The sequence below is a fragment of the Cryptomeria japonica genome, chromosome 5 (genome assembly GCF_030272615.1).
Source record: "Cryptomeria japonica chromosome 5, Sugi_1.0, whole genome shotgun sequence".
NCBI lineage: Eukaryota > Viridiplantae > Streptophyta > Pinopsida > Cupressales > Cupressaceae > Cryptomeria > Cryptomeria japonica.
The window spans coordinates 123184705-123256793 of NC_081409.1; the positions used below are offsets into that span (position 1 = coordinate 123184705).

At 35.2% G+C, this 72089-nt stretch overlaps 1 protein-coding gene across 1 annotated transcript; it reads right to left on the reverse strand.

Annotated features, from left to right (window-relative positions):
* Positions 1–25132: 25132 nt before the first annotated feature.
* Positions 25133–28652, reverse strand: LOC131068385 (NAC domain-containing protein 67). Its single transcript, XM_058003564.2, has 3 exons — positions 28203–28652; positions 26255–26538; positions 25133–25982 (listed from the first exon to the last, which is right to left on the reverse strand). Exons 1-3 carry the CDS (start codon positions 28375–28377, stop codon positions 25311–25313), a joined length of 1131 nt encoding a protein of 376 aa, XP_057859547.2. The 5' UTR covers positions 28378–28652; the 3' UTR covers positions 25133–25310.
* Positions 28653–72089: the final 43437 nt, after the last annotated feature.

Here is a 72089-nt window from a genome sequence, read left to right on the forward strand (position 1 = left end):
AGCTCTGTAAATACAGAAGGCTCCCAGCCGGTAGGGGTTACGCCCTACAAATGATCAAATAAATTTGATCAAACGGGTTTATGGGGAGACATAGTGTCGGTATGAACTAATCAGCACACGTTATTCATAGTTTTCACCATGAATACATTTGATTATAGTGGTTTGGATGAGGTGGGTTTTCCTCGCTACCACTTGGGTCGTTCTCTTCTCACTAGTAGTCCTAATGACCACACGGGAAGACAGGCCCTCTAAAGATTAAACAAAAAGAGCCTATTGCTCAAGACACAAAAGACAATGATTCAATTTTAGTGCACCAATTGAAGTGTTTGCTAGTCTATGAAAACAAGGCACACAATAAAAATCCAAAAAACCTTGCCAAGGACCTGCAACAAAGATTTATTAGTAGTTTGGATTGTTTCAAATGATCACCCCTTCCTGCAAGTACACAAGTTAGGTAAATTTTAGATCCAAAAGACTTTATGAAATAGGGGCCTTCAATAATGCGTTTTGTTGACCAATTCAAAGACCTGATTCATCATAAAAAAAGACCACCTGTAAAATTTCAAGATATTTCCAGAAATGTAAGAAAATCCAAAACATTTGTTAATTTGCTCCAAAAATTAATTTTTTATGAAAAATCATAAAAAATTCATATAAAATGCAAAATCGATCAAAAAAATCTAAAATTTTTACTGGAGATTTTTGATGGTCTTCCAAACCTGCACAAAAAATTTCCTGCAACAAATCCAAGCACTTTGTGAGATATGAGTAAAATAATGCAAAACCCTAATTTTCAAAGATCTGATTTTTGAAGAATGATTTTGCATCAAATTTATAATCACAAAGAACAGATCCTGTGTATAATTCTGATAGATTTCCAAAAATGTAAGAAAATCCAAAAAATTCGCTAATTTACTCTCAAAATTAATTTTTTATGAAAAATCATAAAAAATTCATATAAAATGCAAAATCGATCCAAAAAATCTGAAATTTTTACTGAATCTTTTTGATATTGTTCCTGACTTGCAAAAAAACATTTATTGAAAACTTCAAAGCCGTTTGTGAGATCTGATCAAAATAAATAAAAACCCTAATTTTTAAAGATCTGATTTTTAGGGAAATATTTTGATCAAAATTAAATTCACAAAGAACAGATCCTGTGTATAATTATGAGAGATTTCCAAAAATGTAAGAAAATCCGAAAAATTCTCTCATTTGCTCTCAAAATAAATTTTTTATGAAAAATCATAAAAAATTCCTAAAAATTGAAAATTTGCTACAAAAATTCTGAATTTTTAATTGAGAGCTCCTAATACTTTCTTCAACCTACAAAAAAAATTTGGTACAAAATTTCCAAGCCGTTTATGAGATATGATCGAATCTCTCCAAGATCTTGATTTTGTGTCCAAAACCCTAGCTGCACAAGGTTATTCTCCAAATTGTTTTACAAAATAGCAATATAGGGTTAGAAAAATCTGCAAAAAACATAGATCTAAGAAAAATCCATGTCCCACCGGGCGTGCCAAAATGTTTATGGTGAAAATGGATAACAATAATAACAAATATTGAAAGGCTAAATGAATCCAACCACTAAACCCTAGCCTAACAATGAACAAAGATCCACCATAACATATGAAGATAACCTAAGACAATGCAAAATAACTCAAAATCACAAAGATTATACCATCACATGTCCAATAGGGTTTTGATCTCCATTCTTCCTATCTCCATTGATCTTGCTTGATATACTTGCTCTCAGATTTTTATATGCACAAGAGCTCAACAAAGAACGGAATGTGGTTGCAAGTAGGATCGTAGTGTAGCCAAGTACTCCAAAATCAGTCATTAGGGTTTTTCATTAGGCATTAGGATATGTCATTAGGGTTTGACAATGAAGAAAGCATCTCCTTAAATAGAAGACACAATAAGAAATGGAGGGTTAAGATTGAGAGGTGTAAAAAAAGAGGTCGGCTAGGATTAGAGGGTAGGTAAAAGAAATAGCAAAATAATGAAAGAGGTAGGTAGTGTATGAATTAAGAGATGAATGACATGTGTCATGTGTAGAAAAAGATAATTAATTAATTAAATAAATAAAGATTTATTTAATTAATAGAAGAAGTAGGACAATTAAATAAATAAAATATTTATTTAATTTAGGAAAGGGATAATTTAAATAAATAAATGTATTTATTTAAATGAGAAATAAGGCTAGAAGAGGATAAATGAATTAATTAAATAAATAAAAATTTATTTAATTAATAGAAGAAGTAGGCTTAGATAATTAAATAAATAAAATATTTATTTAATTAGACATGACAATTTTGGGTGTCTACAGTACTTACCAGCTCTCCTGCATCTGCTGGCCTTTGAAATCGATGAACGTGATCGAATCTGTGAACCAATGCCATCGCTGCTGATTGTTGTTGTTTTATCTCGCTCTGCACTCTGATCTCTTGGATGTGTGGATGACAATGAGGATGTATTTCCGTTGTGGTCTATCTTATAGACTACCCTAGCCCTAGCCCTAGCCCTCATCTCCCAAGTCAGTCTTCATTATCCCATGACTCTGTCACTCTATCCTATCTGATCAATCCTTTCTAGCCTTTCTTTCTTATTGAGAGATTGTCTGCGATCTTTCCAGACATTTTCATCCAATCTCTCAAGGGGGCATATCGTTTCCATCTTGGGGCAACTTTGTATCAGTTCATAGTATCTTCTTTGAAACAACGCAACAAGCTGCATTGTCTCAAAGAGGGGCAAAATGTAGACACCTAAAATTGTCCAGTCTAATTAAATAAATATTTTATTTATTTAATTATCTAAGCCTAATTCTTCTATTAATTGAATAAATCTTTATTTATTTAATTGATTCATTTATCCTCTTCTAGCCTTATTTCTTATTTAAATAAATACATTTATTTATTTAAATTACCCTTTTCCTAAATTAAATAAATATCTTATTTATTTAATTGATTCCACTTCTTCTATTAATTAAATAAATCTTTATTTATTTAATTAATTCATTAGCCTTTTCTACACGACACGCCATTCATCTCTTAATTCATACACTACCTACCCTCTAATCATAGCCGACCATTTATCTTTTACACCTCTCAATCTTATCCCTCCATTTCTTATGGTGTCTTCTATATAAGGAGATGCTTCCTTCATTATCAAACCCTAACTACTCGATCAATTGACTACTTGACTACACTACACTTTTCATATGAGATCCTACTTGCAACCACATTCCGTTCTTTGTTGAGCTCTTGTGCACATAAAATCTGAGAGCAAATATATCAAGCAAGATCAATGGAGATAGGAAGAATGGAGATTCAAACCCTATTGGACACGTGATGGTATAATCTTTGTGATTTCATTTGATTTGCATTGTCTTAGGTAATGTTCATATGTTATGGTGGATCTTTGTTGTTGTTAGGCTAGGGTTTTGTGGTTGAATTCATTATAGTCTTTCAACATTGTTGTCATCCATTTTCACCATATATAAGTACAACCTCAAATACTATATTTCCTTAATCTTGAATGGACTTTCTTGTTATATCTTGTTCAATGGTATTAAATCCATGGGTTTGCTCCTACAAACAAGAAATATCTTCTCCAACAGAACCTTGAAAAGGATCGCACTGTGGACAATGAACTCCCATTTTCAAAGGTAATTTGTTCATCTTTTCCCAACAATTTGCCCATCAATAAGCACCTCAGGACTTAAATTTTGAAGCTTTACAATCCCTGAGGCCGCATTTATATATATTCTACAAGAATTTAAAGTAGCATCATCTTCTTTAATCTCCATAAATTTATGCGTCATGATGCCATGTACTAGGAACATTTTTGCCATAAAAACTAATGCATGGGCATGAGCTAGGCTGGGCCCCAAAGTGGATTCAACTAAAAAAAAATTTGTTTTCATGCAGTTGGCTTTCAAAATGCTTCAGACACCTTAAACACACCTCTAGAAATGATTGGCATCATTTTGGGATCATCAGACTAAATTTTGCAACCTTCAGGCAATTACGCCACATTTTCGCATTTAATCGCGAAGACGTAATTTTCAAAGTGGTCAAAACACCTTTCTGGACCTCACCATCTGACAGGCGTGTACTCTGATATACAAGGATGAACTCTACCAAATGGTTTTTCAAGACAAGTCCCGAGCGAAGAGATATTAATTGGCAAAAATGACCAACAGGCTTTGTCGACACTGCGGACCTGATGAAGTCAATGTTCTGGCAACACATGACGCCTTTCTCAAAAATACCAAATGACCTTCGTAGACCCTCAAATTTGAAACACGGGTACCTTGAAGTACATATTAAATCTTTGAATTCTCAGTTTGGTCAAAAGACTGACTAGGTGCAAATGGCGCGCTCATGAAAATGGCTACTTTAACTGATATAGCACTGAAAGTATGGATCACTGAAAATGATGACTCAATGAACCCTTTTGAAAACTGATCAAACAGATTGGCAAAGGCTTGAAATTTGAAACATAGCTTGTTATTCATAACAACAATAACTGGAGCAAACATTCTAGCATAACACTTACTGAGGCAACTTTTACACTGATGCGAAACATGCCTCCGACTAGGCACTAAAACAGGAACTTGTCAAACCACACAAACTGCAAATGGATTGATCTTTAAAAACTGAGCAAATGGATTCTTTAAGACTTGAAACTTTTCAGGCTAACTCACATTTATGCATACAATTGAATCCATTTTGAATTTCTTTATGAAAATCAATAGGCCAAAAGATATAAATGCTCAAAGTAGGTTACTTGATAAAATCTGCATTTGCACCTAAAATGCACTTTCAGCTCACCCCTTGAAATGGGTACCTCATAAACTTATCCAAATTGAATTCTGAAAATTACACATCACTGCATAGGCCAAATGAAATGTGTACAATAAGTTTCCAAAGACTTACCCCCTAAAAATCAACCGGCTCCATTATACCCTCTCTCTAACTTGGCCATTCAAACTGACTCATTTGGAAATGCAAAGTAAAAATTTGAATTGGGCCTCAAAAATTGACTCAATTTTAATGAGTCCCAATAGTTTCTTTGTTCATTTTCCCCACTTTTGCTACATAAGAGTAGGCGACTTCGAGGAAGAGCCTTTCAGGCTTCCTCATTTTTGTTCAGATTGTTTTGTTCTGGCTAAGATCTATAGGCAGTTGGCTACCGTGATTAAGAAGTCTCAACCCATGGATAAATGGGAAGATCATTTTCCTATTCAATTGGGTATTTTATCATGCAGTTCAATGTCAGATGCTTTAAGCATTGGAGTTGACTTGAAAAACTTCAATTTTTCACTTTATCATGAAAGAAAGGGCTTTGACAATAAGGGTTTCTCATGGAGTCTTGGTTTGATGCCGCACCTTCCAATCTCACACCTAGATGACTTTTGGGAAGATTGAAATGATGAGCTTGAGGTTTTCAAAAGGGCAAACATGAGAATGGTTTTGGAACAGGTAGTTTCACTGCAGGAGAAACTTGACATAGGTGGGCTTGAAGAAGATTATCTGGAGCTTTTTGAACCCAGATACTTAGACCAAGTTGAACCTGACACGTCCTACATTAATTGGGATGGAGAAGAAGAGGATGACATACAACTTAAAACAAAGAGGGTTTTGGAAAGAATTGGGGAATGGATTAACAAGAGAAGAACAATGAAATTAGGCAACAAGATTGGTCCTGCAAGAGGTAGTGAGGTTGCTCTGCGTTCCCCAAAATGTTTTTCTAACCCCACTTCTATGCCTGTTCATGTAGGTATCGGTATGAGCAGAGATTCAAATAATCACTTTTTCCAGGTATTGGCTAAGAAGATGATCGCTAGGTCAGAAAAAGATGGGCAGGAGAAAAGAGAGCTGAAGCGGCATATCAAAGTTCTCACTCAATTCATTGATAGTATTGGATGCTTTGGAGCACTTCCCATATCGCATACTTTAGAGATTTTTGACCCCACTATGCTAGAGAACAAGAAGCTGATGGGTCAAGTTTAGCGGGCCAAAAGTATTGCGGGTGCTATGGAAAAATGGATCGAGGGAGTGATTAAAGATGGTGAAAAATATATCACAAGCTCCATGAAGTTATGCAATGAAATTCAAAGCCTCATTGCAGAAATTCAGAATCAAATCGTGCCATGGGAGAAAGAAGAGCATAAGTGGGAGAATGTCTTGCCTATGCTCACCAAGATCGAGGAGTACAGAGCTGCCAAATTCTTAGCAGAGAACTCAATCAAGCTAGTAACTGATGAGTGCCAACTCTTTGTACTAAAGAAGACTATAATGTGGCAGGTACTCACATTCAAGTCTATGATTTATGATGCCAAAACCTCTATTTATGAACTTCAAGACCTCCAATGCAGCTTGGTTAATGACAACAAAGTGGTTAATCCAGACCACGATTGGCAACTGGGAATTTATGGACTGAACGTGCAAGATGCAATAAAGGCTTTTAGGCTATACATGGAGAAAGTTAAGGCCCAAGGCAATTTCACTCCCAAAGATATAACACAAGTCGCTCGGATTGATTCCATGACATTTATCGGTAACGATCAGTTACCGAAGCATGCCGAGAAAATGGTGAAGCACAGATGGGAAAAAGAAGTTGCCAAAGCAAAAATCAATGCCATGAAAAATCCAAGCCAATCTATAATCCAGGAGCTTGCAACCGCCCACGATGCCCAGGAAAGTGGAGGAGAGGATGATGATGGGAAAGAAGCATGACATATTGATAATGCTCTGTTTTTATTTTATGTGTTTTTCATGATCTTGCAAATGACTTCAGGACATCTGTCCCTAAAATACTCTGTTCATTTTTATAACTGTTTCAGAGGAGGTCAAGTTTTAAGGGAGACCTCCTCTGCTCTTTAAGACTATAAATTAGATGAAGATAGATAGAGAAGGGGTTAGAATAGGTAACTTAGATTTTGGTTTTTAGAATTTCTGTGTTTGTTGGAAAAGAAGTCATCAGTTTATTTTTGAAATCTGAAATTGGAAAGGACTTATACGGGTATTGGTGTGCCTTTGACGCATGAAATACATATATATATAAAGATCATATGCATTTTTGAGAGGAAAAATCTTTGAGTTTTGAATCTGTGGAGTGGTATTTCTTTGCAAATATTAATTCAATTAAATGACTGTGATTACCTTTCTGATGATAGATGTCATTATTAATCTGAGGCTCCTCTCTATGTGTTTTTAAAAGATATGCGTTTGGAAAGAGGTTTTATTTCTCTTACCTGTTTTTAAGAAATGTTGAATCGGTGTTTCTGAACTTTATTTCGATCACCTCTGTTTTTCATATTGAAGCATTTTGAAAAATAGTTTTCTCTGAGATATTTGTAAACTATTAGCCTCTCCTCCAAGAATGAAGTAGGTAGCCTTATGTGCTTTTAGGTTAAAAGCATACCAGTTTAATTTAATTAGATTATTCCTTGAATAACTAATGGAGGGAGCTGTACCTATCAAAAATTCAAAGGGAAGTGGTGTATGTCACACTTACCCAACTATTTAGTTGAACTTTTGTCTTTCAAAGAAGGTGATAGGGTTTGAAACAATTTAATTTAAAGAAAGGCAAAAACTTGTTCACTAATAGATGCATCTATTAGGGAGTAGAATTCCCCTCTTAATAAGATTATCTAGGGTGAGAATCTTATTATGCATAATTGTCTACGAGAAGAAGTTGATATTTAGTATGAGTTGAGGGTTCAAGACTTTCCTCCAATATTATCTTCAATCCTAGATTCCCTATGATGTGTCAAAACATATATCAACATGTGTACCTCCCTTTTCTATCTCATTTGTGTGTTCGACACATTTTTATATTTCTTATTTCAAGAGACCAAACTTTTGGAGACCATAACTTCTAAAGCCCCCAAAATTAAATTTGAAACATTCATCAACACTCTCAAAAATGGAAACTTTAATATTTTCAAATCTAGTTATGATCTTGTAATGAAAATTTATCAGCATGCTTATCTAGCCAATCTGAAGCTTTGGGAAATTTTTTGAACCAATTCATGCTCAAACAAAAACTTACTATAAATAGTAATCTTATATAAATGTAAGGTTGAGACACCATTTTCCCAATATTCTTTCACTTGTCGAACACCTTGCAAGATCAAAAGGAGTATCTACACCATAAATTACTTTCTAGGAGCCATGAGGCCCATACACGCCAAACACCATTTGAACTTCTTTGTGCTCACAACCTTAGTTAAAGAATCTGCAACATTCATCATAGTCTCTACCTTAACTAGCTTCAACCAACCATCTTTGACCATATCTTTGACAAAATGATACTAAACATCAATGTTCTTGGTCCAGGCATGAAATATTGGATTCTTAGTTAGGCAAATCGCACTTTGACTATCACAATAAACTGTCACTACACCTTGTTTTATTCCAATATATGAACATGGTATTTTTAGCCAAATGGATTCTTTACAAGTATGAGTATCTATCATATACTCTACTTCTGTAGTGGATAAAACAACCATAGCTTAGTGCTTACTCATCTAACTAATTATACCATCAAATAGAGTAAACACATAAGCATTGGTGGATCTTTTACTATCAATATCACTTGCCAAGTTTGAATCCACATAACCATGAATATAAAGGGAAATCGCATCTCCTACCAAATTACCATGATAACACAAAGAATACTTTGAGGTACCCTTCAAATATCGGAAGACTCTTTTAACTACATCATAATGAATTCTACTTGGATTATACTCATATCTGGAAATAACTCCCATTGCTTGGGCAATGTCTAGTCTAGTACACAACATAGCATGCATCAAACTTCCAATTGCACTTTGGTAAGGCACTTTTCTCATGTCTTGCATATCTAATGGGTATGTTTAAGACAATTTGAAATAGATAATTTTGTTCCAACTATAAAAATAACACTTAATGTTCTACAATCCTACATGTTGAACCTCTGTAACACTGAATTCATATACTTATATTGTCCTAGCCATAGCTTTCTATTCACTCTATCTCTTCTAATCTCCATCCCAAGAATGTGCTTTGTAACACCAAGATATTTCATTTCAAATTAGCAACAAGCTAAGACTTTAGTTCTGAAATCATACATTTCCCTTTACCAATGAATAACATATCATCGACATATAATACAATATCCAAGAAATGATCACCATCAAATTTATAATAAACACAATGATTTGATTTAGAATGCTCAAATCCCAAACTCAACACAAATGTATCAAATTTTTGGTACCACATCCTTGTAAATCTCTGATGTCAATAGATAATAAGATGAGAGGGGGGGGTGAATCATACAAACTTAATTCACAATATATTCAACAGATTCAACCTCGATAGTTTATACTTCAGAATATATAACCAAAAACTATAAAACATTCAAACTCATGAACAGATAACATCACAACACATATAACACCAGATAACATATAACATCATACTAAATCAGAAAATCAATTTCTTGACATCAATGACAAAATAATATTATTAAGATAGTAATCATCCTTCTTCAGTTATATCAATAATCTCCAACAACCTTTCTCAATATCCTTATTGAAATACCAACAATCTCCTTTCTATTGTAATGCCAACAATCCAAGGACTCCATTTGAGGCAATACACAGATTTCTTTAATTTACAAACCAAATTACTTTTACCTTTTACCACATAGTGCTCTAGTTGTGTCATATAAATATCCTCCTCCAAATAACCATGAAGGAAAGCAATTTTCACAATCATTTTTTCAACCTCTAAATCATAAGTAGCAGCAATAGAAAGAAAAAGTATAATGGATGTCATTTTTGCAATAGGAGAAACTATCTCACCATAATCAACACCCTCAACTTGAGAGTAGCCTTTCGCAACCAGCCTTGATTTCTACTTCTCAATACCTCCATCTGAACCAAACATTTTTTTGAACACCCATTTACAACCAACAAGTTTTTGTCCTTTAGGAAATGATACAAGATCTCATGTATCACTTTTTCAGAGCTTCTTCTTCCATAGCAATATTCTAGGATTTTACAAATAAGACTATTAGGTCCACTTGGTTAAGAGATTTTCAGTCAATTACAAAATAAATAACAGTAGTAAAATATATATGTAACTTCACATCTAAAATACTAAAGCAGATTCTATTTGCTCAAAACAATCTTGTCATAAGACTTATCTTGTCCCTTGTTGGGCTTGCTAGGGTTCTCAATCTATTCTTCAAGCTTCTGAGCTCGGTAAACATTCCTGTAGCATCACTGTGCATACATTTGCTCTCATACATTGTTTATCAACAATTCGTTATTTATAAACAATTTCTAACCACTTAATCTCCTTGATCACATTTCCCATGATCAATCTTAGTCATCAGATCACCAAACTTTGACTAGGTTCAATGTATCCTTTGATCTAAAAAATGTTTTACCTCGCCTTGGAACTTGCATTCCTTCCTCGGAACTTGTGCTAGGTTATTACGGTTCAATTTGTGTTGTAGATCTTCCTCTTGATTTTCCATTGTCGTAAATTCTTAACAAACTTCTTGCGCGACATACCAATCATTTATTCATCTCCATCTCATCAGTATCTTTCATTAAATAATGCTTTTATTCATCCAATGTGATCTACTATAACTCGGTTGTTACTTGGTAAATATTGAACTTCACTCGGTAGACATTCTGCCTTCTTTAACCGATATCGATAACCTTAGGGTTTACCAACTAGGTTCTTTGCTCGATGACATAGTACAGTATTAAATTTATAATCAGCAACATATGTAGGATATCAAAACAATCAAAACAACATGATCTCATCATTGTCTAACTTGGTAATAGTTGCCCATTGAATAACTTATTATTCCCCTTTATTGTCACATTCTTTCTGTGTCACTTACCAACCTCTTAATACTCATCAAAACATACTTCTCAAGATATGGCAACATCATACTGAATCAGAAAATCAATTTCTTGACATCAATGACAAAATAATATTATTAAGACAGTAATCATCCTTCTTTAGTTATATCAATAATCTTCAACAACCTTTCTCAATATCTTTATTGAAATACCAACAATCTCCTTTCTATTGTAATGCCAACAATCTCCCCCTTTGGTATTGATGGCAAAACCAACTTTAAATGGCAATACCAACTTGATTTATTCCAACTGTTTCGGATTCAGATTGTTGTTAGACTTCTCCTGTTATCCTTGAGTTGTTTAAACCTTATCCTGAAGTCTTCTCCCCCTGTCATTAGTCTTTTGTTATTTTCTCCATTTAGTCTATCTTCTCCATTTAGTCTATCTTCTCCATTTAGTCTTCTCCCCCTTTCACAACAATGCCAAAAAGAAAAAAAAGAGCTAATTCATGTTTTCTTCCCCTGTGAAGTGATTGCCTTGTTGTGTTACACATGAATCATCTCAGTCTCGGTCAGAGCAACTTGTCTCTAATCACTAATTCCTACACACCTTTAGAAAACCTCCTAAAGTGCGTAAATCAGAATCAATCCACAAATAATATTCTATGGAGTCATCGAATTGATGCTTTCACCGAACTCTGTCAGTGAGTAGAAGATAGGGGTAGGACCCCTAACTTGCTTATGAGATACTCAAAAGTGTCCCTTGGTAGTGGCTTTGTGAAGATGTCTGCTATTTGCAACTTTGAATTGATATATTCCAACACAACTTTCTTCTCTTGAACTTCTTCTCTGAGATAATGATACTTTATAGAGATATGCTTTGTCTTAGAGTGCATTACCGGATTCTTTGAAATGTTAATGGCACTAGTATTATCACAGAATATAGTTACTAGCTCGGTAACTTTTTCATTTATACCTTCCAACAGTTGCATGATCCATGCTATGTTGGTACAATTCAATGCTGCAGCGACATATTCAACTTCAGCTATTGACTGTGAAATGCATCCTTGTTTCTTGCTAAGCCAACTTACTAGTCTATCACCCAAAAAGAAAGCTCCACCACTTGTGCTTTTCTTGTCATCAATGTTTCTTGCCCAATCAACATCAGTATAAACTTTTAAATCAAAATCAATCCTCTTTTCATATACTAAGCCATAATCTTCAATGCCTCTCAGGTATCTGAAAATTCTCTTGATTGCTGTCATATGGGTTTCTTTGGGATCTACAAAAAATCTTACAACTATTCCTACTGCATGTGCTATATCCAGTCTGTTGTGAACAACATATTGCAACTTTCCAATCATAGATCGGTAAAGTGTCTCATCAATAGATGCATATTCATCATTCTTTGATAGTTTACAGTTATTAGTCATAGGAGTACTTACAGGTTTAGAATCCTCCATTCCAAATTTCTTCAAGATTTCCTTTATGTACTTGGATTGAGTAATGAAAATCTCATCTTTCATTTGTAGTATTTGTAAACCTATAAAATACTTTATTTTACCGATTAATGACATCTCAAATTCTTTGCACATTTCATTTCCAAAGTTTTTGCATAGAGAATCATTTCCACAAAAAATAATATCATCAACAAATATGGCTGAGATTAGTATTCCATTGTCCTCATCATTCTTCATGTACATATTGTTGTTTTCACTTATCCTTATCCAATCTTGATCAAATAAGAGTGCAGTCTTCCATACCATGCTCTAGGTGCTTGTTTCAGACCATATAAAGCTTTGTTCAATTTACATACCTGATCTTTATTCTTGTCTTCAACAAATCCTTCAGGCTGTTCAATATAAACTTCTTCTTCTAGTATACCATTCAAAAATGCAGATTTAACATCCATTTGATATATCTTAAAATTTTTGAAAGTAGCATATGCCAATAATGTTCTTACTCCCTCAAGTCTAGCCATAGGTGAAAAAGTTTCACCATAATCTATTCCTTCTTCTTGAGCATAACCTTTGCAAACTAGTCTTGCTTTGTTTCGAATGACCTCACCTTTTTCATTTAGCTTGTTTCTGAGAATCCACTTTGTACCGATTACATTTTTGTCCTTTGGTCTTGGGACCAATGTCCATGTTTCATTCTTATTGATTTGATCAATCTCTTCTGTCATAGCATTTAACTAATCTTCATTGTTAAATGCCTCTTTTACTATTCTCGGTTCAAATTCAAATATCAAACATGTGTTATGTCTCAATTTGTTCCTTGTCATCACTGGATCATCCTTATCTCCTATAATCTGACTTGATGCATGATTTCTTCTGACATATTTGGCTAATATAGGCTCGGTAGGCTCTGTATGATCTTCTTCATCACTCGGTAACTGGATATTAACTTCATTTTCTTCAGCAACTTTCTCGGTAGGATTCCTCAGTTGAACATAAACAAATTCTTCATAATTTTCTAGTTCTTTGGAATTTCCTTCATCATTTCTTTCTGCAAATTCATCAATTTTCACATTTGCACTTTCTACTATTTTGTTAGATGATTTTATCAGACATTTAAATGCTTTACTTCTAGAAGAATAACCAAGAAATGCTCCTTCCTCGCTTTTTTGATCAAACTTTTCATTTCTATCATCTTTGTGAACATAGCATCTACTTCCAAAGATTTTAAAATAACTTACATTAGGTTTCTTGTCATACCAGATTTCATATGGTGTCTTCAAAGTTCCTTTCTTCAGTTGTACTCGGTTCAGGGTGTAAACTGCAGTGTTGATTGCTTCTCTCCAAAATGTTTGAGGTACCCTCTTTTCTATCATCAGGGTTCTAGCACAGTCTACAATTGATCTGTTTCTTCTCTCAGCTATCCCATTTTGTTGTGGAGTTCTCGGTGTAGATACTTGCCTTTTTATACCATGATCATTGTAGAATAAGTTAAATTCATCAGAAGTGAACTCTCCTCCTCTATCAGATCTAAGACATTTCAGTTGTCTTCCTGTTTCATTTCAACTCTTGCCTTGTACCATTTAAACATTTGAAAAGCTTCTGATTTTTCTTTTAAAAATATAACTGGCATCATCCTTGAGTAATCATCCACAAATAATATGAAATATTTATCACCATAATAACTTTGAACTTTCATAGGACCACAAAGATCAGTGTGTACAAGATCTAAAATTCCTTTAGAGAACTAGGACTTACTTGTAAAGCTTGATCTTGTCATCTTACCCATCTAGCATCCTCGGCACATATCATTCTCAAATTTTTTTAAGCTCGGTAGACCTCTTACTCGGTGCTTCTTACTTATTTTAATCAGATTATCAAAATTTACATGACAAAACCTTTTATGCCATAACCAGGTATCTTCTATTTTTGCATATAGACATTTGTTCCGAGTTGAGTCAAGATGAAATGTATTACCTTTTGTTTGTGTCCCGGTAGCAGCCAACTTTCCATGTTTGTCATGAACTTTGACACATCCCTTCTGGAATTCTATTCGCTATCATGTATTGTTTAGTTGTGCTACACTCAACAAATTGTATTTCAAACCTTCAACCCAGTATACGTCATCACATTTATCATTGTCAAGAAGTGTTATAGATCCATGGTGCATCATTACCAAATCTTACATATCCTCCATCATAGTCTTCTAATTTAACAAACTTGTGTTTATCACCTGTCATGTGATGTGAGCATCCACTGTCTATGATCCAAGAATCATTTTTATTTATGTGAGATATTAGGGCTTTTTCTTCATACCTTTCTTCATCTGATCCATCTTTAATAGCCACATAAACAACTTCCTCTGTATCAGTTTCATTAGATTTATCATCATTGGATTCCTCATCAGCTACAAGGCATGTCTTTCTATCTCTCCTTCTGAAGTCTCGGTGTCCTCTGTAGTGATTGTCTTTCTATCTGTCTTCTCGGTATTCTCTCGTTTCACTAAATTCTTTGTTAGGGCAGTTAGAAGCCATATGTCCTATTTTATCACAATTGAAACATTTCAAAGGTAGCTTTCCTTTATACTTACCTTTGCCTCTCGATAACCTTCTAGCCAATAGTGCTTCAAACTCTTCTTGCTTTCTGATTTCCTCATACAGTTTTTGTACTTCTTCCATGTTTTTACGAAATCTGTCACTTGCTCCACTGTGATTTCCTTCAGAATACTTATTCATTCTATCATTACAGTCATCAAATTCACCAATATGAAAAGAACTTAATGCAGATTCAACTTTATTTACCGAAGACCCACTATTATCAAAATTACTTAACTCAAATGCATGTAGCTTCAAAATTACTAAACTCAAATGCATGTAGCTTACCGATAGTGGCATCCAAAGAGACTGGCATATTTGGTACAAACCTTAATTCATTGATTGCAGAGACTCGAATGGCATAAGCAGGTAGAAGGGTTCTCAACAACTTACTTGTTACATCCTTTTCTTCAATAGTTCCTCCTGCTCCTTTAATTTGATTGACAATTTCCTTTAACCTTGTACTGTACTGTGTTATGTTCTCACCTTCATTCATTCTCATGGATTCAAGTTGTCCTCTTAGACTATCTACTTTTTCTCTCTGAACATGTTCATCACCACCATTCATAGATATGAGCTTGGTCCACATTGCTTTAGCGTCATTATAGCCTTCTAGATCATTAAACTCTGAGTCGGTCAATGCTTATGTTATTTCAATCATAGCTTGAATATGTTCTTGCTTTTCCTTTATCTCTTCCATGGTCATCGGGTTGGTGCTAGGTGCTATGTAATCATTCTCCAAATAATATGTTGCATATTCTCCAATTCCTGATAAATGTAGCTTCATCCTTTTCTGCCAAGTGGAGAAACTTGACTTGTTCATCTTTAGTGCATCCCTTTGATACATCTTCGAATCTTTGCCTCAAGTACCTTTAAGCTTTTCTTTCAGAGTCCAAAGCTCTAATACCTATTTTAAAGCTCTGATGCCAATAGATAATAAGATGAGAGGGGGGGGTGAATCATACAAACTTAATTCACAATATATTCAACAGATTCAACCTCTGTAGTTTATACTTCGGAACATATAACCAAAAACTGTAAAACATTCAAACTCATGAATAGATAACATCACAACACATATAACACCAGATTTAACATGGAAACCCAAATAGGGAAAAACCACTGTGGGATTTCAGACCCACTAAGAAATATACCCTTCTAGAGTATGCTTGGTTAAAAGCTAATCCTGTTAAAGATTACAAACACATTGCTAGATGTGACCCGGTTAAGGGATTTCCCTCAGACTTGTTAGAGTCTTGCACTTTGTTAGAAGTGACCTTGTCAAAGGATTTCAAACACTCATTTAGAATGTTACCTTGCTAGAGGGTTTACAAATAAGACTATTAGGTCCACTCGGTTAAGAGATTTTCTATCACTTACAAAATAAATAACAGCAGTAAAATATATCTACAACTTCACATCTGAAATGCTAAAGCAAATTCTATTTGCTCAAAACAATCTTGTCATAAGACTTATCTTGTCCCTTGTTAGGCTTGCTAGGCTTCTCAATCTATTCTTCAATCAAATCTTCAAGCTTCTAAGCTTGGTAAACATTCATGTAGCATCATTGTGCATACATTTGCCCACATACATTGTTTATCAATAGTTCCTTATTTATAAACAATTTCTAACCGCTTAATCTCCTTGATCACATTTCCCATGATCAATCTTATCCATCAAATCATCAAAATTTGACTAGGTTCAATGTATCCTTTGATCTGAAAAATGTTTTACCTCGCCTTGGAACTTGCATTCCTTCCTAGGAACTTGTGCTAGGTTATTGTCGTTCAATTTGTGATGTAGATCTTCCTCTTGATTTTCCATTGATGTAGATTCTTAACAAACTTCTTGTGCGACATACCAATCATTTATTCATCTCCAGCTCATCAGCATCCTTCATTAAATAATGCTTTTATTCATCCAATGCAATCTATTATAACTCAGTTGTTACTCGGTAAATACTGAACTTCACTCGGTAGACATTCTGCGTTCTTTAACTGATATCGATAACCTTAGGGTTTACTGACTAGGTTCTTTGCTCGGTGACAGTACAGTATTAAATTTATAATCAACAACATATGCAGGATATCAAAACAATCAAAACAACATGATCTCTTCATTGTCTAACTTGGTAATAGTTGCCCATTGAATAACTTATTATTCCCCTTTATTATCACATTCTTTCCGTGTCACTTACCGACCTCTTAATACTCATCAAAACATACTTCTCAAGATATGGAAACATCATATTAAATCAGAAAATCAATTTCTTGACATCAATGACAAAATAATATTATTAAGACAATAATCATCCTTCTTCAGTTATATCAATAATCTCCAACAACCTTTCTCAATATCCTTATTGAAATACCAACAATCTCCTTTCTATTGTAATGCCAACAATCCAAGGACTCCATTTGAGGCAATACACAGATTTCTTTAATTTACAAACCAAATTACTTTTACCTTTTACCACATAGTGCTCTAGTTGTGTCATACAAATATCCTCCTCCAAATAACCATGAAGGAAAGCAATTTTCACAATCATTTTCTCAACCTCTAAATCATAAGTAGCAGCAATAGAAAGAAAAAGTATAATGGATGTCATTTTTGCAATAGGAGAAACTATCTCACCATAATCAACACCCTCAACTTGAGAGTAGCCTTTCGCAACCAGCCTTGATTTCTACTTCTCAATACCTCCATCTGAACCAAACATTTTTTTGAACACCCATTTACAACCAACAAGTTTTTGTCCTTTAGGAAATGATACAAGATCTCATGTATCACTTTTTCAAAGCTTCTTCTTCCATAGCAATATTCTAGGATTTTGCACCATTCATACCTTATGTACCTCTTCTACAGATCTAGGTTCATCCATATTAGTATTCAAAGAAAAAATACATCTTCAATCATTAGGTGAATACCTGTCATGTGGTTGTATATGTCTTGTAGACCTTTGAACAAGTGGATTTGGAGGTTCTTCCTCTTCTTTTGAAGATTTAGATCTAGATGAGCTCTCCTCAACTTCTTGCATATCTAGGGGTCTTTATTCAACTCTTTTAGGTGTAGAAGGGAATTTATGGCTGCAATGTAATACAAGGAGACTTAATTTCTCTAAAAATAACACTTCTACTATGTATTAGCTTTTGTGTAATAGAGTCCCAAAGCTTGTATCTTTTCACATCATAACTATATTCGATGAAGTTATATTTCACAACCTTGTTCTCCACCTTCGTTCACTTCTCCTTTGGCACATGTGCATATGCCTCGCAACCGAAAGCTCGAAGATCTCTCAATGAAGGCTTGTGACTTGACCATGCCTTCATAGGCATTTTATTAACAAGAGATAATGTAGAGACCTATTAATCAAGTAGCAAAAAATGACAACAAATTCAACCCAAAACTTTTGTTCTCAACTGGCTTATAGATGCAGCTTCAAGGCCATCAACTAAAATTATCTTTGATGCTGGTGGATATCACGAATGGGCCTAGAGACTAGAAGCAATCAACATAATCCTAGCCTTCTCCATCAATGTCATTTTCATTCTTTCTACAACTCCATTATGTTGTTGAAAATATGGAGTTGTCTTTTGTCTATTAATGCCATACTCTTTACAAAATCTATCAAAATAATTAGAGAAAAAAGCACCACCATAATCAGTTCTCAAATATTTTATTTTCTTTCCAGTTTGCAAATCAACCATTTCTTTAAATTCTTTAAATTGACTAAAAACTTTAGATTTACTCTTTAGAAAGTATACTCATGTCCTACTAAAATTATCAACAAATGAAACATAATATGTGGATTTGCCAATTGAAGGAACATCTATAGGACCGAACACATTAGAATGAATAAAATAAGAAACACCACCAAGATTTGTGAGAACTTGAGTAAAATTGAAAGATGAGATCATAAATTGTCTCATATTTAACCCATTAAAATCATCTATTTCTTATTAGCATATTGATACTAAAGTGAATTTGGGTAATAATTGGAAGTTCTTTAGCTTGTTTAAGGTAGAATATAAAGAAGATATTTGGTTTATTTTTAGTAAATAAATGTGATACAAATTTATTCTAGTATGTATTCATGAGTGTGCAATATATTAAAATGCAGTTCAATTAGTTATTGAATAACTCATGATAAGAAGAAACTTCAAAAACAATTGCAGCAAAGAGCTCCAGACATTAACTCCAAACAACTCTAGACATTGTAGAAGTATTTGAAGACATTAAAGAGAAGATAGAGAAGGCTCTTCAAGACTCCCAACACACTCCAACATTCATGAAAAATCGTGGAGCATAAATCATTCTTAAATCAATGGGCAAAGTATCTGTTTCATGCAAGTTGCAGTTGTACACTACACTATGTTATCTTTCTTCAACAAAGATAACTCAAGTTATCAAAGCACTCCAATGTAATTACATGATTGTAGCATCTTCTTTGTGATGATTAATAATGATTTTGTCAACTGAACGAAAGAATAATTCTTTCATTCACGTTGAGAACTTGAGACTTCCTAAACATTAGGCACCTAGAAATAGTCAAAAATGCAGTCTTAGTAAAATAGTGATATCTTCCTCATTTCTCAATGAAATTTAAAAATTCAAAATGATCTGGAAAGTATAATTAAAGGGCTAAAAACATTTTGAGCATTTGGTGAGATTCACAACAAGGAAAGAGTAGTTTGTGACAAAAAATGATTGAGACAAAGGTGGCGTGATGAAGGACAACAGTTTCTATTTTCTCTAAGTTTTGTAAACGACCCCTTAAAACAAGATCTTGTATCCACATTCTTAGTGGATTGGTTGGTTAGATATTAAATGATACTTTATCAAAATATTGTAATCAGTTGAGGAAAGGGGAAATTAGAAAGGATTGTTTTAGCCCGAGGATATAGGATAGTTTCTAGTTTCATTTCCAACAATGTATTTTTCATATCTCTTAGAGTAAATTTAATTTCAAGCAAGTATATTATTTCTAGCAAGTGTGAGATAGATTATAATTTCATTTCATGCAAGTGTACTTTAGATTAACTTTCCTTTCCTACAAGTGTGTTGTAGAATAGACTGTCAAACAAGTTTTCTTCATTCTCTTTTTCATATAGCCATTGACACCGCTCTAGATTAAATGATGAGGATTACAATGACCCCATAATTTTTGGCACTGTTGTCAAGGATAGGTGTCATTGGGGAATTAGGAAAATTAGTTTGGAAACCTTTTAGTTTTAGAAATTCTTCAAGAAATATTTGTCTCTCAAATTCCCCCCAAAACACCAAATCAAAACCCCAAAACACTAGATCTAAAGAGAAATGCTACTATTTTTTCCAAAATATCCTTAGTTGGGGGACCATAACTCCAAGACATAGCAAATGATGTTTCTTTAAAGATAGAATTGATTTCTTATTACTTGCAAGAGGTGAAGAATACAATGAAGAAATCTTATCTTCATTACAAAAGCTTGGAAAAGAGACTTATTTGGAGACCTTCAAAGTCCAAGAATAGCTACCCAAGTAGATTTTTGAAGTCAAAGGAGGTTTGCCCAATCAGATATTTGAAGAACAAAGAGTCATTTCTAGTTGTGCATGCACCAAATCAGAAGGAAGGATTGCAAGATCTCTCCAATCTGCCCATGCATTTTCTAGAATAAAAAAATATGGAGAAGGTTTTCACTTCAAAGGAAGGCAAAGCATTGAATTTTTAAAATTTTGTCATCTTCTTTTCATTTTCTCTCCAAACATTTGAATGCATGGAAACCTACTTTGAGAAAGGGAAAATATTTTTTACCACCAGTTAATGGTTATGTGTAACCTCTACATCATTAAGTAGAATAAGTTAGGGTAGGTTTGCTTTCTGCAAATAAGTTCTTTACACATGTTATTTCCTCTTCTTAAAGGTTATAAACATGAACTTGTGTACAAGTTGCCGCACTTAAAACCTGTTATAGATATTTTAACATCATGGATGATTGGTTGTTGCAACCTTGGGCTCTAATTCTAGCATTCAATCTTCAATACCATGGAAGAAAAATAATGATGAAGCAATCAAAGTTGGTACTTGGCATAAAGGATCAAGTTGCATCTCTCAAAAGTTGAAGAAACTCTTTGCATGCATCATGAGGAAAGTGAACTACAATTCGTGCATCTTGGTTGCATGCAAAACTAAGGGAAAATCAGGTATTTGCTTTATTATTTTACTCTTATTTAGCTTTTTTTTTTTTTCATTTTGCTCAATTCACTCAAAAAGAAGAAGAAAAGTGTCTAAAAGAAAGTTAATTTTTGTTCTAGCTTCCTACATATGCCACGGGCCTATAATATCTCAACCTAGTTTAAAATACAAGCTAAACTCGACCCAGTTTAAAATACAACCTAAATTTGGTATATTTTGTCATTTTGTCCTTTGATAGGTAGGTTGTACTATAATGGCAATGAATATGCCTCGCTATCATTTTGATATTAAGCCCATCAAAATATATTGCATGTATATTGGGTCTTGTTGAATCACTTGCAGGGTTAGTGAAGATTATTTTTACCTAATTTGTATAGTTTGAGACGAGCCTCAAATTGTACCCATCAACAGTATTGTGGTGTCCATCCTATTGTAAACAATGTGGGAAGGATGTATAGTCCCCTTCCATTAGCTACATCAATTAGTCAGTGTCAAAAAGGGGGTTGATCTCAGATCCCCTCTCCATCATAATTGAATGTTCTTTGTAAAGCATCTATAATTATTATATTATAAATATAGTATAGTCCATTGGCCTTTTACCCCAAAAAAAAAAATTAGAAAAATAATGTGCATAAAAAAAAAATCTATCTATATTATTATTATCTTATTTGATGAGAATATCTGTTAATATTATCTTCTTTTATCACTACACTCTATCTTGTTTTTTTAAGATTAAAAAATAATAATTAATTTTATTCTAATTTTTTTTCTTACTATTTAAAAATTAATTTTTCATTAAATTTAAAATTTATTTTAATTTTTTATCTTGTTATGAGATTGCAAATAATAATTATAAGATTAAAATTAATTTAATTTATAATTATTTGTCTTATTAAACTTTAAATTATTATAAAATAATTATATTTTGAATTAAATAACAATATTTTATTAATATCTTATTTTGATAAAAATACTTTGATTTTATCTTCTTTTATAAGATATTCTATCTTATTTTTAGTTTTGAAAAAAAAAATATTAAGAAAAGGAAAGAATTAGTTTTCTTCTAATTCTTCTAGGATTAAGTTCAAATTTTATTTTAATTATTTACTTCTTTTTTAGAGTTACAAATAATAACATATAACTAATAAAAAATAAAAATAATAACTAAAAGATATTAGAATTAATTTACTTTATATTGTTTTATTAAAAATTTATTTATTGTAGAATAATTGTATTTAATTTTTTATTTATTTATATTATAAATAAATTCCAACTTAAAATCTAAATTAAAAGTCTAAAGTAAGAGAGCAAGATAGAGATCTTTCTTGTAGTGCTTACAACCAAGGTTCAAACCTTGTGGGGTTACTCTCTACCGCGTCAACAATTGAGGGGCCTCCAAGATCTTGTATCTTGATTTACCCACAAGATTTGGAGTGAGGCATTTGCATTCCACCTAGGGAGTACATCCCTAGCTTAAATGTGGGGTTCTACCTATAGTGTGTTGGTTAAGTGGTGGTGGTGTTGTTGTGACCACCAAGGTTCAAACCCCCATTGGGCTTGTGATTGTAGGCTTTTTTCTTTGTTGATCCAATGTGCTCATGGATTTGAACCTCAACATTGTTAAAGGGGGATGACGTCCTCTGTTTCTGATCTCGACGCTTCATATCTTTGAGTCAGTGTGTCGTGCAACATCACCACTCACGTTAATTTTCTCTCTCTCTCTCTCTCTCTCTATATATATATATATATATATCTTTATATCTATCTCTTACATGTTCCATGTTTCTCCCTCCCCATCTCTATTTCTATATCTCTCTTACTCACATAGACACTCTCCATATTTCTCCCTCCCTATCTCTATCTTTATCTCTCTCTCTCTCTTTCTCTTATGCACTCCTCTATCTTCATCTCTTCTACTCTCTCTCTCTCTCTCTCACACACACACACACACACACACACACACACACATGCTCTCTTATTATCTTCCTCTTTCTCTCTCCTTCCATCTCTTCCCATCTCTCTCTCCCTCTATATTTTTCATCATATCTCTCTATCTTTCCTTTCTATCCCTATCTCTCGCTCTCTCTCCCTCTCTATCCCCTTGACTCCCTCTTTTTATACCTCTCTACTCTTATCTCTATAACTCTTATACACACACTCCATGTTTCTCCCTCCCTATCTTTATCTATCTATATCTCTCTAAACCTTTCTCTCTATTACTTATCTATGTCACCTCTCTCTTGCCTCCTCTATCTATATTTCCATCTCTCTCTCTCCCCTTCTCTATTTGTATATCATTGTCTCCACATCTCTCTCTTATTCACTCCATTTCTCTTGTACAGTATCTCTCTCTCTCTCTCTCTCTCTCTCTCTCTCTCTCTCTCTCTCTCTCTCTCTCTCTCTATATATATATATATATATATATATATATATATATCCCTCTCTATCCATCTATATTTCCTATATCTATCTATATCACTCTTCCCCCTCTATATCTATAGATCTCCCTCTCCTTTCTCGCTCTCTCTTTCTATCCATATTTCTATCTTCCCTCCTCTCTATTCCTCTTCATCTCTCCCTCCCTCATTCCCTACCCATCTCCCTATCTATTTCTTTATCCATACCTCTCCCTTTTTCTTTTTGTATATCTTTAATTCTCTTTCAATATATGTTTATTTCTCCCTCTATAAACCTCTCTCTCTCTCTCTCTCTCTCTCTCTCTCTCTCTCTCCCCTCACCCGTACCTCCCTCCTCTCTCTCTCCATCCATCTTCCTTTCCTCTTTCCCCATCTCCATCTCCATCCCATATATAGATTATCTCTTTAACCCTCCCCTATCCCTCCACCCCTCTCTCTTTCCCCCTCTATCTCTACCTCTTTTTGTCCCTATCTCTACCTCTCTCTCTCTCTCTCACTTTATTGCAAACATAACATGAGTTTAATGGAACTTGATCATCTCTTTGATTCAAACATTTAGTTTTAGTTTCATGTACTACACAAATTTATGCAAAAAAATTGACCAACTTTTTCACTAATTCACCTTCCACACCTCCTTGGCATACCCATTGCATATGAAGGTGCCATCGGAACTTGGTCATTTCTTTGATTCAAAGATATTATTTTAGTTTCACATACTACACAAATTTATTTATGCCAAAAAATAGACCAATATTTTCCCTAATTCACCTTCCACACCTCCTTGGCACACCCATTGCATACCAAAGTGCAATTGCTAGTATTCAGTCTTGTTGGCCAAGCATGGCATAAAATAACTATTATAGAATATAAATATATAATGCTTGGCTATAACAATTTGTGTCATTTGAATAATGTTACTAAAATCTAAATAATATACAATGCTTGGCTATAACAATTTGTGGCATTTGAATGATGTTACTAAAATCTAAAATATGAATAGTTGTTTGTGTAATTTCAATGATGTTATTAATGTTTTATATTGTTCCTATATTTTTCAAAAATATAAATATGAATATAAAAATGTTTTATCATTTTTGTACTCTCTTTAGCCTTCTAGATCACAAAGTGATCCAAAACATTGATGAAAAACTTCTATAGAATCTAACCTAGAAACTTCACTCTTCAAAACCATGGATTATGAAAATCTGATATCTTTAATATAAATATTGTTTAACTAATTTTGTAAGCTAAGAAAAATCATTGCTCAAACAAATTATTTATTTCCTTAGTATGTTAAAACCCCATCTTATCTCAAAAGTCATGTATATCCTGTTAATAAGGATATATGACGACTTTTTTATTGTTACAAATAAACTGCTTCTCCTGATAGAAGAGAGGTTTAAGTCTTCATAGAGTGCACTACTTTTGTGCACAAACAAAACACAACGTTTACTACTAGTAATAATAAGGGTATTATAGGTAGGATTGGCCTGGAAACTGTCTATCTAAGCTGTACAAAATTTATGGCATTGGCATTGGCATTCAATTTTGACTCCAACTCAATGTTTAATGTGACTGGGTTGAAAATGAAGCTGAAACTATGATACACTCTCAGAAGAGCAAATTTGGAATTTCCCATTGAAAAAATCAGCAGAGCATTACAAACACTCTCATTTAAGGAGTGAAAGAATGAATTTGGCTACACTACAACAAATGTCCCAATGACTGTACAGACTGATTCTATGTTGATATATGTTATATGACCCCTTGCTTAAGCCTAAACTCACTCCATCTAATAAGGTCTGTGTGTGTATCCTGGAGCACTTAGGCTGGCTATGTAATCTTGGAAAGGGTCACTACTAGGAGTGGGTTGCATTTGATCTAATTGTGGGAATGGGCTTTGGAATCCATCGAAGCTGAAGCTGAAAATTGGCTGCTGATTAAGATCATTATCCTGCTGCTTCATTAACTCTGCCAATCTAAATTTGCTCTGCACTTCACCTTTTTCAGTTTTGATCTCAGGAGAGGAGGGTATCGAACAGCTGGAATCAGTGAGAAGCATGGGAACAAATTTTGTGGAATTATAGTTTGACCTGTTATTGTTATTCATAGAGCTGAAAAGTGGAGCTGGATCTGGAAGATCCATTGGGGCACTGGCAACATTTGAAGTGTTCAAATTCTGCTGGAAAAGCTGGTTTGAGTTGTACTTGTTGGAGGTTATATCAGAACCTGCCCTGTAATTTGAAAAAGGGGCACATTTGCTTGAATCTTCTGAAGTTCTTTCCGAATGCTCCATGCTTGAGTTCATTATGGTAATCTCAGTGGGCAACATTTCTGTATCCTTTTCGTTGTCTCCATGAAATGAATCAATTGCTGCATCTGAAGAACATTCCTTCTGCTCCTTTGCTAACTTCTCAGCACTGCTCTTCTTATTGTATATTCGGCAAAGCACCCAGTCATCCAACTGCAACAAAATAAACTTCAGTCATCAGGAACATGGACAAATTCACACAAAACCCTCAAATCTAGACTTATCTTTAACACAATCCAAAAGTGCCACTAACACTGAACCATAAGACTACACTACTTCCATGAGATATGGCTCCAGTCTTGACTATATTACATTGAAATCCAATGTTGTGGAGTGTGAATTTTACTACCAATCAAGATCCATAATGCTCTATCTATGTACACAGAAACATACAGAAGAGAATAATTTAGGGAGAGATGCATTACCCTTAGGCAGCCCTTCTTCCTTGCAGGCCTAGTGACATCGGCGAGGCGGTACTCATGCATGATCCAGTTAGTCTTGTTTCCTTTGGGTGCTTTTCCAACATAGAAAACCAGAGCCTTTTTGATGCCCACACGCCTGCCACCGATCCGAGTGGTAATGGGTTTATCTGCACCAGTGGCTTTCCAATACCCAGAACCAGCAGCCCTGTTCGGACGAGAGCCATTTGGATACTTCCTGTCCCTGGGAGTGAAGAAATACCACTCCTTTTCTCCAAACAGTGACATTTCTGTAAACACAGAATGCATGAATCAGAACAATGTTAAAATAATTTTTCTAGCAAAAATAAAAGACAATATAGAATTCACTCTCAGGGCAGAGAGACATAGGCATATGCAGGACTGCAGTGAAGGTGATTCAATTGTTCACAAATAGCCACACCCATAATCGAGAATAAAATATAAACTAACCCATATATCCATACCATGGATAAGAAAATTTATATTGAGGGTTTCAGAAGCCCATGATGGATATTAAACGAACAAGTCACTAAACAAAAGGGGCATCAAACACAGAAATGAAGTCCCCTTATGGAACCCCCAACACCGCCTATGGATTGCCCGATAGTTTCAACTGTTTATTAATGTATGCCATGAATTCACTATAAGATCTGGGAAGGATAATCTTATAAAGGAAATCAAGATTTAAACCAGAATTGTAGGAACGGGTCACATTATTTCCAATGCAGAAACAGGGCAAGGGCATACCAAAAACAGAATGGAAAAGTTGGAAACCAAAAAACCCTCAAATGCAAAAACAGGGCACTACTACCCTACAAAACTCAGTAGCACTCATGCAGACTACATCTAATACTTAAATAGGGCAAGATTAAGCCAAAAACAGAACAGCAGAAATCTGTAAACCTAAAATGAAAAACAGAGCACAGCACCCTACAAGCACAAACTACGGCAGCATAAATTGAAAGGTGAAACCAGAACAATGAATTCAATTTCGATAAAGGATTACCTTAACATGTTTATGAATCCACAAAAGCTGAACCCACATAGTCAAACATAATAGTGATAAAACATGCATTTTATATGGCAGAAACCAGGGGATAAAAGCCATAAGTTTTACCAAAATTCCAAATTGGCTCTAAAAGCCAAAATGAATACAAACCTGGGGCTAAAAACTTTCAGGTTTATAAAAAATTACAGGTTCAGGAACCCACAGAAGCTAAACCTAAAAAGACAACATAACAATGATGAAACACACAATTTATATGGCAGAAACCAGGGGATAAAAGCCATAAGTTTTACCAAAATTCCAAACTAGCTCTGAAAGCTAAAATGAATACAAACCAGGAGCTAAAAACCTAAAGGTTGAATAAAAAACTACATCTTCAAGAACCCACAGAAGCTGAACCGAAATAGACAAACATAACAATGATGAAATTATGATAGAAACCAGGGGATAAAAGCCAGAAATTTGGCCGAAATTTAAAATAGGCTCTAAAAATTAAAATGAATACAAACCAGGGACTAAAAACCTACAGATTTATCAAAAACTTCATGTTCAGGAATCCACAGAAGCTGAACCCAAAGAGACAAACATAGCAATGATGAAACACTCATTTACAGAAGCTGAACCCAAAGAGACAAACATAGCAATGGTAAAACACTCATTTACAGAACTTGAACCCAAAGAGACAAACATAACAATGATGAAACACACATTTTTTATGGTAGAAACCAGGGGATAAAAGCCAATAAGTTTAACCAAAACTTCAAACTGGCTCTGAAAGCTAAAATGAACACAAACCAGTGGCAAAAAACCTTCAGTCCTAGCAATAATCTCAAAATGGATTCAAAAGCTAAAATGAAAAAAAACCAGGGGCTAAAATTGATTAAAAAAAATCTCAAAATGGTTTCAAAAGAAAAAAAGATTACAAACCTGGGAGCTGCCATGGATCATATTTGTACAAGTCCACCTCAGCAATGATAGGAACAGCCAGGCTCTGTGAGGCAGCCTTCCTACACAGATAGTGTACCACCAACTCTTCATCAGTGGGGTAAAATCTGAATCCAGGGGGCAAATTCAACTGAGCTTCAGCATCCTGTCTACCCATCTTATCAAAAGCTATCTCTTCACCCTTCACTCCAATCCAATCCAATCCAAATCTCTTCTCCTTCCTTATATGCCCACTCCAAAAAATCTCAAAAAACCAGAAAAGATCTCAAGAAAAGCAAGAAAGCAAGAGACTTCTCTTCTTTTTCCCCTCTTGTTGGTGTTTCTAAAAATTTTATAAAAACAGCAAGGGAGAGAGGCTTTATAAGCCCTGAGAGATGGCATGGTGCGCCCATGTTGCCCATGATCCAGGGCAGGCATGAAGAACGAACAATCTGGTCAGTCAGCCTAGGCGGCGGGCAAATGTCAACATCATCCAAGTCGCCACGCGTGACGTCATCCACCACGTGTAGGTGCATGGACCCGATGAAATCTTGGGGCAAAAGCGACCGTCTAGTCAGACGTTTCAAACGCATGCCAGGCAAAAATTCCCCCTCGTGCTACGTGGCATGTCAACAGTGGTCTATCGATGAAACCGGCATCTCGACCGCCCGCGCTTGACCGACAGACAGGCTTAACAACTGGCGCCCAAACAGTGTCCACGTGTGCGTTTGGAAGGTTCAGCTGATTTTCAGATAACTATCAAACTAAAAGCCAATATTGTTTTCAGTTGAGTTACGTCAGCGCTTACGTCACAACGCATGAGCTGGCGGGCCCACTTTTGTCGCGTTTCGGCGGCACGGCGGCTGAGTCATCGTGAATTTTCGGCCGAATATGTCGTTATCAGCAATATTGAGAAGGTGGCAGAAGATTCGCATTAGGAAGCTAGGACGAAACTTCAAATGTGTTGAATTTTATTGATTGCTTCATGCCACTTACATAATTTTTTTTCTCTAAAAAGACTAAATTATTAGGGCCGGTCCATTTAATGTTTTTTTCAGTCAACCATAAAGCGACCATGCAATGTATTTGTTTAAGTTCATGATTTTTTTATTATTTTCTCTGAATGAGCACATGTTGATATCCACACTTTTTTATAGTTTTTTCTCTAACTTTTTGTCAAATCTTTTGACCCTTTTAATGTATTTTTTAACTGGATTCCTTGTAATTCAACAGAATGTGAGCACACTTCCTTGTTTTGTTCTAGGAAAAGATATTATTATTGTGATGGTTTATCCTTTACTAGATGCCACTATATTCTGGATTTTTTGTATGGCTTACGTGGAAAGAGGTGAGTGCTTTACAGTGAGGATAAGGAGGGTCATTTCTGTGCCGACTTTAATGTTACTAGAACTTTCATCTATTAATTCATTCTCAGTGCATTGTACTACCATGAATGTATCTCAAATGTCACTTCAATGAGGTGGTGCTTGGAAAACACGTTGGACAAAGTAGCCCGATAACATAGGGCCAGTGTGAAAGCATTTGGATCATGTAGGTTAGGGTGAAAACATTTTGGGTCAGTAGATTAGTGTGAAAGTATTTCAGGGTTATCGATGGTTATTGATCGTGTGGATGTTAGAAAGTTTTTGGGTCATGTAGGTTAGTGTGAAATTTTTTTTGAGGTCATGTAAGTTAATGTGAAAGTATTTTGGGATTAGGAGATTAGTGTGAAAGCATTTTGGGATCATGGATGGTTATTGGTCGTGAGGATGTTAGAAAGCTTTTAGGTCATGTGGGTTAGTGTGAAAACATTTTGGGGTCATGTAGGTTAGTGTGAAAGCATTTTGGGGTCATTGATGGTTATTGGTCCTCTGAATGTTATTAAAATCTTTTTATTCATTGTATCATTTAGAAAAAAATTATTGGTCATGTAGATGTTATTAAAATCTTTTTATTCATTGTATCATTTAGAAAAAAATTATTGGTCATGTAGATGTTATTAAAATCTTTTTATTCATTGTATCATTTAGAAAAAAAAATGAATTATAAACGTTGATAATATTGATTGGATGTAATACTTTTTATGTTCATATGAAGTTACTAATAGACTTTTTCTTGGCTTAAATGGGTTGATTTGTGTTAAAAGATTGATAGATTCAACATAGATGGTTGTTAATCTCTCAAAACATTATGTAAGATTATAAACTATAAACGTTGTTAATATTGATTAGATGTAATACTTTTTATGTTCATATAAAGTTATTAATAGACTTTTTTGGGGTTTAAGTAGGTTTATTTGTGTTGAAAGATTGAGAGATTCGACATAGATGATTGTTAATCTCTTAAAAATATGCCCAAAATATCTCAATTTAATTATTAGCTTGTGTCCTAAAGAAGAAAGACTACCTTGAAGAGTATTAAAATATGGAAAAAGTGTCCCTAAAACATAGGGTTAGAGTGAAGGTGTCTTTGTCATATAGTTAATTTGGTTAACTCATGTTATAAAGAAAACACACTACCTTGAAGAGTATTAAAAATATGTCAGAATATCTCAATTTTAGCTTGACCTAAAGAAGAAAGGCTACCTTTAAGAATATTAAAATATGGAAAATGTGTCCCTATAACATAGGGTTAGAGTGAACGTGTCTTCATCATATAGTTAATTTGGTTAACTCATATTGTAAAGAAAGCATATTACCTTGAAGAGTATAAAAAAATACCAAAATACCTCAATTTAATTACTAGGTTACATCCTAAAGAAGAAAGACTACCTTTAAGAGTATTAAAATATGAAAAATGTGTTCCTATAACACAGGGTTAGAGTGAATGTGTTTTCATCATGTATTTTATTTGGTTAACTCATTTATAAAGAAAACATACAATCTTGAAGAGTATTAAAATATGCAAAATGTGCTCCTATAACATAGGATTAGAGTGGTACAACTTGAGTTGGTCTAGTGATGGAGAACTTGTACTCTTGAAAGAGAGGTCACAAGTTCAAATCCCATTGGGTATGTACATCTTATCAGCTTCGTCCAATTACCAATAATAAAAAAAATATAGGATTAGAGTGAAGGCATTCTAGTCATGTAGTTTATTTGGTTGGGTGGATATTATTACAAATTTTTATATGTGATGGATAAAAACTATTAATAATATTAATTGAATATAATATTTTTTTAATGTTCATATGAAGTTATTATTAGACTTTTGCTAGGTTTAAGTGGATTGATTTAAGTTGAGAGTTTCATCATAAATGATTCTTAATCTTTTAAAACATTATGTAAGATTAGATTAAAACATCAATGTGAACATCTTATACATAAAAATGGAAGACTACTCTAAAGAGTACTAAAAATATGGCAAAACATGTCAATTTAGCTACTAATTCATGTCATAAAGAAGAAAGACTATTTTGAAGAGTATTAAAATATGAAAAATGTGGAAAATGTGATTGTGGGGAAGAGTAAATTCTTATAGTTGTAAATTATAGATTTGAATTTTTGGATTAAATTGTGTGCAATTTTTTCATCATCAAATTGCATATAGTTTAATTCAAAAATTCAAATCTATCATTATGAATTGTGAAAATTACATGAAGTTTTAACTGTAAATTATTGTAAATGAAAAATATTTTTTCCTAAAGACGATTTTAATAATTTAAATAGATACAAAAAATAAAGCATGATTGATATAAATTAACGAAATGATAATTAAAAATTATTAATTGAAAAGATATTTACAAAAATAAATATAAAAGATAACCATTGTAATTATGGTAAAGAATAAGCCCTGATATCTCAAGAATGTAGTTGCCTCAATATTATAAAATGGATGTAAATATTGGTTGGAGAAAGTAAATTGGTTATAGAAAGTAAATTGGTTATAGAATAAATCAAGCACTACCTATATGAGAAATGTGATAATACTGAATTTAATGTTTTGGTCATAAGAGAGCATGGCACATAATGTACTATCATTATAGAAATTACGTTTCACATTCTATTGTAAGGATTATGTATGAATCACATATAGTTTTTACCAAAAGCATTCTAATTTGGGCACTACCATGTTATATGATTTCAATGCATCCAGATATAGTTATGAGCCATTGTAAAATTACTTATATTTTTTTATATTGCTTATGAGTATTTATAGATAAGAGTCTTAATGGTAGGATATTTGGTTACATCTATTAAATGCATAGATCATGCAGACTAATCAAGGCTATGACTGCATTGTGAAAAACTTAAATAAAACATCTTGAAGATAGGTGCGGTAAACATATGGTTTGGAGATAGTTTTGAAGGTAGATAAATTTTCTCCTAAGAAGGTAAGGTGTCCTAATAGCCAAGTAATCTTGTGAAAATATACATAACATTAGAAAAGATGCATGCCCTCAATGAAGTTGTCACCCATTTATTATGTGTACACTGTATTGCCATGAACCATGTATCTCAAACATCACTTCCATGAAGAGATGCATGGGAAGCACGTTGGGAAATTTTCCTTATAACATAGGGTTAGTGTGAAAACATTTAGGTCACAAAGATTATTTGGTTGCATGGATGTCATTAATTTTTTTTATGTGTTTTATCGTGTAATTAATGCATGGAATAAAAATATTAATAATATTAATTGTATATAAAATATTTTTATGTTCATATAAAGTTATTATTAGACTTTTACTTGACTTAACCTGATTGATTTATGTTGAAATATTGGTAGATTTAACATCAACAATTCTTAATCTTTAAAAATATTATGTATCAACATGAGTTTCTTGCATGTAAATAGAGAAGACTATCTTGAAGAGTATAAAAAAAAATGGCAAAATATTTCAATATAATTACTAACTCGTGTTAGAAAGAAGATAGACTACCTTAAAAAGTGTTTTAATATGAAAAATATGATTACAGTGAAGACTAAGTTATTATAATTGTAAACTAGTGTTAACAAAAAAGTACTTTATTCTAAGGATAATCTTAATTAATTAAAAATAAATTAAGAATTGATAGTTGAAAATATATTAGTATCAAATAGAAGGATAATCATTCAATTGTAGTAATTATGATAAAGAATGAATCATAATATGTCACGAACGTAATTGTCTCAATATTATAAAATGAATGTTTATTATAGGAAGTGGTGTGATATCACTTCTTCCAATGTTGTGGTCATATGATAACATAATATACTAAGCACCGCCATTATCACTTCTTCCAATGTTGTGGTCATATGATAACATAATATATTAAGCAGTGCCATTATAAACATTATGATTTTTAATCCCATGATGATGACTTAGAATTATGCTTTTAGCAAAAAATGTGTGAATTTTTTAATCACACATAGCTATTCTAGGAACCATTTTAATTTAGATGCTACCATGTTATTTTATTAGGATGCATCTAGATAAGTTATGAGCCTTTTTATACGTACTTATAATTAGTTGAACTATATATGATTGTTTATGGATAAGAGTGTTAGTGATCTAGAATATGCTCATCTTCAATTAATTACATCCACAAATTGAAGATAAAAATAATAATATATGAAATGTAAGTGTAATCATAAATAAACTTGTAAGTGCATGGATCATGTAAAGCAATCAATGTCATGAATGTATTGTGACAAATAAATAGAACATTTCAAACAATAAGTCTGTTAAACATTTGCGTTGGAGATAACTATGAAAGTACATTAATTTGTCTTTAGTATAGATAAATTAACAAAACCAGATAATCCTAATAATTATATAATCTTATAAAAATACATATCACTAAAAAAGATTCATGTCCCAAAATAATTCCAAACACACAAACACTTAATAATATATAAAAATAATAAAAATCTCCAATAATAGCATAGATATTCCATACATAATAAATTAATGATAATATAAGGTAGATGATAACATCCACAATATAACTTTTAATACATTATAAAGTATGCCAACACATAAGGCTGCAAGGAATATCTAAAAGGTGACGGTGAGAGCATATCAAAAAGTATTTACCATGCAGTGAATTTATTTACCACAAAAGATAAGGCATGGGTTATAATTATTATTATTATTACTAGAGAGCTTTCATACATTGTATCTCAAATGTCACTTTCGTTGAGGTAGTTGGAACGTCTGTGAAAAAACAAAAACATTTATCACAATAAAAATATTGCTAACCCACGTGTAAAAAACTGGACTTTTACCCCTCTTTCTTAAAGTGGGTCAATTTGTCTAAGGTTGAACTCTCATTAAAATTTCCACTATGAGTCTCTTACCCATTAAAAAAATATTTAAATATGTAAAATTAAAAATGTTTTATGAATCTTGATCTAAATATCTTGGAGTATGAAATTATATATAATTGTTTTTTTATATAATTAAAAACATTGTCTCGAAGAGTGTTAAAAAATAGAAATTGTGATTATATTAAAGATAAAATCATAATGGTTGGTATATTATTAAAGGAGAGGATTTAATGGTTGTGTCTTTTAATTTTGTTTTTATTAATTATATGTAGTAATTTTGAGTCTTTAAGATTGTTTTTGATATTGAAAGTAGTCCAAACTAGGGGGCTGACCCAAATACAGGCACAATAACAACAAAATAACAACTGTTAGTAGAATTACAACATAGACAGAGTCCTTAAGATTGTTATAGTAGTTTATTTAATAAGTTTATAGTTTAAAATTAAAAGTGTTAGGTCCATATCATCAAATATGATGTTACATTGAAGCTGCAAAAATGGTACTTAATCTGATCCAACTGTTTACCAATTCGAGCACTATCCTTGTCACCATTCTTCAGCTAAGAGCACAAAAAGGGTAGCTCATTGTATTTTCAACCTTGTAATGTTTCAACTGTTGCTACAGCTTGTCTCTGTTTTGTTTAGTAGACAAGTTCTTTGTTGTTGAGCTAATTGGTTCAACTATTTAGGATTAGTTCTTCTTTCTTTGTGCAATCATTTCTTTAGGCTGCCTTTCATTTTATTGAGATTTTTCTTAGCTTGTTCAATGTGAAAAAATATGATGTTACATTAGTATGTTTTAATTAGAGTTGTCATAAAGAACCCCTCTTCCGCTTCATGATTTGTTACTTTTTGAATCTAACAAGCACATTTAATTCAATTTTTTTTATTAATAATGGTCAATATTAATAACCTTGAACTCACAGTTTTACTATTAATATCATTACTTAAACAAACCTTTAAATCTATAAACGTTATCTCAAGATTTAGAGCATGCTCTTGAGTCCTTGCCCCTAGTAAAGCTCAAAAAGCTTCATCTTAGAGGATAGTGTGAGATCAATCTCAATGCATTGAATTGACTTGATAGATTTTATGATCTAAAAATTGGTTTTCCTTTCCTTTTGCATTTATGAGCCTACAATACTTGACTAGTAGTTTTGATAAACACTTGAGACATATTTCCTCTACCTTGTTCAGATTTTTTTTTAACATGACTTGCAACCGAGGCAAATCATTCTTGCCTTAGTAGTTTTATAGTTTTAAGGTGTACATAGGGAAATTATACAAATTTATAATGTTGTTTTAAGTGAATGCATGTTGTTTGATTGTGCCATATCATTTTTAATTTGATGATGCATTAGGATTTGATATATTGTAGAGAAATTTCTAAGTGCCAACCCCCACCAATTGGTCCTCATGTACAAGCCTATGTTTCTTCTTTTTTCACTAAGTATACTTATTACCAACAATGCCCACCTTTGTTTCCTTTTTTATTTATTTTATTTGTGGCCTCCTTGATAGGTGCCATGTGGCATGCTCCTAGGACTTCAAAAGAAAATATTACTTTCCATTGAAGCAACACATTTAGTCTAATATTTCCATCATGAATTTGATTTGATGACTTGTGAGGGATGTGGCTATTCCTAGGCCATTTGCAATAGTGATAAGAGTTTAGTAACCCAATTTTTATGTCTAAAACTTCTATAGAATTTTTTTAAGGCATCTCTAGTAATTAAAATACATGTTGGGTGGGATCCAATTCTAGTGTATGGGTTTCATGCATCATTCATGCCCAACAACCACTTCCCTTGTACCATCTACAACTTGATCACTCACTTGCCTAATGATGAATTATGTAGAGTAAAGAGTTAGAAATCACTATTAGAGTACCTTCTATTAATTTAAAGAAACTCTAGTTACCAATTTTGAACACACCACAACACTAAGAGGGGGGGCGGTGAATAAGTTTAGAACTCAATATACTTAATTTATGATCTTTAAACTCTCAAACCACAACTATATAATCACAAAAATAATAAATTATGAAATCATAAATCACAACAAACACATGAACACCAAATTTATGTGAAATACCCTAAGCAGGAAAAAAACACAGTGAAAATCACTCTCAAAATATGAATATAATTTATTACAATGTTGCCTCCAAAACTCACTGCTCCTGAGAGGACTTGCAGAACTAAGGTGAATGGCCTTAGGGAAAGATACAAATGACTTCTAGGATTGAGAAACACCATCTTAGGGCAAGATACAAAAAGCTCCCAAGAGACTCACTATCTTCCGACAGAGGAAAGAATAACTGAATTGAAATAACAAGATCTCCTGATCATGAAATAATCCTTGAACCACCATATCAAGTGGCCAATATCATGGAAAACACATCTAACTTCAAACACTATCTTAGAACACTATCATACTAAAGATATCATTATCAAAGCTCTTTACAACTGACTTTCACACATCTCCAACACCAAATCTGTTTGTAAATTATTCACATTTGTTACACATCAAATCACACACATCACCTATCATCACTCACACATTCGCACTCCATTGTATATAAGATTATTCATTAAAACCTTTGACTAGGTTGGTCACAGACAAAATAAACAATATTACGTAAATTCGGCCACCCAAATTGAAAATATCCATTCCGATCCACTCTAGGAGATAGAGAGGACCCAAATAAATCACATCACATCCTTTCCAAATGATTCTAATGAACCACACATCCTAACACATCCTCCAAGGTCAACATCAAATGAAACATGTAAATAAACATTAAAGCAAATTAACAAGTCAGCTCCAAAACTACCCTTCAATAAAAATTACACAATGTGGATCTCCACATGTCATGGTGAGACCCAAAACACTAACTGAACTCATTCTCCAATGCAAACTTGGACCAAAAGAATATGAACCAAGTAAGATGTGCCATCACAATCAACTGAAAATTAGACCAGCTGACAACACTTAACTCAGAACATCATAACTTCACATGCCAATCAAACCATCACAAAAAAAATGAAAAACCAAATAAACATGTCCTCCAAACTGCAACACCTGAATCCACATATCTGGAAGCCACCGAGAATCCTCTGGAGACCAATTTTGATAGATAGCATCATTGTCAGAAACAACAATAACCCACTCTACCATCTGAGCAACAAATGACCTGTATACTTGATAGTACAACATACACAAATCATAAAAATTATATCTAGAGCTGCAACACATAATCTTCACATACCAAAGAAATGCAAAGCATTCTTCCACTGGGACATTAAATACTCTTTCCTACATAAATATTGTTTCCTGCATATTGAAACTTCCACTACACCAACCTTACACCAGTCTTCCAAAAACACCTCAGCATCTTCACCAAAACACACTTTCAAACCATCTGGATCACATTGTGACATTAATGACAACACTAGATGGGTTGACATCAATGACAACACAACATAACTCAAGTTTCCAACATTCTCCCCCTTTGTCATTAATGGTAACACCACCAACAACAAAGAGCACATACAACTGAGCTCTCTCCCAATCTGTATCTCTCTCTCCCTTTGGCACTAAAGACAGAGAACTTTGTTGAAATTTCTCTCTCCCTAACTAATAATCTCTAATAACTACAATACTTACTGCTCCCCTTGAGAGAAGCCATTGCATCAATCTAGGAGCAAAAGATGAACTTTAGAACTTCCCTTGAACACATGCACTACCTAAATGCATCTAGTTTTAAAAGGGAGGGACAATGAACCCAAACTTCTATTGGGGATACTCAAAGGTATCCTTAGTCAATTCTTTAGTAAAGATATCTACAATCTATTATTTAGTGGGTATATACTCCAATCTGACTTCTTTCTCTAAAACCTTCTCTCTTAAGAAATGATACCAGATTGCAATATGTTTAGTCGTTAAATGCATTGCCATATTTTTTGAAAAGTTAATAGCACTTATATTATCACACAAAATAGGAATTATTTCATCATACACTACCTTGATATCTTTGGAGTTTGTTTCATCCACATGACCTAAGTACAGCAAGATGCTACTACAATGTATTCCATCTTTGCAGTAGATAATGATACTAAATTTTATTTCTTACTCAACCAAGAGACCAATTTGTCTCCCAAGAAAAATACACCACCACTTGTACTTCTATTATCTATACATCTATCCCAATCAACATTTGTATATGTTTTCAATGTGAAATAATCATCCTTCTTATACCATAACCAATAATCTGGAGTCCCTTTCAAATATTTGAATATCCTCTTCACTGCTTGATCATGTGATTGCTTAAGACTAGCCTAATATTTAGCCACTAAACACACAACCTACATAATATCTAGTCTTGAAGTAGTAAAATACCATAATCCTCCAATCAATTATCTACACCTTTTTTTATCAACATTCAGAGATCCATCATCCTTGCTTAACTTACAACTAGTAGCCATAGGGATGGCAACTGGTTTAGAATTCTCCATCTCAAAATTCTTTAACATCTCTTTGATATACATGGTCTAAGAAATAAAAATGCCTTTTTCTCACAGAGTAACTTGTAGACCAAAGAAAAATGACAACTCACCTATCATAGACATCGCAAATTCCTTTTGTGTCTCTTCTACAAACTTCCTACATACACTATCATCTCCTCCAAATACAATATCATCAACATACACAACACCAATCGATAATTTATCACCTTCAATTTTGAAATAAAGATTTCTATATGTAGTACCTTTTCTGAAATTCTACTACAACAAATACCTATCGAATCTTGCATACCAAGCTATGAAAGCTTGCTTGATTCCATACAATGCCTTCTTCAATCTGCAAACCATATCTAGATCTTCTGATAGCTTGAACCCATCTAGTTGTTCAATGTATACTTCTTCCTCAAGTTCTCCATTCAAGAATGCTAACTTGACATCCATCTGATATACTTAAATTTTGCATGAGCTGCAAATATAAGAAAAATCCTTATAGCTTCCATCCTTGTTACTAGAGCAAATGTATCCCCAAAATCTATACCTTCAACTTGTGAATAATCTTTGTAGACCAATATTTCCTTGTTTCTAGTGAATTTTCCATCTTCATTCAACTTATTCAAGAAAACCCACTTAGTTCCTATCACATTTTTGTCTATTGATCTAGGTACCAGTTTCCATGTCTGGTTCTTTTCTATTTGGCTTAGCTCGTCTTCCATTGCCTTTATCCAACTCTCATCTTTACCATCTTCCACATAGATCTTTGTCTAAACTTGAGATAGGATACAATAATTTTCTTGTTCATTGGATTCTACAAGTCCTCTTCTTGTATGAACACCTTTTATTTTATCTCTAATGATTTGATCTTCTTAGTGATTCTTTTGCACATACTTTGCTAGAGTTTTAGGAGCTTGTTTACGTTCTTCTTCTTTTTTATTAGTATCATTCTCTTTTGGATCAACTTTCTCTTTTTTAGCAACCGATATAATTTCTATCTTAGCCTCTTGTTTAGATGCAACCTTAGTCTAATTTCATTCTTTAGAAATGTTCACATTTATACTTTACCTAATCTTCTACAACCTCTTAACACTAGTAAGCTTGCTATTTGTAGAATATCCCATAAATGTTCTTGTTGGCAATTGACACTCATCCGGTGGATTTTAGTGCATGGATAATAGACCAGGGTTGTCATTGATGGCAAATCTCCTTGGAAATCCTATCCAGTAGTCATGATTTTTGGTAACTGGTGGAGAAAGTGATCCGGTAATCTCTCTCTGATATTTCAGGATAATAGAGCATTTTTTGTCCAAAAGCGTTGCGGTGATTGTGGTGGTGAGACTCGTGCATGGGATGATAGGGCCGACTTGTGATGATAAACTTATAAGGCACTGAGAGGGAGGGGTGAATTAGTGCAAGCAAAAACAACAACAAAAATCTTATGACCACTTTAATCAACTTGAAACTTAACAAGCATGCAAGGAAAATAACCACATAAGCTAACACCCAATAAAACATACACCTCATAACATAATATTTTTCACATGGAAACCCAAATGGGAAAAACCACAGTGGGAATTGGTACCCACAAAATAATGCACTCTTTTGGAATGCGCCTTGTTAAAGGCCTACCTCGGTTATGAGCTTTACAAAAATGCCTGGTTAAGAGTAGACCCTGTTAGGAGTCACCCACTAAGGGGATTTTACAACTTATCCCTATTACACACTTTATCCTGTTAGAAGTAACCTCATTGGAGTATTTAAACCCAAATTAATGAGCTACCCGGTTAAGGGATTTACACATTTAGACCTATTAGGACCTACCTGGTTAAGGGAATTAGAATACTGCAACTATTAGGAAACAACATGTAGTTGATCTACGGCACTTCTGAGCCTGATTAGATCCGCTTTAGTTTTGCAACTAACACCGACTAGACATCAATACAAAGCTTCACCTTCCACCACACAATCAAATCTTCAATCTAGATCCTTCATTTGATACATCATCACACAATATTCATCCTTTTATAAACAACTCTGCTAAGTCGGAAAATAGCCTTGGAACAATTTCCTAGGTTCAATGTATCTAGTAAATCTTGCTCAACACGCTTTACTTATGTTGGCCACAAACAAAAATAAAACATTGTCTACCGGTTTACCGATCTAAATGTATCTGCTCTACAAATTAACTGTTCATCTTGATTGACTGCTTAGTACATCATAACTTGCTCATACCATCGAATCTTATGATGCAGTTCCAGTCATAGACTCTTGCCAAAGTCATGAACAAACATTCCAAACTGCTATATTTAACTCTTCACTGATCTTCCGTATCGGTCACTTGATCATAACACTGTCTCAGTTTACTGGATTGTTGTCCTATTTAACGGTTCACTGTTTAACTGACTCTACTATTGGTTAGGCTTTATCGGTTGGACTAAATGACTCAGATGACTAATAAAACATGGTTTCCATCAATGACAACACAATACAAGTCATCAATTAACTCATTACAACTCAAACATCATCATCAAGCCAACATGTGGAAGTCATTTTGAAATCATTTGATGGATCCGCATATGTTTTGGTTGATCCGGTTTAAGCCGATACCCAATTACACATTACATTGCATATTGTGTTGGCTGACTTGCTGAATGTTTTATATTGTGGTTGTGGATATATAAGATCGGTGTAGAAGATATTTTTGGATCTGAGATGCAAGCTCCTCCATGGCATCAAGTGTCCTTGTTATCTCAATATGTGTATGAATCTGAGATGGAAGCTCCTCCATGGCATCAAGTGTTCTCATCTCCAGTGTAGCCAAGATTGCTTCAGTCTCCTTGTAGCCTCTCTACAAAATTTCAATCTTAGGGACTAATAAAGTCTTTAACTCGTGTAGTGAAGTTGTCCTTTTAACCTGTTCAGCTTCATAAACCTTAAGCTTCTACTATAGTGCAACAACTGATCTACCAAAATTGATTGTAGAATCATTCAAGGGATTGAATGATTCACTCAAAACTTTAAGCTCCTGTTGAGATTCCTGCTTCTTCTTCTCAAGATTATCACAAAATAGTGAAAAGTTTGAAATTGTGGAAAGGGTTTTACCTCCGGTCTGTAAAGATTCCTTTATTAGGTCCATGTTGACAGTAAGACCTACCCTATCTCTGTCAATTGCCTTCATCAACTGTTCAATTATTCTCTTCTCATAAGTTCCTTTTCCACATTCTTAATTGAAGCTTCCTCCAAGATTTTCATTTGATCTCCTGTTGTTGTGACCAGTTGCTCCAGTTTGTCAATAGGGTTAGGAAGGCTATCTATACCAGTCTTCGGTAATATACTGGATAGAATATCAACAACAGCCTGAATTGTTCATGCTTCTTTTCTCTGAGCCTTCATTATTTTCTTTTGTGCCTTAGATTGCATGGCAGATGTAATCTCCATTAGCTCAGTTGGACTCAACATGTCCATGTTAATCGGTCCTTGTATGCTTACAATGTCATCTTCCTCATCATCATCAACAACTTTCTTAGATGTAAGTGACCAAGAGGTCACTTTCTAATCAAGTTCTCCTTCCTTCTTTTCTCTTTCCTTCTATATCTCTACATCCTTCTCCAGTGCTTTCTTTTCTACATTTTCCTCTTTTTTCTCTTCAGCTTTCTCCTCTTCCTTTTCCTTGTCCTTCACCAGTGGTACAATGGTTTGTATATATTTTGTTTGTGTAATCACTAGTGGCACTTGTACTTCTGCCGACTTAGTGGTTTGACCATTATCTGTTTGGTCATTCATCAGTTTCTTTGTCATTTCTTCATATTTCTTCTCTGCTTGTGTTTTCTCTTCACCTGTACCGGTTGAAGTAGCTCCCAGTAATACATTCTCTTCATTAGGGATAATGATTGGATCTTTCTTAGTGCTTGTGTTAGCAAAAACAATCTCATCTGCTATAATATCATCAATATTCAAATTGTCAGGGAGATTTTCTCCCTTTAATCTCTCCAGTTCCTCTTCTTCTTCAAGAATAAGGCCCAAAAACTTCTTTAAAATTTTCTTAGTCTTAGCATGTACCAACTAATATTCACCAACTAATAATCTTGTCAACCTCTTCTTTGTCAAGAATAATGGTCTTATCTTAGAAATAATTTCTTGAATGTCCTCCCTAGAGGTTTCCGGTTGAAGATGCATCAATACAAATTCAATCAATTTTGTGTCCCTTTATAGCAGTTTTCCGTCTTGCCTCCAATTTATCATACAAAGAATCAGGTATCAAAACTTGTAATTCTATCAATGCTTTACTATACGTATTCATGAACCAAACAATAGTATCTTCTATTTGCATTTTCTCATCTTCACCAAAAATGTTATAATGTCTCTTTACATTAGTCAAAATACCATACTTTCTTATTTTCTCCAAAATCCTTTCAAGTAAAGTGAGTTTACTTACCGGTGGTTTCATAGATTTCACAGTAGGAGATCCAACCACTTTGGATTTCTTCCCACTAGCTCTTAATTCTTTCTTCTCACCTTCAGAATTTGTATCTTCTTCCTCAACAGTTTCAAGCATCCTTTGTGCTTGTTGTTTCTTCCTTTTCCTATATACTTCTTTCACCTTGGGTGCTTTAGGCTTAGCTTCCTTAGGTTTTCTTCTAAGCTAGATCTTAGAAGTAGGAGGGGGCTTCTCCTTCACCACTATACTCCTTGTTTGTCTACTGGTGCTGGTACTGGTTGGGGCATTGGAGGATTCAACCTTCCTTGCTTCAAACTTATCTTTAGCCTCTGTAATTGCCTCTTTTTTAACTCTTGTTCAACTGCAAATTGTTCCACTTCTTTTCTTACCTTCTTTGCAATGACTGGTTTGGCTAACTCAACATGTACTTCTAGTGATTTCTCCTTAAAGGTTCCAAATCTGGTTGCATTGGGGTCTACAGGTTGTGCTAATAAATGATCAACATAAGCAATGAGAAGATCTACTTCAACTTCATAACCCATGGGCATTACCCATGATGTCCTAGGGTTTGTTGCCTCCATTTGACATGTGTTAGTATCCACCATGAAATAAATAGTATCTTCATACGTTTTAACAACTTGATCCAGTATCCTTTCTCTTTCATGCATCCTCTTCAGAACGTCTTTGAAATATCCCCAAATTACCTTTGTAGACTCATTACCAATCATCTTGATGTTGTTATTTATCTATAACATTGTCAGTGTAGCTTCTGATCACTGAATATCACCGATACCGAGAAAGGAGTTCTGAAAGTAGAAAAACAGTCCTATGACCAGCTGTCCAAACTTGAATTTATGTCTCTTATCCTTCTTAATAGATTCCAATTTCAATATCAATTAGGTTCTCAGGGCTTTTGCAAGATCATAGTTTGCATTCTTCTTCAACATCCGGTAGGCAGTATGAATTGCAGCTCTGAGAATACTGTTTGTTCTTCTTGAGTGATAAACCCTGTAACCAATGACCATAGAAGCATATTTTACCGTGGGGCCTTTAATTTCATTTATTGTCATAGCTCGACCATCCCATTTAGATTTTGTCAATGATGCAACTTCATCCTTTGGGATTGTCCTCAGCACAAGAACTTCACTGGTTGCCCACAATCCGGTGACTGCATGAATAGCTTCCTTAGCGATCTTATGTGGGTGATCTAACCACATGAACTGATTATGTATCCTACTCAAAACATATCTGATATAGTCTCCTTCTAATTCATCAAGAAAGTTCACAGCATGATGAAAACCTTTATCGGTAACTCTTCTGAATTGATCCTTTATAACTCCTTGCTTATCACACAAAGTCTAATACTAATTAAAGATAAAAAAGATTCCCAAATATTCTAGTTTTCAATGAATATAGGATCGGATGTTTGCGACATGCAATACACCATAGGGAACACTAGATAGGGCTCTAGCTAGATCAGTTTCAATCAACTTATGTGGATGCCTCTTGAATTTTGGTCAAGGCGTTTCAATAACATCTACAAATGTGGTGTATCCATTGCAAAAACTTAAACACAGATCTAGATTCTCAGATAAATACCTTTTCAAATTCTTTGCTGCTAGGGTTTTTGGTTTGAAAGCACTTTAACCGATTCACTTCTCCACAAATCTCTTCAATCCCAATCAACCTTTCCAATGGAGCAATCAAAATCTTTTATCTACTTCAATCGCTCTCCAAATGCTCTTGAGAATGCAAGGTAACAATTGAAACTCTAAAACACCTTTTATTTACCTTTTACAAACTGCATTAAATGCTATACCTAGTTGAACAAACCCTAAACATCGTTCGACCCTAGAACATGCTATCGGTTCTCATAACACATCCAAATTACCAGTTTCAACTTAAAGTCATTAGACAACATCAAATTACATCTGAGTATGCAGATTTAACTTACTCCACACCATATAGGGGGTCTGAAAATAGATCTAACAATAAGCTCTCCCTAAGCTTTATAGAATCTTATTTTACCAATGAGGGATTCTCCACACTAGGTGAAGAATTAGAATCTTCCGATGGTTTCTCCTCACTTTTATTTCTCCTGATCTTGTTTATCTCTTCTCTGGTCTCTTCTACATCAACTTTCTTCTTCCCTTTCCGGTCAACAGATTGATTTACCGATTGGTTCATCCTTGCTCCACAAAACCTAGCAATGTGTCCTAGTTTGTGACAATGAAAACAAGCCATTCCAGATGCTCTCTAGGGTCTAGCATTGCCTCTATTAGTTCTTCTTCTGCAATTCATAGCTACATGACCAAAGTTGTGACAAATTGAACAAGTCACATTCTATCTATACTCCATCTCATAAGGACTAGACCAGTTCACATAAGGTCTCTGCCAAGTAGGATTTCTCCAGTCATTGAAGGATCTATGCCATACATTACTGGATCTCTGATTCATTTAAGCTCTCTAATTATTCACTCTAGACCTGCACTCAACAACTCTATGCCCATACTTGTTGCAATTGTCGCAATAAACATTAAAGGTACTAGGCTTATATCTAATAGATGTATTAGGTCTATATCCATCAAAGGTATTGGATCTACTTCTACAAACATTAGCAGTATGGCCTACCTTATGATAATTGAAGCATACTAGTTTGTAGGATTTCTTACCAATGGTTTTCTTTGTCTTAGGTGCAAATTTATCTTCATGCATGATATCCTTAGTACCAGAAGGCTCTCCTTTCTCAAACGTTGTGTATCCCAAGCCATGTGTATCTCCATTATGCTTTTGTGACAAGATTTGCTCATCAAGCATAGTAGAGCTCTTGTTGTATTTAGGTAGGATCTCATTAGCATCAGCCAACTCCTTAGTAAGATCTTCATTCCTCTTCATAAGACTTTCTCTAAGAGACATAGCCATGTCTAGATCAACTTGTATCTCTTATTTTTCTTCTTTTTCTTCATGAAGGTTTGCATGCAGGGTACCAATCTCCCGGTTTAGCTTTAAGATCTCATCATACTTTTCTCTTATCTTGTCTTCAGCAATCCTCCTAGTTTCCAGCCCTTGACTCATTCTGATGGTTAGGACTTCTAGCTCTCTCCTCAGATTTGACTTCTCATCATTCATCATTTCCACCTCATTAGCTAATGCATCAATGTTTGCTTCCTCAAATGAACTGTTTTCACTAAGTTCATACAACTGCTCAGCTAGCTCTCTCCTTTTAGCCAATGAAGATTTATACTTGACCCTTAGCTACCTAGGGCTTCTTTAGACTCTGCAAGCCAGTTAGAAAGCTCTCTATAACTCATATCCCCCATGATAGCCTTAAGGATCCTTCCCAAGCGGTTAAGCCTTAAGGGAATTAGGCTCTAATACCAATTGATAAACTTATAAGGCTCTAAGAGGGGGGGGGGTGAATCAGTGCAAGCAAAAAAAATAACATAAATCTGATCACCACTTTAATCAACTTGAAACTTAACAAGCATGCAAGGAAAATAACCACATAAGCTAACACCCAATAAAACATGCACCTCATAACACAATATTTTCATGTGGAAACCCAAATGGGAAAAAACACAGTGGGAATTGGTACCCACAAAATAATGCACTCTTTTGGAATGTGCCCTATTAAAGGCCTAGCCCGATTAGGAGCTTTACAACAATGCCCGGTTAAGAGCAGACCCTATTAGGAGTCACTTGATCAGGGAATTTTATAACTTAGCCCTATTAGGATATTTACACTGTTAGGAGTAACCTTGCTGGAGGATTTAAACCCAAATTAATGAGCTGCCCGGTTAAGGTATGGACCTACCCAGTTAAGGGATTTAGATTGCTGCAACTGCTAGGAAACAATATGTAGTTGATCTGCATATAGCACTTTTGTGCCTGATTAGATCTGCTTTAGTTCTGCAACTAACACTAACTAGACATCAATACAGAGCTTCACCTTCCACCGCACAATCAAATATTCAATCTAGATTCTTCATCTGATACATCATCACACCATATTCATCCTTTTATAAACAACTTTGCTAAGTCGACAAACAACCTTGGAACAATTTCCTAGGTTCAATATATCTGGTCAATCTTTCTCAACAAGATTTACTTATGTCAGCCACAAACAAAAATAAAACATTAAGTCTACCAGTTTACCGATCTAAGTGTCTCTACTCTACCGGTTAACTGTTCATCTTGATTGACTACTCAGTACATCATAACTTGCTCATACCATCGAATCTACTAATGTGGTTCCAATCATTGACTCCTACCAAAGTCATGAACAACCATTCCAAACCGCAATATCTAACTCTTCACCGATCTTCAGTACCGGTTGCTTGATCATAGCACTATCTCAGTTTACCGGTTTGTTGTCCTATTTATCGGTTCACTGTTTAACTGACTCTACTATCGGTTAGGCTTTATCGGTTGGACTAAATGACTCAGATGAATGACAAAACATGGTTGCCATCAATGTCAACACAATAAAAGTCATCAATCAACTCATTACAACTCAAACATCATCATCAAGCCAACATGTGGAAGTCATTTTGACATCATTTGATGGATCCACATATGTTTTGGTGATCCAGTCTAAGCCGACACCCAGTTACACATTATATTGCATATTGTGCTAGCCGACTTGATGAATGTTTTATTTTGTGGTTGCAAATGTATAAGATCGGTGTAGAAGATATTTTTGGATGATGGAATGAGCGAATTGTGATCGAGAAACCGTTTTGGCGCAGTTTCACGTGCACATTCTTGATCCAGTAGCTAACTAGGAAGCAAAACAGAGCAGAGTAGCAGAGGTGGTATGATCAGACTTTATGCACTTAACCGGAACTCATCCAGACATTATTTGATTCTATTTTGGAGTTCAGTAATTGTAATTCATCATTGTAAGTGAATTGTAAGGCAGTGAGCCTTCCAGGGTTGTAGCCCTTATTGTAATTGAACCTCTGGTTCTAGGCAGTGTGCCTGAATGAAAGTGCATTCCCCTCATGTAATATTTATGTACTCCTAATCAAAATATATGAATATTGTGGGTTCCAATTCCACCGTGGTTTTTCTCTTTTTGAGTTTTCATGTAAAAATCTTGGTGTTTATGTTTTTGTGGTTGATTATTTTGTGTTTCTGCACTTTACTTTCTTGCATTTGGTTCCGGTGGTCTAAGAATAAGTTTGAAAGTTTATTTACTGGTAGAACACTGATTCAGCCCCCCTTCTCACTATTCCTTGATTCCAAAAATTGGTATCAGAGCCTTGTTCCTTTGAGGAAGCCTAATCGCTTGAGGAAGGTTCAGGAGATTGAATCAATGGATTCTGGTTTGCAGAGACAACTTTGTGTGACACTTGAGGATCTTGATGCAACAAGAAATGAAATAAGTTCCTTAAAGAGAAACCTGAATGCAACTGAAGATTTCATTAAGCATCTGAAAGATCAAGTGAACACTTCAAGAGACAAGAGGAAAGAGTCGATGGACAAGCTGAAGGAGAAAGAAGATCAAAGCAAGGAAAATTAGGACAAAGCTGATGAATGTGACAAACTTACTACAGAGAATGTTGTATTGAAAAATGAGATGTGTAGACACCTAAAATTAAAAAAATTAATATTTAATTAATTTAAGCATGTCAACATAATTAAACAGTTTAATTGTGTTAATTACCTTCTTCTTAAGGTTGATTAATTTTTTTTTAACCAATCTTATCACTATAGTCCAATAATTAATTTATCATCAATAAATTAATTATTTCCCCATTCTTCTAAAGTCACCTCAACCATTATTTCTTCTAAAACCCACTTAGTTAATTAATTTTAATTAATTAACTTAACTAAAGTTGTTTCTTACAAATCACTTTTCCTAATCTCCACTTAACTTAATTAATTCTTCTAGAAGCATAATTATCATTATTCTCCAATTTCATATTCCTCCACTCATTATCTCTCCTCATGTTACATCCTCCTAACATTAACACTTGCACTCTAATCACACATTAAACCACCTAATCAATCTCCTTAATCATTTGCACATCCCTAATCACCTTGATCCTTTCAAAGAAATTCAAATTCTTTGAATCTCCCCATGCATCCGATTCCAAAGGAATCTTTTAATTGCTTTATCCATTTATTCTTCCCACACATCTCTTATTTTGGAATTTTAAAATTCTTTTCCCCTTTCTCCAAGGAATTTTTAATTCCTTTTTCTCTTTCCAATGTACTTGGGAGCTCTTCCCCATGTACCTTGAGAGGTGTGGAGATAAGAAATGTCTTTATGGCATATCTCTTGAATCCCACACCTTGTCCTCTCAATCCATGTGCTCCCTCTCAAATCGATCTCAACCCTTCATTCCAAAATCAATCTTGGCCCTCCATTGTGGCCTCCTCCAATCTATAAACTGGAGTCTCCTTTCCTCACCATATATCCACTTCTCATCTAATCTTATGTTGTTAATTTGAAATCCAAATTCATCCATCACGCCATCATAATGCCCAAATCTTCTCTCATCTAATCCATATCCATCATCATTCAAATCCAAATCCAACCAATCTTGTTGTGTGTGGAGAGAAATCCACATCCCAATCAAGGAGATAATTCAAACAAGTTAAGAAGGGGCGCATCCTTGGCTTCACCAAAAGCTCAATCAGAGGAACAAGAGAGAACTCTCTCTTGCAAGGTATAAGAGGCTTGGTTTATAATTTATTTCATTTTTAATGTTTATTTGGGTTTAAGATAACCATCTAACCTTGCATTGGTTTTCTCTTGCTTCATTCTGGCATGCCCAGTGGGACCCACGTCCCAATTTCTAACATTTGTTTGAGTTTTTAGTGTTTTTAGCTCGTAGTTTTTCGGTTCAGTGTGTTGGTCTGCACACTAGCGCATCCGCCTCATTGATTCAGCACGTCTGCCATCAAATAGTGCAAGAGATTTAAAATTTAAAATTTCTGAGCGCCATTTTGTAGGTTTTTGGTCAATCAGCGCGTGTGCTTAGTGAAAAAAATAGTTTTTCGTAAAATGGGCATAACTGTTCACTCGAGTGTCAGATTTTCAAAATTCAAAAATGTGTCAGAAAGAGGACTCAAAGATATAAAATGGGTTTTCATTAGATTTTGGATATCAGTTTTCAAAAATTAATTTAACATGTTCAAAGTCAACCCTTATTTTTGAACTTTAAATGCACATAATTTTAGCATATGAAATCATTTTTTATCAAACTTTTTTTTGAAATTACCTTGAAAATCATAAGGAAACTAATTTTGGAATTTTTTTGGGCTAATCATATTATGTTTGTAGCTTCTTTTTTTTTAATTCCCAAGCTCAATTATCATAAACTACTAATCATTGGTGCATGACATTTTGTCAAAGAAAATCATGTTTTTCCACTAAAGTAGATTTCTCTTTCATGTCTTAGTTTAGCAAACATATTTTTTAAGTTAAAAAGAACAAGTGTTTTTTGTGTCTTGTGCACTTTCACGCGTGTAGGGTGGACCCACCATTGCACCAAGTATCCTCTCCCCTTGCCTTCATGGATCTTGGGTGTAAGAGAAAGGTGCTCAACAACACCCACCTTTTTCTTTTTGTAGTGAGGGGTATTATTGATGGGGGTTTGATCACCTCACAAGGGTATCTCTAATTGGGCCACCTCGGGGATATTGAATCTCCCGACGTGATCTTGAGCGGGTTTTCCGAGCCGCTATATAAATATGTTGGTCAGGCAGCTGAAGTGCTGAGTGAATTCGATGTATGTGGAGGCCCCCTTTGCACTGATAATCTCAGTTAGAGCCTTAAGTGTCTTGCTTCGAGAATCCGTCGTTAGATTGTTCATCCCTCAAAATCACACTAAGAACCTTGTTTAGTAGCCCAAAATCCCACATTCATAGTGCAGGGGATGCAGATCGTACCCCAATGTTACCTCTCATGTACCCACTCAAGATGAGATAGGAATTCTCCATATAATAGATCCTCGGATCTTTGGGGTAAGAGAATTTGGTATGCCCGAGAAGTGAGTGCATTGTAAGGGGGAGTCAATGCTACCAGAATCTCTATTTGTCCGCTTGTTTGAGGTATCACTTGTGTGATAGGCCTATTGAATGGTTTCCATCTTCCAACCTAAGTTGTATGCTTGATGCGTGTCTTCATCTTGTACAAAACCAATGAAATTTTGTTTGGGCTAATCTAGGCCCCCTTCACTTTCACGCTTGTCATAAAGCGTTTCTTTGGCCAATGTGTTTGTTATTGTTTGATCTCTCTTGCCAAGAGTAGCTAAAATCCAAAACATTCCCAAATTTGACCAAACATTTGATCAAACCCTTCAAATTCCATCTTGTCACTATCAAATCCCTATCCCCTCATCTCCATCCAAATGATCATCAATCCCCAACCAAATATCTTTATCCCATCATCAATCCATTCCCAAGTAGTCTTCCCCTTCTTCTTCCTTCCATCAATCCATAATCATTTTCTTCTTACCTTCAAGGACTGTGCACATCAACCTAATCAAATCTCCAAAAATCTCAATTAATCAATCAATATTCCTTTAATTCAATCATCAATCATCAATCCTAATCCAAAGTCAACACTTTGTGAAAGTTTAATTTATACCTTTATCTTTAATCAATCAATAAATTGTCTTTTTGTGCTTGGGAAAGAATCTCCCCCCAAGTACCTTTGCTTAATCATTTGGGTTGATCAAAACCCTAAATCTTTTGCCCTATTTTTCTTAGGCATGCAAGTCCACCCTAAGTAAAATAAGGCTCAATAATTTGGATCCTTTTGCCCTATTTTTCTTAGGCATGTATGTCCACCCTAAGTAGAAGTAGGCTCAATCATTTGGATCCTTTGCCCTATTTTGCTTAGGCATGCAAGTTCACCCTATGTAGAAGGCTTAATCATTTGGATCCTTTTGCCCTGTTTTTCTTAGGCACATAATTCCACCCTAAGTAGAAGAAGGATTAATCATTTGGATCCTTTTGCCATATTTTGCTTAGGCATGGAAGTCCACCCTAAGTAGAAGAAGGATTAATCATTTGAATCCTTTGCCCTATTTTTCTTATGCACGTAAGTCCACCCTAAATAGAAGAAGGTTTAATCATTTGGATCCTTTTGCCCTATTTTGCTTTGGCACATAAGTCCACCCTAAGTAGAAGAAGGCTTAATCATTTTAATCCTTTGCCCTATTTTGCTTAGGCATGTAAGTCCACCCTAAGTAGAAGAAGGTTTAATCATTTGGATCCTTTTGCCCTATTTTTCTTAGGCACGTAAGTCCACCCTAAGTAGAAGAAGGCTTAATCATTTGGATCCTTTTCCCCTATTTTTCTTAGGCACGCTTAGGCACGCAAGTCCACTCTAAGTAAAAGAAGGCTTAATCCAAAAGTTTGAATTTTACCTAGCTTGGTTGTCACCTTGCTTTGTGGTCTGCATCATCAATTTCATGCCTCACTTAAGTCCTAATCCAAGGGATAAGGTTTCATTTTAATCCAAATCAATATTGACCTAACCCAAGGACCAATCCAATATAATCAAATTCAACCCAATCCAAGAAAATCAAATCAAATCAATGCATCAATCCAATCCAAAGTTGCTAAGTCCTAGTCCTCATCTTCATCTAGCATCATCTCATTACTTTTTCTTTTTCTTTTTTCGATCAAGTCTAACCAATCCCAACTTATCCCCCCATTCTCAGCATTTTGAGGTTACATGGATACCCAAAATCCACATCCAAACTTAAAAGTTTGGTATGAGAAAATACTCATGGAAGTTCATGGATCACCCTATCAACCATCCACATCTACCTCATACATGCCTCAAAATTATCCAACTTCCACCTATCCATGTCTCCCATCCGAGCCCATTTACCAAGTCAATCCCAGTTCATCTTGTATCTCTTATCCTTCTCACTCTATTATAGCATATATACTATCCATGAAACTAGATTCTTGAAACAAGCGTCATGTGTAGTTCTCCCATCTTCTTGCACTCTACACTTGGGGGCAAGCTTCATCCATGCTACCCTACCGTCTGCATTATCCATATCCATTATCCTCTATCCACATCCTATCTAAGTCAATCCTCCTTTCCTATCTTTGGTCTTGACTATCCTATCCATATCTGCCATCTCATATCCCTCATCTTATCCAAATTCATCCCTCATTTGTAGAGAAAAAATAATGCGTACGCATATTTTGGGTAAATGGAAGCCCAAATTCCTCCTCCATTCATATCCACCACACATTATCCTATAATCTCACACATCTTTATTCACCATCCTTCTAGCCTTAATTAGGGCATTTGCCTCCTTTGCAACATAGTTCTTGGATCCCCATTCCACCTATCCTCCATCCTTTAGTCCTCCATATCCTATCACCATCCATCTACTTAATCCCTTCACCGTCTATCCAAGAAATCTCCCCATCCATCCATCCTCTTACCAAGCATTGGTTCTCCCTTTTCATTGGCCCCCCTCTATTTATCCTATATCCACAAACCAATCCCATCATATCCTATCATATTCCCCATCCCATCCAATCCTATTCAATCATTTATCCCCCTCCCATTTTATCCAATCTATTTATGCCCCCCATCACATTGATCTTTTCCCATCTATTTGAGCTTATATTGACTCAAACATAATCCAAACACCCATCCATATTGTGTTAATCAAATCCAAGAATAAATCCTCTCACCTAGAGATCCTGCACGCTATCTTGTCTCTTGTATCTATCAATCTATTTGTACCCTACCCATTGAGATGCATCCTCCCCATGTCTGGCAGTTTATCCAAATCCATCTTCCTGCCCATCGGGATGTATCCTTCCCATGTTTGGTAGCCTAACCAAATCCATGTTCCACTCTTGGCAAGAGATGTCAGTTGGCCATGTGCAAGTTGTTTGTATGATTGAGCTTTTCGCTATGACTTTCTTTTTATCTTGTGTCCCAAGATTGTACCTATTCTGGGATTCCCTAATCATCCTATATCTGAACATATCTTGGTTGGTATATAATGGGGCATTGTTTATGTGGTATGGTGTGTTTGATGGTTCCTCTTGTGCGATCCTACAGTCTTGCATTTACATCATCATCGATGTTTGTGAACCTGTGTACATAGAGATACCTATTGTTTGAGAGTCTAGTCCACACCTCAGATATTTAAAAAATCTTGATTCCTATAATTAGCGGTGTGGATAATCTGTGGCAATATAAAAAATAGGTTTTCTCTCCACATCTACACAACAAGAAATCTCGTCCACTCCATTTCATTCATTCATCCCATTTCACCCATTTATCTTGGAGACTCCAATTTATTCATTCACTCCCCCTTCATCATCTTCATCTTTTCATTATCTAGTCCTCCTATCCATTTCGAGAGCACACCTGTGTTCTTAGAACCCGCATGTCCTCTCGAGGGGGCATACCACTACCTCCTCATCATCCTTCCTCATCTCACCTATGACTGGGGCATCATGCTACTAATCCTTATTCTTTCCATCCACTATGTTTTATTCTTCTTTGATATAACATCACTTCATGACGCTATCAAAGAGGGGCAAAATGTAGACACCTAAAATTAATTAAATTAATATTTAATTAATTTAAGCCTATCAACATAATTAACCAGTTTAATTGTGTTAATTCCCTTCTTCTTAAGGTTAATTAAATAAATTTAATCAATCTTATCACTATAGTCCAATAATTATCAATAAATTAATTATTTCGCCATTCTTCTAAAGTCACCTCAACCATTATTTCTTCTAAAACCCACTTAGTTAATTAATTTTAATTAATTTACTTAACTAAAGTGATTCCTACAAATCACTTTTCCTAATCCCTACTTAACTTAATTAATTATTCTAGAAGCATGATTATCATTTTTCTCCAATTCCATATTCCTCCACTCATTATGTCTCCTCATGTCACATCTTCCTAACTTTCCCACTTGCACTCTAATCACACATTAAGACACCTAATCAACCCCCTTAATCATTTGCACATCCTTCTTTGAATCTCCCCACGCATCCTCTTCCCAAGGAATTTATAATTCCTTTATCCATTTAGTCTTCCCACACATCTTTTATTTTGGAATTTTTAAATTCCTCTCCCCTTTCTTCAAGGAATTTTTAATTCCTTTTTCTTTTCCCAATGTACTTGGGAGCTATTCCCCATGTACCTTGAGAGGTGTGGAGATAAGAAATACATTTGTGGAATATCTCTTGAATCTCACACCTTGTCCTCTCAATCCATGTGCTCCCTCTCAAATCGATCTCAACCATTCATTCCAAAATCAATATTGGCCCTCCATTTTGGCCTCCTCCAATCTATAAATTGGAGTCTTCTTTCCTCACCATATATCCACTTCTCATCTAATCTTATGTTGTTAATTTGAAATCCAAAATCGTCCATCACGCCATCATAATGCCCAAATCTTCTCTCATCTAATCCATATCCATCATCTTTCAAATCCAGTCAAAATCCAACCAATCTTGTTGTTTGTGGAGAGAAATCCACATCCTAATCAAGGAGATAATCCAAACAAGTTAAGGAGGGGTGCATCCTTGGTTTCACCAATAGCTCAATCAGAGGAACAAGATAGAATTCTCTCTTGTAAGGTGTTGGTGTAAATAATTATTCATCTTGGATATTATTACACCTTACTTAAGTTTACTTAGGAAATGCATTTCATAGTAGTTTGGGTATGAGACACTTGGGTGTTTGTGCCACATTGGGATAGTGTGTGTAGGAGAAATTCCACCTTTTATGGTGTTGATCTTGTTGTTACACTCCACATTCAGTGGGTGATCCACCTCATGTGGACTATTATATTATTTCTCCTACCTACCCACACCTATTTCCTACCTACCCTTGTTTCTTATTGAGCCACATGTCGTGTTTGTGTGCTCACATATCCCTAGCCTTGCCTATATAAGCAAGCTCATCTACATTGTATGTAATCGTTATTATTGATCATTTTCTATTGATGAGAATATAGTTTATTATTGTCCTATATTGTGTCTCTATTTTGTACATTTCATTGAGCTCTTGATCTTGGCAAAATCTCACATGGTATCAGAGCCATTGGGGCTTCATTGATTCGTCTTGAAGAGGCATTATTGCGAGGTCAAGAGGCAGATCTGAGGAGCAACATCTTTTGGAGGCATCCTAGACCAGATCCGACCCCGCCATTGCGTCCAGAAGGCCGTTTCCATGAATTTTGGTTATAAAGTCGGCCTATTTTGGTGAGAAAATTTTTTTCGCCAATTTTGGTATTATTGTACGGATTTCCAAATTTTTTATTATTTTTAAAAAAAAAATAAAATTTTATTTTCTGAAATTTTTTTTCGAAAAATTAAAAAAAATCAAAAAAATTCAAAAAATTTATCAAAAAAAAAAAAGGCAATTTTTGGGGGGTCCGCAGACCCCCCCATGACCTGCCGTACCCTACAGCTCTGCTCCCGCGCCGCCGCTGCAGATCCACGTACCTGCGTTGTACCCGCCGTCGCCGTGCTCCCTCCCGCCGGCCACTCCGAACGCCATGTCGCTGCCGCAGATCGTTGAGCCCAACGCCGCCGCCATCCGCAGGTCCCCGCAAGTACTCGCCGGTCTATGCCCTCCATGCTGGCAGCCTCCTCCTCTTCGGCGACCTTCTCCCTAGCGCTGCCGGTAGAGACCTCCGACGACCGCCAAAACACCTCCGACCGCCACGCAGACACCACGTGGCTCACACAGGGCAAATCCATACACAGTGACATGTCACCTCCGTACACACAATCACCTGCACCACACAGACCTCCGTACGCACAGTCAGACTGCCACGTCATCCGTACGACCTGCACAGTCATCTGCCACATCAACCTGTCCATATAGTACGGACACCCAGTCAGCAAGGGCAAAAGTTTTTGCGACAGTCATATGGCTGTCAAATTTAATCGAGTGATTTGCTGACATCAGCACACATCAGCAGGGTTTGAAAATTTTTGGACCCCCCTCTCATTGAGCTTTTTGATTTTGCAGTTCAACTTCAAATAGCCATAACTTGCTCATTTTTGCTCCTTTTTGGGTGAAATTTTTTTTGAGATGGGCTAGAATTTCATGCTCTCCTCAGTGGTGAAGAATTTTTTTGATTTTGATGCATTGATTTTTCAGAAAATGCAGTTTTTGGTGACTGTACCTGAGTAATCCCAGTTTTTGCAACTTCAGAGGCTTTGTTTAGGGTCATACGACCTCCTTTTTGGGTGCCATTTTTTTTGAAAGTGCGTATTTTTTTGTCTACTTTCACATGATGCTATCAAATTGATGCCATTGTAAGTAGAAATTTTACTTTTAGATTTTGACCATTTTTGGCTCTCTTAGTACTTGTATATTTGCTTGAATCTCAGTTAGATTCATTGCACTATTGATTGAAGTCTCTTGTATCTCATTTGAGAAGTTGTAAAATTTGCATCATAAGTCCACTTTGCCTTGTTTTGCAAGTGGCTCATTGTAATCGCACTAAGGATAAAGTGCCAAAATCATCACTTTGGGGGGGTACTTTGATTGAGTGAATCTGGGGGGGTGTCTCTTTTTCTTTTGTGCTCTTGTGTTCCTTCCTTTTTGCTGCTATGGGTTATTCTAAGTTTCCTCTCTTAACTCCACATAATTATGCTACTTGAAAAATTGATGTATGGAGTAAACTTATGGAAAAAGGACTCACTCATTACATTGATGGAACTATTGTTGCTCCCGTTGATCCTAAGGTTGATCCAGTTGGTCACTTGGATTGACTCACTAAAAATATCATGGCAATTGGTACCTTAAGAAAGTATGTATCAAAAGATCTCATTTTTCATATAGAGAAATGTACTCTAATCAAGGATGCTTGGCAAAAGTTTCAAGACTTGTATGGTCAAGTTGATGAGATTAGGGGATATCAAATTGATAGTGATCTCACCATGTTAGATCCCAAGAACTTTGATACTATACAAGATTATGTCACTAAGGCAAATGAGTTGAGGGCACAACTCAAAGATTGTGGCATTGATAAGAAGAATACTCAACTTGATAGGCAAGCTTCCACAAGAATATGCAGCATTTGTTTCTAATTTCCAAACCCATAGGATGACAATGGGTTCAAGCTACAAAATGCCTACATTTGATGCTTTCAATGAAATGTTGATGATGGAACAAACTAAGTTGATAAGCATGGGCATTCTTAAGACTTCTAAGTCTCAAGCATTAGTGGCAAATCAAGGGAACAAAGGAAATCAAGGAAAGGACAACTCAAACAAGAAGAAATGGCAATCAAAGCCTAAAGAAAAAGCACCATCTTCTCCACAACAAGGAGATCCATCCTCTTCCAAGAGAGATAATTTTCCAAAAGGGAGAGACCTACTTGTGCTTATTGTAAAAAGATTGGTCATGAGGAGCATCGTTGCCATTCTAAGAAGATTGATGAGCTCACACATATCATCAAAAAGCATAACATTGATTTGCCTAAAGTCTACAAGAAGGATGATTCATCAACTTCCACTTACTCACATTCAAAAGGAAAAGGGCAAGCATTCATGGCTTCTACAAGTGGAAAGACTCACTCTTTTGGAACAAGAAAAGGAAAAGCTCTATGTGCTACTATTAGTCATAATTCAAAGAGATGGCTTCTAGATTCAGGGGCTTCTCATCATATGGCATCTTCGCAGTCTATGTTCTCTACATTTGAGCCTTGCACCATGCCACAAATTTTGATGGGCAATCATACATACATGGATGTGATTGGGAAAGGATCTATTGACATTGGGGATAACTCCTTCAATGATGTGTTGTGTGTACCCCACTTGACAAACAATCTCCTTTCTATCTATCAAATCACACATGGTGCAACTAAGAGAGTTGTGGAGTTCACACCTGACTCAGTTTTCATTCAAGACTTGGAGACTAGAGCTATCATTGCGACTAGGGTGGTTGATCATGCATCTCGGTTATACTCCTTTTCAGATTTTGTTTATGATGATGAATTCACATTAAATGATTCTACACATGATGATCACACTTCTTGTGATGGTTCAGTTTTTGAGGAGAACTTTGGGCACTTGAACATGGGGATTCTCACATGTGACCCCATTCTTGAGCCTTGTATTTCATCTCCTCATATTGATATCACATTACCTATTGCACCTGATGATGCGGATAGTGCGACAGTTTTGCCTTCATGTGATTCAGTGCAGCAGGATATTCATTGTCTTCCAGCTTCAGATTCATGGGATGATTACTTGACAGACATTGCAGGTTTATTTATGGAATCCTACATTTCATATTTGGGAGACATCATTGATGACATTCATCTTCTCTTTGATGAAGGTGATCCTTCTTCGATTGTTGCGAGGGCACACTCTGACCCTCTTGTTCATTCTCTACATGATCATTCTTTCGAGGTTGACATGATTGTGGATACTTATGTACAACAGTTGGAGGAGGTCTCTTTATTTTTTGAGGAGACATGTGAGTCTTTGGGACATGTTCTACATCCATCTCCACTAGATCTTGGAGTGCCTTTTTCAGCAGTGTGGCACAGTTTACCACCTTTGGAGGGGCTATCTTTCAGCATCGACATGGGGACACTTGAGCAGTTTTCAGAGATTCCTTTCATCATGAGTTTTCTTCATACATCTTCCCTTCATGATTGGGGAGACTTCATGGATACACCTTTGGTTTTGTTTCTTCCTAAGGGGAGGAATGTTGTTCGACGTTCATGGAGTAGTTTCTTCATACATCAAGCTTCTATCATTGGTGCAGATTCCACATTGAGGGGGGGTTTCCTAGCTTCTCTTCTTCTCTCATATGGGGGGGACTTTTTCCTTACATGGGGTTTTGTTCCTCACATTCTTCCATGAGAGTTCTCTTGTATGTTTTTCATCTCTCTTTTGGGGGAGGGTTTTTTCCCATTGGGTTTTTCTCTCTTTCCCCACTTTGTGAGAGTTTTCATTGCATTGGTTTTCATGCATTTGCATTTGTACATGGGTACCTAACATGGCCTCATAGTCGGGACCCATCTTGCATTGCTTAGTTGCATTGTTGACTTAAGTGCATTCCCCTAAGTTGCACTTAAGGGGGGGTGTTGGTGTAAATAATTATTCATCTTGGATATTATTACACCTTACTTAAGTTTACTTAGGAAATGCATTTCATAGTAGTTTGGGTATGAGACACTTGGCTGTTTGTGCCACATTGGGATAGTGTGTGTAGGAGAAATTCCACCTTTTATGGTGTTGATCTTGTTGTTACACTCCACATTCAGTGGGTGATCCACCTCATGTGGACTATTATATTATTTCTCCTACCTACCCACACCTATTTCCTACCTACCCTTGTTTCTTATTGAGCCACATGTCATGTTTGTGTGCTCACATATCCCTAGCCTTGCCTATATAAGCAAGCTCATCTACATTGTATGTAATCATTATTATTGATCATTTTCTATTGATGAGAATATAGTTTATTCTTGTCCTATATTGTGTCTCTATTTTGTACATTTCATTGAGCTCTTGATCTTGGCAAAATCTCACACAAGGTATAAGAAGCTTGGTTTATAATTTATTTGGTTTTCTATGTTTATTTGGGTTTAAACTAACCATCTAACCTTGCATTGGTTTTCCCTTGCTTCAAGATTCAATCCATTGTGATGAAGCCGACTAAGGAGATTGAAGACCGGAAGAAGAATGAAGAAGGTTTAACTCAATCTTTGAAGGGAAGAGAGAATGAATGCTCTAGGATTACCTATGAGAATAATCAGTTGAAGCTTGAGTTGACAGAATCAAGGAATAATGGTCAAGAACTTGAAAGACAGATTGTTGCCCTAAGAGATGAACTTGCTACTGCAAATGAATACAAAGACAAATTCAATGCTAGCTCAGTAAGGCTTGATGAGATGCTGGAAAGTCAGAGACATGGGAAAGACATGAGATGGCTTGGATTTGAGAAGGGAGAATCATCTAGATATGGTCAAGGCAATGCAAAACCTAATCATAAGAAGAGCAGGAATCCTCTGGTAACATAGCCTAATGCCCATAAGTTCAATGGTAGATGTTTTACTTGCAATAAATTTGGTCATATTGCAAATCAATGCAAAAGTAGGATAAATAATGGAATGAACAATTTGAACAATGGTCCTACCTTTACTGGTGAGTTTTTCATATGTAATAATTTTGGTCACAAGTCAAATATGTGCAGAGAAATCATGAACAATTTTTAGAATAGGAGATGTTTTGCTTGTGGGATGTTTGTGCTAGCATGATGAGCATAACTAATGCAGATGGAGAATGATGACTGAACCAGTAAAAGACTATTTGTGATGACATTGTGATGAAGAGATTGAGATTGCATGATGGATGACTTTGATCAATTATTTGTGTTTTCATTGATGGCAACTAATGTTTATTCATGTCTACTAATGTTTACTTATGTTGTATTGTGTCATCTAAATCTTTTTGGTCTACCCAAAAGAGCTTATCAGTAAAGATTTAAGAAACTAGGAATTAGGACCTTAACCGGTAAACAAGGAAATATTTTGATTGTGTTTGGTGATTGATGATGATTGAGGCTTTGTGGTTTTGAATGTGAGTTTTTATCATTGTAACATATATCTGACCAGAACCACATCATGCAGTGTCAACTCGAAGTTATGTTTATAATTTTTGTTGAGTTTTTGCTAGGGTTTAAGAAGGGTTTAAGGACCAATAAAGAATTCTCTTAACCGGTAATGATTTTTGGTTTGGCGGTGATCTACATCAAGTTCACATGTTGGTGATGATGTGGAACAACCCGCATGAAGTGTTTTTATTATGTTTTGGCATGATCAAGATGGAATTTCTTGGGAATATGCAAAGTGCTTAGCAAAATGTGTTAAGGGTTTGACTTTGTATCGGATCGAGTTGTTGTGATGAGTTACAATCACTCAACAGTTGATATTGATCTATAATTGATTGAAATGATCCATATGATGATCTGTAATGAGTTGTAAAGATATATGTTGATCTATGTTGTAAGTCTTAGGGTTTTATTTCCAACCTAGTTGTAAAAGTTATTTATGTTGGTACAGTTGATGTTTGTTGTGTCAGTGATTTTGAGGAGTGTGTGAAACCTGAACCAGAGTGTGAGAAGATCTATTAGAGTGTTGCAAACTTAGAGCTTAATTAGATCTGACCAAGCAAGTAGTTGAGTTCTATACATAGATCATTCACTATTCTTCCCTAACAGTTGCAGCAGATAAAATCCCTTAACCAGACAGGTCCTAATAGGCCTCACATTGTAAATCCCCTAACAGGGTGACTCAACATCTGAGTTCTAAATCCTCTTGTGAGGTTGATCCTAATAGATCAAAGCTCCTAATAGGGCTGAGGTAAATCCCTTAACCGGGTGACTCCTAACAGGGTCTGCTCCTAACAAGGCATCTTTGTAAGCTCTTAATCGGGCTAGGCTCCTAATAGGGCACATTTCAAAAGAGTGCAAAATTCTTGTGGGTGTAGACACCTAAAAATGTCTCATTGATCATATACTAATTATTCCTCTAATTGATTAAATAATCCTTTAATTATTTAATTAAGTCATTTAATCTTATTCTTCTAATTTCATATTTCCTCATCCTTTTACTAATTATTCTATTCTTTCATCATTTAATCATTTTTAACCATTTTCCAATATTAATTAAATGTTTGTTATCAAATTAATTTTGATTAATTGCACAATTTAAATAATCTTTATTATTTAAATAAATTAATTTTCAATTTCTATCTCTAATCATCTAATCATTCAATCCTTTTCAAAATATTAATTAAATATTTATTATTTAATTAAATGTGATTTAATCCTTTAATTTAAATAATCTTTATTATTTAATTAAATTCCATTTCCAAATCCTCAACTTCTAATTTCATATTTCTTCAAATTTAATTTCATTTATTCTTTTAATTCTCTTGATTTCAATTACGTGTGCATGATTTCAAAAATCAAATTGAAAATCAAACTCAAGTTCTAAATATATTTAAATACTAAATTGAATTAAAATAAATTCAATTATTTGAATAAATCTCATGCAAAGATTAAATTGAAAATCTAAGTTAAAGTGCAAGCACATGCTAAATTAATTAATTAATTAAATATTTATCTCTCCAATCTCTATTTCCATCTTTTAGTTAGCTTTTTCTAAATAATGCTTTCTTTGTCATCCTCTTTATTTCCTCCAATCATTCTTTTTCTTCCTTTAGTTAGCTTTTTCTCAATCAGTTAACTCCTTTAATCTATTCAATTCCACCTCTAAATCAGTAGTTCAACTATGAATTTTCATGTGAGCTCACCTGAGTTCCACCTCTTGAACAATATGTTCCACCTTTCAATCAATCTTCTCCAATAATCTATAAATTGAGCATTCAATCTCCATTTTCAATCCTCCTCCTCCCGAATCTTGGACAATTACTCTGAATCACAAACTTTGAATATTTGTGTCATTTGCAGGTTGCGAGTGCAATATCTGAGAGCTATCATACCACAGAGAAGAGAAGAGTAATGGAAGTTATACACAATCATGGAATAGGGAGTTTTGATTGAATTACTTTATAATTCTTATTTTGATTTGATTGTGTTATTTCATTGTCTGTTTGTTAGAATTCCTTGATGACATAGGGATTCATGATTTCCCTTTGCTTCTAATTGAATTTAATGATGATTTTTACATGTGACATTTTGGTGAACCTGATGTGAACAACAACTAATTAACCTTCTTTGTTTTCTGTGTTTTTTTTTTTAGATCGTACGGATTTTTCCTTTTTTTTGTAGGTTTTGCACAAATTTCAAGACAAACCTCTTCGTGATGCATTCACACTTACATCATCATACAATCACATAGACAGGTCTATGCAACCGACCAAACAGGCTTACACATTCATGTGGAGTCCATCACACATTCGACTTGTCAAGATCACACATTCACTTTGTTAGTATCACGCATTTGCAGGGAAAATTGATGTTCTGCTGTTTTTATTCTCATATCCTTTCTGTTCTCTGATTTGCTTAATTCTACATGAAATTGAGTACATCTGGAAATAGATTATTTGTATTGCATGTTTTTATTATAACAATTTATGGTACGTAAGGTACAATTTAGGATTTCAGGTGCCAGAAGGACAAAGGAACAAAGAAGACAAGCCAAACATTATCAAAGGGTTCTCAAAGCAGAAAAGCAGATACAAGATTGGGAAGATCAACTAGCCTTTGATAGATACAACAATTTAGTTCTCTCATATCAAGTTAAATATGATTTAATTAACATTGAATGGATGATGAGAGATCTAGCTAGGGCCTCACAATTGGTTTTGCAGGTTTCTGATCAAGTTTAGTTTCATTTTTTATTTTTTATTTTTTTTGTGTTATCTACTTGTGTGTCACACAATCGTCCAGTTATCATCACGCAATCGACTAGTCAGGGTCACACAATCACTCTGTCAGAATCATGCATTCGACCTGACAGAATTATGTAATCGATTAGGCAGAGTCACACAATCATGTAGGTATAATCACGCATTCGCTTCTGTCAATTTTTGATTCTCTGTTTTCTATTGATTTGATTTTACTAGTAATCATTTATTTGTAGCTTGTGGTGAATTTATAGAAAGGATCAGATTAGTATTAGATCAATTGCACTCATAATCTCACACTTCATCTTTTGGTGCTTAAAATCAACAATGGTTAAAATGGACATGCATGCATAACCTCACACTTCATTCTTTTGGTGCTTAAAATTAACATTGGTTAAAATTGACATGCATGTGTAACATTTGGGCTTAAAATCAACAATGGTTAAAATTGACATGTATGCCTTCACATTTCAATTTGGTGTTTAAAATGGACATGCACATGTGTATTCAACACCTCAATTTGGGCTTTAAAATGAACGTGAATCAGGCTGCATTAGATTAAGTCACATTTGATTTTATTAAGGGAAAGAAATTTTATTGTGTTTGGGGTGGACCTACTATTGCATTAACTAACTTTCCACCCACCTTCGGGGTCTTGGGAGAAAGGAAGGAGGTGACAACGACACTCAATTTTATTTTATTCCACGTAGTGAGGGGTATCTTTGATTGGGGCTTTCATCACCCCACAGAGGTATTTCGAATTGGGATGCGTTGGGGATATCATCTCTCCCAGCGTACTCTTGAGCAGGTTTTTTGAGCCACTAGATAAACATACTGGTCAGGCGGCTAAAGTGTTGAGTGAGCTCGACGTATGTGGGGGCCTTCCCTGCACCGATAAGCTCAACTAAAGTGTTAAGTGGCTTTCTCTGAGAATCCGTCGCTGGATCGGGACCCCTCAAAACCTTACAATAAGAACCAACTTAGTAGCCCAAAATCCTACATTCAGTAATTCTGGGAGTGCGGATCGTACCCATAGATACCCTTCATGTACCTTTCATTATGATACAAAAATCCCCCAGTTATAAGATCTTCAGATCTTCGGGGTAAGAGCGATTGACATGCCCGAGAAGTGTGTGTTGTGGAGTGGAGACAGTGCTACCAAACTCTCTATCTATTTGTTTTGTTTCGGTATTTCATAGGGGCCTCATTGAATGGTTTCCAATTTTTAGCCTAAGATTGTCTTCCGTATCTTTATATGTATCGTTGTATCAAACCAATATTGAGTCAGTTATTTGGGCTATTTCAGGCCCTATCCTGCGTATCTCTAAATTCTCTAAGATTGTTTGAAAAACCAGCTCAGTCAGCTATATCTACCTCCAAACAATTGTTCTTAGACTTGAAAAACCACAAAACTTGTCCTACACATAGAATTACTGAAAACAAATTCCATTTTAAAACATCGGACAATCTAGCAAACTCAAAGTTTTACACACTTGTTACCATAGGAAGTCTTGGCATAGTCCTCATTTACATCCTTTCTATCATCCTTAGTCCTTGCATGGTCCTCATTTACATCCTTATTATCATCCTTAGTCCTTGCATAGTCTCTATTTTATGTTCTCATTATCATCCTCATATACGTCTTCATCTAGACTTTATATACGCCTGTCTTAGTTCCGCATGCGTCTTAATGGGTCTACCAGGTGATGGTTTGCTCTCCTTTGAGCAACCTAATCTAGTGCCAAATGGCGGTCAATGAGAAATCATTGAAGGTCTAGCTAACTTAGCCTGGGACTCAAGGAGAAACGCACCCCAGTATATAGGAGTCAAGTACGAGATAAATATCAAGTATAAAATTGCTCGTAGGATTGATAGAGAAATTCTCGTAGAGTGTCTAAGAGAAGACATGGAAAAACTTGCATTACAGAAATCCCGAAATACTCAACAAGTCTCACGTCAAAATCCCCAAAAGAGAGTCTAGTCCAGTTTTACATACCTCATACCTATGTCTAGAGTCTAGCATTAGTCATCATTTTGCATAAAACCACCCTCATATAGTAGTCATAAATGCCCATCACAAGGTCACAAAAGGCAAAAGGTATAATGGACTCAAACAATGAACAGTCTGTAAATCCAACTTGGAATATGGACATATCAAGTAGTCAACAATCAGGTTCTCAGGCAATGTCAACCCTAAACGAATTACAACAACATTTAATGAAAGAAGAAATTGAGTTAGCTCAACAAGATCCACATGTCCTCATGATCTTAGATGCACTTATACATAGTGATAGGGACAAATATCTCTCGTTGTTATTACAAAATGGAGCGAAACTACTTGAAGATTTTGATGTCACAAAAATATTACCACTAGGAAAAACTTTAGGTCAAGATAACAGTCAAACACCGCCCATAACACAAATGCAAGAAACTGTAAAGCGGAAAATTGCGATCGAACCCTAGTTGTTCTCCCCTCTTCCAACTCCGAGGAGAGAGAAGGGAGGTTCGCTAGGATTCGATGGTTTTCACTTAGGAGAGAGACTTTACATTCAAAAGAGGGGTTGAAACCCACAAGATCCAATCCCACGCAATGCAAGATTGGATGCTAAATGTGTTTCAAGGGTTAAGACAGCAAGGCTACCCTCTTTTGTAAAGAATGTTGATAGAAGAATTAAGCTAAGCATGCATAGAAAGTGATAAATATTCACTTATAAACTGAGATAGGAATACGGTATGAAGCTGCGGACCTGGAATTAGCAGTAAAATGTCGATACGGCGCTGTCCTACAAATTTGAGCAAAAGTTGTCGGGACGATGGCGCCCGGTGCCACGGTCCTCTGAAAAATCCGCGAAACGAAGGGGGATCTGTTTGTCTCTGCACAAGGATTCCAGATCTTCAATTTCAGCCGCGTACCTGCAACCTACACACAGAAAAGTGAAGACGATTGGGGGGTTAGGGATTAGGGGTTTGCCTTTAGGTCAAACCCCGGTTTTGGAATTAACCAAGAAATGAGCAAGTGCTGTAAATGTAAATGACTGTAAAACAAGTACTAATACCTTGTTCTAAGGATGTTTGTATCCTTATGTGCGAAGGTATAGATGTTGTATGTTGTATGTTGTAGCATGTAGTATGTGATCTCCTCTTCAATGGTTGAATCCTTGACTTGAATGCAACACTTAGCCTTGAATGGAGACTTGAAATGATCAATTGCTTGAAGGAATGCTTGAATGCTTGAATGCTTGAATACTTGAGTATAGTTTCCACGCTTTTACATATATCCTCTTCATGCCAAATGAGAGAGAAAAATGTAGTTTATATACTTGTCATTTAGGGCTGATAGACTGATTTTCCCGACCTTAGGCCGACCAGAAAAGTTAATTTCCAAATTGCAAACAAAAAGACCCGAGACCCCTTAGGAGACCGGGCCCAAAATAGGACCCAGGGACCAGGGCGCTGGGTCCCACCTCCCGGGACAGCAGGGTGCAAGGAGGTTCAGGCCAGGGTGCTTGAAAAATGCAGTTTTCAGTGTCGTGAGCAAGTTCGGGGTCTCCATTCAGGTTGCGTGTTGCGTCGCCATCGTGAAGACCGAAATGCAGTCGAAATTGCAAGTGTCGCAATTTTAGGACGCTACATTTAGCCCCCACTTTAGCGGGAGTATGTATGCTCATACTTCCGGTAAGTACAAGGAAACAATATTGAAAGACTTTCACCACGTCAAGGAGGCAAGATACACCAAGCCCCCAGTGGACTAAGGATCTTACGACTTCGATTGACAAAGTAAAAGGGAAGATCACGAGGAAGAACCATGACTGTCAGTAGTAAGGTTCCCTCATTATGAGTCATGCAAGAAAGATATCAAAAATTTTTAAGGCAAGGCTAAATTTACCAAGAAATTTTCAAGTATCTTGAAAAGATATGAACGGGATGTATGCCCCCCTACGTTAAAGCGATCGCACACGCCTCACCGAGGGTGATTGTTTTAACATAGTGATACACATAAGAAATGAGAAAGGAAAGGAGCACGTTATCGCAAGGATTTAGCCCCCCAGTGTGAGATAAACCCAAGGATAATAGACACAAAACACAAAGCACGAGGTGACTTCGCTTTCCTCGGGGTCAGTATGCTGTATGATAATTCATGTATATATATCATATGTATGTATGCATAATTGTTCTTCATTCCCCAATCAAGGAAGGTCACCTAGAAGAAGGGAACACATGTGTCTTTTGAGTCAACATGAGAGAGATCGAGAGATCTCAATACTTTGCATCGTCCTCAAGTAAACAACACTAAGGACAACAAATAGAAGAATGAGAATAACATATAGAAGAAGTAACGAAAGAGAGGAGGAAAGAATCTGCTATGCTAATGAAACTAGTCTAGCACGTCATCTACCCCCCGATCTTGCTGATCAATGTTTCGGGAAGGCAGGGAACACGCTAGAGGACACAGCAGATGGAGCTATCACAAGATCCAAACACGGGCTATGTTCATGTTCCGAGCCACGTTGTTCTTGTCTAGGAGCTAGGATAAGTGCTTTAGAAAATTCATTAGATAAATGGTTATCAATATCAACAAGTTCATATTCACTATCAGAAGCAAGAGAAGTAACATTTTCATCATGAATAACATTTTCATCCATATCATCATCAAGATTTATAAAAATAGGATCTTTAACTCGCACCGGATCAAGACCATCATGCATCTTATGTTTAGGAGATTTAGGCTCAATGTCCGGCTGAGGAGAAAATGGAACAATGCTTGTTGAAGGTGTTTTTGGAGATTGCAAAGTTTGAGCTCTAAGACGACGCTTTCGCCGGCGTTCACGTGCAGAACGATTTCGTCTAGTCTTAGTAGGAAGTGGAAAATATTGAGGAGGAGGAATGTTCTCGTCCTTAGCACTTGGGTGTTTAGGTTGTGGTCTCTTAGGCTGGATAATAGGAGAAGAAGAAGGTCTCTTCTCTCTATAAAAAGAAGGAGGAGGAACTGCTCCATATAAAGGAGGAATTTTTGGTTTAGGGAGAAGCCCAAGTCCATCATGACGAGGAGGTATAGGTCTACTCTTAGGAAGTTTATTAGGCATAGACATAGTCACATCCATAGGGATGGGTTGGGAATCTTCTTGAGGAAAGACATTAGTTTTATCTTTCAAAGGAAGAACTTCCTTCTCAAGAATGATAGGAATATCAAGTTTAGGTGTTCTAGGTTCACTTAGAGATAGGATCATATCTGTTTTCCACTTTTGATAAGATTTGAAAAGATGATCACTTCGCGGAGGAAGAGATTGGAATTGTTTAGGCCAAAAGTAATCAAGAGGAACGCTAGAAGTTCTTTCAGCTAGTTTAAAGAGACTATGATTGACAGTAACAACTTCACCATTATGGGGAAATTTCAAACACTTATGAATAGGAGAAGCAATAGCTTTCATGGAAGATAGCCAAGGATAGCCAAGCTTCACACGAAATTGTTCGGCAGATGGAATAATAGCAAAGTTCACATCAAGAGATTTGTTATGGACCTCAATAGGCAATGTAATAGAACCAATTGCAGGAGAAGAAAATGCATCAAATAATTTCACAATCACATCTGTTTTGTCATATATCACTTGATTCAATTGCAAAGTAAAAAGGAATTCTTCAGTAATCACATTAATCATGCACGAAGGATCAATAAGCACTCCACGGCAAGGTGTATTCTTAACTTTTGCAACTATGTATAAAGGACCATCAGGTGCCCTGATGGTTTCACTGGAATCAAATGTGATGGAAGATTCTTTAGGGATTTCTTGCTGCTCTACAAAGTTAATCACATTCGGAGTCATAGACACAAGACCATCAGATGAGAGAGAGGAATCCTTAGCCTCAATTGCATTAGAGGTATGAGAAGGCAATGGATCAGTGAAAATCTGAAGATTTTGGTTAGGAGGAGCTACAGATGTGTTGCCTTTATCATTCACTCCAGAAACAGAGATAGTATTGTTATCAATCAAATCTTGAATTTTACCCTTTAAAGAAAAACATTTTTCAGTATCATGCCCAGGCTGACGATGAAATTGACAAAAAGCTTTGTTATCAAAATAAGGTGAATTAATCTTTGCAGGATCAATTTGCCTTATAGGAGGAAGAGTAAGCACATTTTGTTCCAATAACTTATTCATAATACTATGCAATGATTCATTCAAAGGAGTATACTTTCTTTCTTTCTTGAAAAATTTAGAAATAGGAGGCACACCTGATGCTGCATTCACATTTTTGTTGATGATGTTTTCATTGAATTTGATGGAATCTCTGTTTGATTTAAACTTCCCAAATGGTTGTTGACTGCTATCACCCTTATCACTCGGAGCCATAGGATGTGATTGTTCCATTTGACTCACAGTCAGTTGATAATTGTGAAGAGTTGCACACAACTGTTGGAAAGAAGTAAACTCAGAAAACAGAAGTTTGTCTCGAATATCTTTTTGTAAATTAGAAATAAAGATTCTTTGAATATCATTTTCAGGCACTGGAAAAGAAATTTGAGCATACAAATGCTTATATCTACCAATGAAATCAGTCACTTTTTCTTTAACACCTTGTTTACAATGCATTAAATCAATCAAAGTAACTTTAGGACTTATATTGTTTTGAAATTGTTGAATGAAAGCATTTGCAAGTTGTTCGAAAGAAGTAATATAATAAGAAGGCAATGAGCAATACCATTGTAAGGCTTTGTCTCTTAATGTTCTAGTGAACAATTTTGCAAGCAACCTTTGGTCATAAGCAAAATCAGTACAAATTGTTTGAAAAGTCTTAACATATGTTAGAGGATCACCTTTACCATTATAAAGTTCCAAATGCGGGATTTCAACATGTTTAGGAGGGATAGCTCGAACAATGTCAAGAGAAAGTGGGCTCGCAACGTCAAATGTGGGCACACTAAACTTAGATTGATTCATAGAGGCAATTTGTTGCTGTAAAGAAGAGACAGTTTGTGCTAGATTGTTAATGGTCGCTTCAGTCGAAGAATTCATATTGGATGTGTTAGATTGAGATGGAGGTGTTATGTTATTGAAAGAAGGTAAAGAGTAAGGTGGTGGGACTCTATGATAATTAGTCATAGGAGATGATTGGACAGGAGGAATACTACAACGAGGGATGGAATGGTTAAATGAATTGCCCCCTTGCGTCATGTTCATTTGTGGTGATATAATAGGCACACTCATTGAAGGAATGAATGAAGGAAGAGGGTTAATTGAAGAAGAAGGGTTGCCCCCATGACTGGTGATCACAGGAGGAATGTCTTGTGTAGAAGTAGCCATTATGTTTGATG

Coding starts and splice junctions, on each gene's coding strand:
- LOC131068385 (XM_058003564.2), bottom strand. CDS start 28,377: ATGGGTAGACAGGATGCTGAAGCTCAGTTGAATTTGCCCCCTGGATTC. Junction 26,539..28,202: donor TGATCCATGGCAGCTCCCAG/GTTTGTAATCTT, acceptor CTGTGTTTACAG/AAATGTCACTGTTTGGAGAA. Junction 25,983..26,254: donor GGAAGAAGGGCTGCCTAAGG/GTAATGCATCTC, acceptor ATTTTGTTGCAG/TTGGATGACTGGGTGCTTTG.